Source organism: Narcine bancroftii, chromosome 13 (assembly GCF_036971445.1).
Source record: "Narcine bancroftii isolate sNarBan1 chromosome 13, sNarBan1.hap1, whole genome shotgun sequence".
Classification (NCBI taxonomy): Eukaryota; Metazoa; Chordata; class Chondrichthyes; order Torpediniformes; family Narcinidae; genus Narcine; species Narcine bancroftii.
The window spans coordinates 79,105,819-79,177,907 of NC_091481.1; the positions used below are offsets into that span (position 1 = coordinate 79,105,819).

A 72,089-nucleotide genomic window follows, 5' to 3' on the forward strand; every position below is an offset into this window, starting at 1 on the left:
GATAACTGTAGCGGCCAGTGGCCATCACTGCAGGCCTGCATAGAAGATGCTGTTTGAACATGGCAATCAAGTGGGCTGCACGAGGCGTCGGCTGCCCATTCCCACAGGCCTCTGCAAAAAGGGATCTGCCAGCCAATCACCGGTGACAGATTGCAAAAAGGGCCAATCAGCACCCAGGGCGGCACAAACCCGTCGATGACACTGCGGCAAAACGGGCCGATCCAGCCAATCGCTGATGGCAGGTCGTGAGGACATCCATCAGAGCCTGAGGGAACACGGGTCATGGCCATCGGTCGCATGGCAGCCAGGGGTAGCCTGACTATATAAAAGGGAACAGCCAGTTCATTAACTCTGTGTCGACTGTCCTCCTTGTTGTGTGTGTCTCATTTCCAAGCTAGAACCTCAAGACGTGCCACATAATAAATATTCACAGTATCCAAGTGCAAAAAATCAGTCACAGTCCTTTTGTAGTGTCATAGCAGTACCTGATTAGTGTAGCAAGGGGAGTTTCAAGAGCCTGATAGCTGTTGTAAAGAAACGTTTTTGAACCGAGAGGCGCTGGTCTTCAGGCCTGAAGGGAGCAGTGAGAAGAGGTTGAGACCAGGGTAATGGTCACATAGCGCCTCACATAGTTGTCTGCAATGGATGGGAGGTCAGAGCCTGTGGTGGACCTGGCCACGTTTGCTACCTTCTGCAGCTGCCCCGATGATTGACTGGAAGTCAGCTGCTGGGTAAATTTGCACTGGGTCAAACATTTATCAATTGGGTCAGGACATTGTATTCTAAACCCCAGGCTAAAATCAGCACAAAGGGGCAGGTGTCTCCAGTGTTCCCACCGAGTAGATCTAGTAGGCAGGGCTGCCCACTGTCCCCAGCCCTGTTCATACTAGCTATTGAACCACTGGTGGAAACCATTCGGCGGGATCCAGACATGAAGGGGTTCAAGGTGGGCCAGGTGGAACACAAAATCAACCTATCTGTGTTAGTGTATTTGACGGAACTTGCGGGGGGTGTCGTTGGCCAGACTGAGGACCATACTGGAGGATTACGGGAAGGGCTCCGGGTATAAGGTTAAAAACGAAATCATGCCTTTGTGAAAGGAGATTATAGACCCTATCAGTGGGAAAGCCAATTCATTTGGCTACAGGAAGGCATTAAATACCTAGGGATAAGAGTGGATAAAGACCTATATAAACTAAATTATCTCCCTTTGCTCCAGAAGATCGAGGAGGACCTGGCTAGATGGAAAACTCTGCCCATAACACTGATGGGCAGAGTTAACTGCGTAAAAATGCAGATGATGCCAAGACTACAATATCTTTCTCAAACGCGGCCCATTTCGTTGCCCCAGTTGCTTCTTTAAAATGCTCAGCGGATGTGTCAGAAACTTTTTTGTGGAACGGTAAGGTGTCTAGAGTCTCCATGGAAAAGTTGGCATGGGAATATAAATTGCAGGGCTTAAAACTATCAGATTTTAACGAGGCGTCCCAGCCGAGGTTTGTTGCCACATTCTTTGCCTTCTTAGGAACAAATTGGGTTACATGCAGTAGGGGAAAAGACAGCAGGAGAATTTATATATAAATGGGATGCCAAATTAGTTTAAAAACAGCCAGATAAACCCATAATAAAGCAAATGCGCCAGACATGGCAAAGAATAAATCGATGTATTGGATTGAAGGTGGGGTTATCTCTAAAATGCCCTTAACTCAGAACAATTTAATACCCATGACCCATTGACCCATGGCAATAAGATCCTGGACACCTGGTGCCAGAAGGGGATCAGGTGCATCGAGGAGTGTTAATAGCAAGGGCAGCTCATGTCATTCGAGCAGTTGAGGACTAAATAGGAGTTAGCGAACAGAAAATTCTTCTATTTTCTGCAATTAAGATCTTTCCTAAGGGCCAAACTGGAACCAACAATGACCCTGCCCGACTGTAGCGACACGGAGACTCTAATTTGAAAGGGGATTGTGTGTAAATTTATCTCCAGGATATATTCCATAATCCAAAGTGAAGGCCTGAAGCCTTCATCAGTCAAGGGAAAGATGGGAGTCGAACTTGGGCATAACAATTGATGAAAGATAGTGTGAAGATTTGTGTCTGAATAGGTTGATGGGAATTGTTAATGCCAGACACATGCTGGTGCAATATAATATCTTGCATCAGTTATACCTCACACCGAGAAAATGAACGTCAAAGGCAGAAATTTTGCAAAGGTGCGGTGAACCTTTGTCCACTCCACCTGGCTGTGTACAAGGGTGAGATCCTTCTGGGGGGGGGGGGGGGACATTCTGAAAAAAAATGACAAAGGTGGATCTTCCACAGGATGCAGAGTTGTACCTTCCAGGGGGACATTGCGGAAGTGCAGTTTAGACTGTCCAATCACCAAATTCAGTTTGCGAAGGTCACCAGGTCTAGTGGTGACGTGGAAGTCTGATTCCCAGCTAAAGATTGACACGATGGAATATGGAAATAGAGTGTTGCACTCCCCTGGAGAAAATCACCTACAATTTATGGAAGAGATATGGCACATTCGTTGAAGTGTGGCAACTGTACCTGAGGCACATCGGTGCACGGATATAATTCACCCCCCCATAAGAGAAAAGAAACAATTTGTCCCAGCAGGTAAAGGATTAATAGTAAGAAATGGGGAATGTGGCGCAGATAATCCGTGGTCTTTGTCGGCATTTAGGTGGTCTTTGTATTTTTAAATATTTTGGTGTTTGTATAAGGGAGGGGAGGATGTATGGAGCAGGAACAGAGACTCTGTAAATCATATTACGTGGAAAGGGAATGTAATGTTTGTTCATTGGATTTGCACGAATCTTTGGAAAATCAAAAATAAAATATTCCAAAAAAAGTCAGCTGGGGGGTGGTAACTGGGGAAGTCTGCTTTGCTCGTCTTTAAACCTATCTCTCTTCTTTTTCTCTGACTGCAAGGGGCACTTCAGGCAATTGCTGCCGACGACGAATCCGTCTGCCTTGCAGTAGGCAAAAGCAAATTACATGACCATTAAGGAGTCTTGAATCTTAATGTTTCTGGATTTTATGGGCAAGATGAACATAGACAATTTTCCCATAACCGTCAGGTAAATGTAAGGACTGTATTTGTGACTCTACTGGCTAGAGGTGCAGCTTGTTCTTAACTTCAGGATTCCTATATCAGAGTATGGTGTCTATGCCTGGACCCCAAAAAGTGGCCAGGTTGGCATAGTGGTCAGTGCAAAGCTGTTACAGCGCCAGCGATCAAGTCTGGGGTTTGAATCTGGCGCTGTCTGTAAGGAGTTTGTACGTTCTCCCCGTGTCTACATGGGTTTTCCCCGAGGGTGGGGGGGTGGCTCTGGTTTTCTCGCACTGTTTGAAACGCACTGGGGTTGTAAGTCAATGGGGTGTAATTGGGTGGCATGGGCTTATGGGCCAAAAGGAGCAGTAACCGTGCTCCATGTCTAAATATAAAATATAAAATTTAAACTCCTGCCGCAGCCGGGGTCTTGATTTCAGATGCAATCGCGTTATAGAGAAGTACTGAAATTTCTCTCTCAGTCTTTATTGAGTTGCCTGCCTGCGTATCGTCTACACGTTGAAGAAGGACTCAGGCCCAGGGGTGCAGTGTGTACACTCATTTATCTGCCCTGTCCTGTGACTCTACCCATGGATCCTTCCTCTTGACCCTGTACAAAGGCTCAAACACCATAACCCCTCCCCCAGAAAGCCTGGGCCACGGCACCGGATGACCTTCAGGTTTATTGTAAATAAAAGCCTATTGTTCTGCAACTCCGGTCTTTCAGGGCTAATTTTTTTTTAGGTGCCAGAGCTCACCCAAAAAACAGGTGCCGCAGCTGCCCCCTAAGGTGCCGGAATGGCGCTCCAATGACCTCCAGCAGCACGTACCCCCAAATCGCTGGCAATGTACCTCCTATGGATGGTATGAGACCTGCTGAGTTCTGTGCTTTTACAACAATCACAAGCTGCTTTCAGGTGCATTCTCCGCCAAGAATGCGCCTGCAGAAGCGGATTCAGACCTATGGAATGGTCATTCGGGTGGCAGCGCTGAAGCACAGCGCTGGCCACCTGAAAGGGACAGCTGCACGGGAGGCACCTCGGAGCACATTCCAGCTCCTGTCCCTTCGGTTTGTCTTAAAATCCCACGGACTACAGGGTCTGGACCCAAAATGGCGACGCCTGTGGTCGGCAGCGGCCCCCAATGTCTAGCATTCCGCGCCGGCTGCCCCTGCCCTGACGTCCCGCGCCGGGGTGAGGGGATAGGGGGCAGCAAGGAGGTGGGGGGCTGTCAGGCGCTAACTAGCCGATTGTCATCCCCTTAGCAGCGGCTTTCAGGCAGCTGCATTCAGGTGCCGGGGGTAGACCTCAGTGCCCTGGCGATTATCCCTCCCGGAGGAGGGTCACCGAGTGCACCTCGCAGGCACCTGCTGCGCTTTCAGGTGGCCTCCCGGCAGCCGCATAGAGGTCAAATATTTGGCTTTACATCGGGGTATTTTGACCACCTGAAAGTGTCTGCAAGATTTTTGTGTTCCACCCCCCCCCCCCCCCACCCCGAACAAACTAACAAACAAGAAACTAAGCACATGTACCATGAAAATCTGGCTTGCTACAGATCCCCACACCATTGAACCATATAAGATGCTGAGAGATAACAGATATAAGAAAGAGAAAAGAAAGCGAACTCTAAACATCCATAGGTTCCAGCGGTACAGAAATATGCCGCGCCCATCCTGCAGACAGATTCTCGGAGGTCCCGTGGAGGTAGGGGGTGGGTGGGGGGAATGTTCTTGAACCTGCCAGATTTTGGACTTCTATACCTCCCTAAGGATAAATTAGTCTACAGAGAGAGTGGAAAAAAGACCCGAGTTTTTAAAATGCTGCTCAACTACTGAGCAGCAGAGAGCTCCCTTGAGTTGAATCCTGGTCCCAGGGAGTTGCATTGTCCAGATCCAATTTTAAAGTTACCATTTGAGCTAATATGGAGTGGATGTTTTGATCTAGGATGCCAAACCATCTGATTGTGACCGTAACTAAGCTGTGGGAGGCTCTTGTAGTCATGAAGGTCATTAAAGATGTATGAACAGGGAAGCAAGGAGCGAGGGTGGGGGGTGGGGGGCGGCTCTCAGTTGTTTCAAACTGCTCCCCCATTGAATAAGATAATGGATGATCAGACTGTAGCTTCAATGCCACATTTTCTGCCTCTATGTGGTAACCTTTCACCTCTTGCTTATCCAAAATCTCCCTGCTGCTGTCTTGAAAATATTCAAAGGCTCTAATTCTTCAAGAAGAATTCCAACGTCCCTGAACTCCCCCATCACTCCCCCCCCCCACCGTGTGGGGCCCAGCCCGACTGACATTGGCTCCCGACAGGCCCGTTAAAGGAGCTGATGGGCGGTTTGTCTTAAAATCCCATGGACCGCAGGGTTCTGGACCCAAGGTGGCGACGCCTGTGGTCGGCAGCGGACCCCGATGTCTGGGGAAGGCGGAGAACTGGCGCGGGGCACCAGGTGACAGGGAGACCACCCCACCCTCTGCTCAAGAAGCAGAAGAGATGGGACAGTAATCACTGTGACCAGGGTTGGCACCAGGACAAGTCTTAGCGGAGAGGATTAAGGTAACTGCAGTGGGGGGGGGGGGTGGGTGGGGTGGCTATCATTACCTCCTTCATGTGGTGGCAGCTCCTTTATATTGCTTGGAGACTAGTGACAACTAGATCTTAGTGATGGTTGATGCACGTTGGTGACACTAGTGCTGTGGATGGGGGTGGGGGGGTGGTTACAATACCTCATTTGTGGGGCTGATGGCTGTGAGCAGAGTGGGGGGGGTCACAATACCTCATTGGGGGACAATGCATTGGGTGCCCCCTGTTGGCACCAACCCTGGTCCAGAGGATGAAGAACACACAGGGGGTTGGCAACTCGAGGCGAGGAACTCACTCAGGCTGCAGGCAACTGCGGCCAAAGGACACACATCAGGCAGGGCGGACCGCTGGAGACTGGTGGAAGGGGAACCAGGATCTGAGAGGGTGCTGGAGGCTTCCCGATCGTGCCTGAGGAGTGCATCTGGAGCTCGGGTAAGCGGGAGAGCTAGAGGTGAATCCACGGACACTCAATCCCTGAGGGGACTCTCTTTTGCTTCTCTTTGTCCGGCTGTAAAAGGGATGCTGGACAATTTTTGCTGACAGTGAATCTTTGTCTTATGGTAGACTAAAGGAAGTTTTGTCTAATATTACATTTACTGCCTTATTACATGACAATATAACATGTAATCTGGAGAGAAAAACTTTGCCTCAAATGAAGGAACCCTTGTTTTTAAACAGCAAGCCCAGTTTTGATTTTTTTACATAAGAAGAAACACCACTTTGTGATCCCTTGGAATCTTAAATCTAATCCCACTCTTCCAACCTCTGGAGAATACATTTTTCCGTACCTTGATGAAGGGCTCAGGCCCGAAACATTGGTAATGTATCTTTATCCTTTGCTACATAAAATAAGTACCTTGTTGGACCTGCTGAGTTTCTCCAGGGTTGTGATTTTACTGTGAATCAGAATCAGAATTTACTGTCATGAACAAGTCGTGAAATTCGAGGTTTTGCGGCAGCGTCACAGGGCAAACGTTCGTATTATAATCATCTTACAACATTATTCTAAAAAAATTAAAATAATAATGCAGGAAAAGTAAGGCGGTGTCTGTGGTTCATTGATCATTCGGGAATCTGATGGCGGAGGGGAAGAAGCCGTCCTTGTGCCGCTGAGAGTTCGTCTTTAGGCTCCCGGACCTTTTCCCCAATGGTAGCAGAGTGAAGAAGGCCTGGCCTGGCTGGTGGGGTCTTTGAGGATAGAGGCTGCTTTTTTAAGACACTGCCTTGATGGAGTGTGGTCTGGTGCCTGTGATGTCGCAGGCCGACATCAATTTATTCTTGTCCTGAGAGTTGGTGCCTCCATACCAGGCAGTGATGCAACCAGCCAGAATGCTCACCACGGTACGTCGGTAGTCTTTGTTGACATTCTTAATCTCCTCAAACCTCACAAAGTCTAGCCGCTGGCGGGCCTTCTTTGTGATTGCATCAACGTGGAGGCTCCAGGACAGATCCTTGGAGATGTTGACCCCCAGGAATTTGAAGTTCTTGACCGTCTCCACTACTGAGCCCTCGATGAGGAATGGACCATGCTCCCCTGACTTCCTCATGAAGTCCACCATCTTCTCCTTGGCTTTGCTGACATTGAGCGCAAGGCTGTTGTTGCTACACCATTCAACGAGCTGATCTATCTCCCTCCTGAAGGCTTCCTCATTGCCATTTGTGATTCTGCCGACAACTGTGGGGTCATCAGGAAACTTGGAATTGTCCCTGGCCGCACAGACATGGCTGTGTAACGAGTAGAGCAGTGGGCTAAGCTCGCATCCTTGGGGTGCGCCTGTGTTGATCATCAGTGAGGAAGAGACGTTGTTTAATTTGTACTGTCTGTGGTTTTCCAATGAGGAAGTCAAGGATCCAGTTGCAGAGGGATTCATTCAGGAAAAAAGACAAAATTTCAAACTAACTCTAACAGAAAACTTTTGGGAACACTTACTTTTAACCTTCTGTTTAACCTGTGTTTACACACAGTAGGATCGTCACACCCAAAAAATGAACTAATTGATTGAAAAGCATAAAAAAAAGAGATCCTAGAAATACGAAACAAAAATAGAATATGCTGGAAATACTTAGCATGTGGGCAGCACGGCTGGCTTGGCGATTAGCGCAACACCTTTACAGTGCCAGTGATCGGGTCTAGGGTTCAAATCCTGTGCTGTCCATAAGGAGTTTGTACGTTCTCCCTGAGTCTGCGTGTGTTTTCCCTGGGGGCTCCAGTTTTCTCCCACCATTCAAAACGTTCCAGGGATGTAGGTTAATGGGGTGTAAATTGGGAGGCATGTACTCGTGGGCCGAAATGGTCTGTTACCGTGCTGTAGGTCTAAATTTAAATTTATGCCAGACACATCCATGGGGGAGAACTGGAGTTGGCCTGGTTAGTGTAGCAGTTAGTGCAATGTTGTTGCAGCGCCAGTGACACAGGTTCGAATCCCACGCTGTCTGTGAGGAGTTTGTATGTTCTTCCCCATGTCTGGGGGTGGGGGTTTCTCCGGCTGAGTGCTCCGGTTTCTTCCCACCCTGCAAAAAAAAATGTACCAGGGGTGGTAGGTCAGTTGGGGGTAATGGGGTGGTGTGGGCTTTTGGGCTGGAAGGGCCTGGTACAGTGCTGTATATCTAAAAAAAATTTAAATTGACAACTACTGTTAGAAATTAAACACATTATTTTGAAGAGGAGGGGGAGAGAGAGGCGAGAACAGAAGCAAATCTATGTGGAAATGAACATCTTGAAGGAGGGGTCAGGGCCGAAACATCAGTATTTATCCTTTCCTTCTATGAACGCTATGAGACTGGCTGAGTTCTTCAGCATGTCTATGTTTTTACTGAGTCCAATAGAGATCAAATGGTGCACATTGAGGTGACAACCTCTTTAATTATACTTACCCTTCTGAAGGAGGTGTAAATAGAGATCAACATCAGGCAAAAGCCCGATGAATTTTGCAAGATATGAAATATTGCAGATGCTGGAAGTAGATCAAGCAGTCTGTGTATAAACACAGAAATGCTGGAGGAACTCAGCTGGGCTCACGGCGTCCATAAGAGGTAAAGACATATTACCGACATTTTGGGCCTGAGCCCTTCTTCAAAGTAAAAAGTAGGCAGGCGTCTGAATTAAAAAGCTGGGGAGGGAGGAATGGACAGGGGGTGGAGTACAGCCCAGCAGACAAAAGGTGTTATTGGATACGAATGAGGCACAGGGGAGAGGGAAGGTGAAAAGTGAATGGCAGAGGAGGGGTTGTTTGGGACACTGTGGAAGCAGGACGAGGGAAAGGAGAGAGAGAGACGGAGCAAGGGAAAAGGAGATGTAGGGAAAGATGGGCTCACGGCAACCGGAGAAGTCGATGTTAACGCCATCCCTTTGGAGGATGCCTAGATAGAATATGACGTCTTGTTCCCCTAATTTGCGGGTGGTCTCAGCCTGGTGGTGTAGGGGCCGTGACTGACATGCAGACGGGGAATTGAAATGGGCAGCTATTGCGGCGGACAGGGCCGGGCTGTTCCATGAAACGATCTCCCAGTCTGTGTCCTGCCCCTCCGATGTAGAGGAGACCACAGCGGGAGCAGTAGGTTCACGAGGGAAGTATTGCCCCTCTCTCCACAAGTTGTATCTGTGGAGGGAATCGTACGACTAATATTACAGTTTACACTTGAGTGGACAAATTGCCCGACTAGTTTTTATGCCACTGGTGGACTCAAAAGTAAATGATTGTTTCAAAGTTGCATTTTTAAAATAGAATGTAATTGGCTGAACAGCAGTTTTTGGTCTTCTGGTACAAAGACAATTGTTCTCTGGTGAATGGGGTTGACGTGACTGTATCCCTCTGTTTTGTTGATATTGTTTAACATTAACAAACAAGCTGTGTTTTGTTGACATTAATTTGAGAGATATCTGGTGATTTTGTTTTAATCTATTATTTATAGAAATGGCAAAGCTGCGATATTAAAAATCCTCCATGGTCTCAGCTTCCCTGCCTCGGAAACCCTACTCACATCTGAGAGTGTTGAGCTCTTCCAATCCTTCCTCTCTGAATATTCTTCTTTTTTAGTCAAACATGTTAACAGGCCCACAATTACACCCAATCAACCAACAAACACCCGGTGCGCTTTGAAGGGTGGCAGGCAACGGGAGAATCTGGAGGAAACCTACACGGACACAGGGAGGACGTACAAATTCTTCACAGTCAACGGTGGATTGGAACCCCGGTCGTCGGCACGGTAACAGCGTCGTGCTGAGACCCTCGCTAACTGTGCCGCGAGCTTTGTTGCTTCCTGAAACGACTTCATCTCCCTTGGATCTTTGAGACCATCCTTGAAACCCACCTCTTTGCCCTGTAATCTGCTTTTTGAGGTCAGAGTCATACAGAAGACCTCTGGCGTCCCCCCACCACCTCACCAAGTCCCCAGTGGTCCTCAGCCACTGACCTGCACAAATCCTATTTTATTCTCCCTACGATTCCATCAACTCACCCCAAATTCTGACCCTCACATACACACACACATCGGAAGACTACAGTCGGTATGAATTGGAAACAATGTCTCCTCCTCACTGGCTATCAACATGAACGCACCTCAAGGATGCATGCTTAGTCTACTGCCCTACTCACTCTGCTCCCACGGCTGTATGGCTGGATGCATTTCCAATGCCGTCCACAAATTTCCCGATGGCACCACAGCTGTTGGCAATGAGGAAGTGCACAGGAAGGAAATAGATCAACTGGTTGACTGGGTGTCACAAAAACAACCTTGCACTTTACAAGGAGACGATTGTGGACCAGGAGGAAATCTGGAGAACACGAACCAGCCCTCAACAAGCCCTCAGTAGTGGAGAGGGTCAAGAACTTCAAATTCCCGGGTGTCCACCTCTCCGAGGATCTGGCCTGGAGCCTCCATGTCGGTGCCATCAGGAACAAAACTCACCAGTGGCGATACTTTGTGAGGAGTTTGAGGAGATACGGTACATCGCTAAAGACTTTCGAAAACTTCCACAGGTGTAGTGTGGAGAGCATTCTGGCTGGTTGCATCGCCATCTGGTACAGAGGTGCCAACGCTCAGAAAAGGAAAATATTCCATAGGTGGTCAACTTGGCCTGCATCATCACAGGCCTCAGACTCCACTCCATCGAGGACATCTATAAGATGCGGTGCCTTAACAAAGCGTCCTCCATCCTCAGAATCAGAATCAGAATTTACTGTCATGAACAAGTCACAAAATTCGGTGCTTTGTGGCAATATTCACAGTGCAAACATTCAGACTATTACCATCTTACAACCATAATATATTTTAAAAAATATTAATGCATGAAAAGTCTTTGGTTCATTGATTATTCAGGAATCTGATGACAGAGGGCTCGACTTTAGGCTTCTGGACCTTTTTTCCCCGATGGTAGCAGAGTGTAGAATGCATGGGGTCTTTGAGGATAGAGGTTGGTTTTTTAAGACACCACTTCATGTCCATGACCTTGATGGAGTGTGGTCTGGTGCCTGTGATGTCGCAGGCCAAGTTAACAACCCTCTGGAGTTTATTCTTGTCCTGAGAGTTGGCACCTCCATATCAGGCAATGATGCAACCAGGCAGAATGCTCTCCACGGTACACCTGTAGAAGTTTTCGAGAGTCTTTGTTGACATTCTGAATCTCCTCGGATCTCACAAAGTATAGCCGCTGGCGAGCCTTCTTTGTGATTGCATCAACCTGGAGGCTCCAGGACAGATCCTCGGAGATGTTGACCCCCAGGAATTTTAAATTCTTGACCCACTCCACTACTGAGCCCTTGATAAGAACTGGGCCGTGTTCCCCTGACTTCCACCTGAAGTCCACAATCATCTCTTTTGTTTTGTTGAAGTTGAACGCAAGGTTGTTGACACCACTCAACAAGCTGATCTATCTCCCTCCTGTACGCTTCCTCATTGCCGTTGTTTATTCTGCCGACAACTGTGGTGTCATCGGGAAACTTGTAGGTAGCACTGGAATTGGCCACACAGTCCTGGGTGTATAATGCGTAGAGCAGTGGATTAAGGACACAGTGGGCCTGTGTCGATGATCAGTGAGGAGGTGACGTTGTTTCCAATTCATACTGGCTGTGGTCTTCCGATGAGAAAGTCAAGAATCCAGTTGTAGAGGGGGGTACAGAGGCCAGCACTGAGGGATTAATGGTATGTATGAATTGCTGTTTTCGAAGTTTTCCAGAGCTGAGTGGAGAGCCAGCGATATTGCATCTGCTGTGGAGCGATTGTGACGACAGGCGATTTGCAGCGGGTCCAGATCTTTACTTAGTTAAGTGTTAATTCTGTCCACGACCAGCCTCTCGAAGCAGTTCATCAAAGTAGATGTGATAGTCCTTGAGGCAGCTCACGCTACTCTTCTTGGATGATTGATGCCCCTTTGAAGCAGGTGGGAACCTCTGACTCCACCAACGAGAGGGTGAAAATATCCGTTGGTTGGCACCGATTTTCAGCACCCTGCCAGGTATACCGTCAGGGCCTTGTGAGGGTTCACCCTCCTGAACGACATTCTAACAGATATGTTAGAGGCAGATATCACAGGGTCCTCAACCTCTGCAGGGATTGATGGGTTCTTCTCAAAGCGGACATGGAATGTGTTCAGCTCCTCAAGGACCCCCACCACCCAGGCCACACCCTCTTCACTCTGCGAACATCGGGAAAAGGTTCAGGAGGCTGAAGACGAGCACTCGGCGGCGCGAGGGTGGCTTCTTCCCCTCCGCCATCAGCTTCCTGAGTGATCAATGAACCAAAGACGCTGCCTCACTTTGATTTTCTTGTTCAATATTTGTGCTTTAGAGATATTTTTTGATGCATTGTGAAGCTGCTGCCAATCGACAAATTTCGGGACCATAAATTCTGATTCTGACCGACACCTCTTTCCTGACGGCAGCAGCGAGAACAGAGCGTGCGCAAGGTGGGGCGGGTCCTGGATGATCGCTGCTGCTGCTCTCCGATGGCAGCGTCCCCCGTAGATGTTCTCGATGGTGGGGAGGGTTTTGCCTGTGAGGTCCTGGGCTTTACTCTCAGAGGTATTGGAGTCCCCCAAAACCAGGCCATGATGCAGCTTGTCAGCTCACTTCCACCACACCTCTGTAGAAATTTGCCAGTTTTACTAAAATGCTCTTGGCCTGAAAGCCTTTTAGATTGTTAGAGTTAACAATCTCTTCCCCTAACAATTGTTAGAGGCCCCAGGGCAGCCTGACGCCAGTCTTTCCTTCTGAGGGAGGACACAAGCAGGGTGATGAAAGTGTGCCTGTGCCTTTAAGTGTCACTTGCGTTGGGAGTGGAGTGCGCTAGGACCCGGGGCAGGCGGGGGTTCTCCCGATAGGGACAGTGGAGCGGAGCGCCGTGCAGAGCGGCGGAGCATGGCAGCGGAGCGGGTCGGCAGGAAGGTCCACAGCCCCCGGGAGCCCGGGGCGGCTTTGCAGCGGCGCCAGGCGCGGGTGACAGCGCGCTACGACCGGGGTGAGCTGCAGAGGCGGCTGGAGGTGGAGCGCTGGATGGAGGAGCGCGTCCAGGAGCTGTACCAGGAGCAGGTGAGGGACGGGAGTGGTCCCTACCCCAGCTCCCCTCCACTCTCCCCCCTCCCCCTCCCCTCCACTCTCCCCCCTCCCCCTCCCCTCCACTCTCTCCCCTCCCCCTCCCCTCCACTCTCCCCCCTCCCCCTCCCCTCCACTCTCCCCCCTCCCCCTCCCCTCCACTCTCCCCCCTCCCCCTCCCCTCCACTCTCCCCCCTCCCCCTCCCCTCCACTCTCCCCCCTCCCCCTCCCCTCCACTCTCCCCCCTCCCCCTCCCCTCCACTCTCCCCCCTCCCCCTCCCCCTCCACTCTCCCCCCTCCCCTCTCCCCCCTCCCCCTCCCCTCCACTCTCCCCCCTCCCCCTCCCCTCCACTCTCCCCCCTCCCCCTCCCCTCCACTCTCCCCCCTCCTCTTTCCCTTCACCCTCCCCTTCCCCTCCCCTCCCCTTCCCCTCCACCCTCCCCATCCCCATCCTCTTCCTCCCCCCATCCTCTTCCTCCCCCCATCCTCTTCCTCCCCCCATCCTCTTCCTCCCCCCATCCTCTTCCTCCCCCCATCCTCATCCTCCCCCATCCTCATCCTCCCCCCATCCTCATCCTCCCCCCATCCTCATCCTCCCTCCATCCTCATCCTCCCCCTCCATCCTCTCCCTCCCCCTCCATCCTCTCCCTCCCCCTCCATCCTCTCCCTCCCCCTCCATCCTCTCCCTCCCCCTCCATCCTCTCCCTCCCCCTCCATCCTCTCCCTCCCCCTCCATCCTCTCCCTCCCCCTCCATCCTCTCCCTCCCCCTCCATCCTCTCCCTCCCCCTCCATCCTCTCCCTCCCCCTCCATCCTCTCCCTCCCCCTCCATCCTCTCCCTCCCCCTCCATCCTCTCCCTCCCCCCTCCATCCTCTCCCTCCCCCTCCATCCTCTCCCTCCCCCTCCATCCTCTCCCTCCGCCTCCATCTGGCCCCCCTTTCTCCCCCTCCAGAACCCCCTCCCCTGCACCCTTAACCCTCTTCCCCTACACACAATCCATCCCTTGTCCCACCCCTCATACCTCTCCTCCCTGTCCCCAAGGACTCCTTTGTCCCTACTCCTGCACCAGCAGGCCGATCTTTCCCCCTCCATCCCCCTCAACCCCAGGGCGACCTCACTACCTCCCTTCCACACCCCCCCTCCCCCGACCAATCCTAGAGTGACCTTTCTTCTCCAGGGAGCGCAGGAGAACTGATCCTCAAGGACCAAGCTCCAAAATGAGCCACCTTTACTGGACCAAGCAAGGGTTGATGTTTTAGGAAAGTCTTGGGAGTGATCCGGTGACTCTGCTCCATCCAGATGCAGCTCCTGGACTGACCTATTGTCTCAGCCTTGGCTTCTCCAGGCTCTTGTGGGACTTGTACCCACAAAACCTCACCCTCCTGCCCCTTATGTGAATAGCTGAGGTGAGCTGTCCCCGATTCTGGGCAGAAGTGTTGGTGACGGCTGTTGGGCTATAACACCCAATTGCCTGCTTTTTGCTTATACCTTACAGACAGGCTCAGGGCCAAAACATTGGTTAATTATCTTCACCTCTTATGAACACAGCGAGACCGACTGAGTTCCTGGAAAAACTTTGGACGAGATAGTTTACAGACCAGGTGTGAGCTGGAATAGACCAATCCGGAGGTCACTTGGACACGGACAAGGTTTCAGAACCAGGTGGTAACATGTACAAAAGGTGAAAAGACAACTTATCCCTTCTCAAGAAAATTTCGGAGCATTATGTTCCAAAAAGCAGTCCGAGAGATTCATTTTCCCACCCTATCTAGGCGCACCTGCCCAACAGTTCTGACGTCTTTGTCTGTCTTTTTAAAAAAAAATATACATTAAAAAAAATTTAGACGTACGGCTCTGTAACAGGCCAATTCGGCCTGATGAATCAGTGCCACCCAATTTACATCCCATTGAGAAGGGCGTCAGGGGCATCAAAATTGGAAACCAGTCGGAATAGAAAGCTTTGAACTGTTGTTGTGAGGGATGCAGACAAGGCACTTGCTTAAATTCTAGATTAAACAACTTGGCATGGAAGCAATTTAACAGCAGGTGTAAATCTTAGTCAAACAGCACGGCAACGGGCCCTTCCGAATACCCCTACAACCTCCCAAAAATTTGGAACGTGGAGGAAACTAGAGGACCCAAAGGAAACCAACGTAGATATGGGGAGAATGTGCAAACTCCTTACAGACAGTGCCAGATTCGAACCTGGATCACTGGTGCAGTTACCTGCTATGCTAACTATTGCCACAGTTGGTGTTGCCATTAGCTTGGACGTGTTTACAATTATAGGTGGGAATTCTGGCTCTGCCTTGGTGTGTTTATGGGGCTGGCTGAATAGAATTCATCATTCTGGATGAATTGTTTTCATCTGAGCTCAATGGACTCTTCCGTACATGGTATTTGTTACTCAGATTGGGCGGCATGGCAAGCGCAACACTATTACGGGCCGGTTCAAATCTGGCGCTGTATGGAAGGAGTTTGTACGTTCTCTCCCATGTCTGCGTGGGTTTCCTCCGGGTGCTCCAATTTCCTCCCACCCTTCTGAACGTACGGGGTCTTAGGTTAATTGGGGCCGAGGTTGTGGGCTGGAAGGGCCTGTTACTGTATGTCTAAATTAAAATGGAATGCTCACAATGCGGCTCAGATGGCGTAGCGCTTAACGCAACACCTTCACAGCGCCAGCGATGGGGACCGGGCCAGGGATCCAATCCTGTGCTGTCTATAAGGAGTTTGTACGTTCATCTGTGTGGGTTTTCTCCAGTTTCCTCCCACTCTATAAAACGTACCGATGGTGGAGGTTAATGGGGTGTAATTTGGGTGGCACTGATTCATCGGACCAGCCCGTTGCAGATCCGTATGTCTAAATTTTTTAAAAATGTTTTTTTTTAAAAGACAAAAGCCTTGCAGACGTCAGAACTGTTGGGCAGGTGCACTTAGATAGGGTGGGAAAATGAATCTCTCTGACTGCTTTTTGGAACATAATGCTCCGAAATTATCTTGAGAAGGGATAAGTTGTCTTTTCACCTTTTGTACATGTTACCACCTGGTTCTGAAACCTTGTCCGTGTCCAAGTGACCTCCGGATTGATCTATTCCAGCTCACACCTGGTCTGTAAACTAACTCGTCCAAAACTTTTCCAGTGCAATGTGAAAGTCGGCATTCGCTGTGATTGTAGTAAAAAATGGTGGAGGAACTAGGCTGGTCTCGCTGTGTTCATAAGAGGTGAAGATAAATAACCAACGTTTTGGCCATAAGCCTGTCTGTAAGGTATAAGCAAGTAAGGTATAGGCAAGTGGCTGATTAAGAGAAAGGGCAGACCAGCAGACAAAAGGTGTTAATTGGATCTCTGCCCTCTCCTAAGTCCTGTCTCTGATAGGTCCTGCTTTCAGCTTCCTGGTATCTGAGCTTTGGAAATTGTTCATTCAAACATTTTCTTCCACTTACCTCTTTCTCCCCACCCCCCCACCACTCCTCCGGAGAAGAGGGTTAAAGAGGGGATTCTGGAGGTTGTGACCAATCTGGCAAACTGCCATAGAACCATAGTTACAGCATGGAGAGCAGGCCCTTCCAGTCTGTACTGATACTGCACTGACCTGCACCCAGACCATCTGCCTCCCATCCGTGTACCTGTCCAAATTTTTCCAAAACGTTAACCTCCAGGTTGAGTCGGTGGTGAAGAAGGCGAATATAATGTCAGCGTTGATTTCTAGATGGCTAAGAGCAGGGATGTAATGTTGAGACTCTATAAAGCACTGGTGAGACCTCACTTGGAGTTCTGTGTACAGTTTTGGCCGCCTTATTTGAGAAGACATGCTGGCGTTGGAGAGGGGCCAGAGAAAATTTACCGGAATGATACCAGGACTGAAAGGGTTAGTATATAAGCAATGATTGTTGGCTCTTGGGACTGAACTCGATGGAGTACAGAAGGATGAGGGGGGGAACCTCCTCGAGGCATTTCGAACACTGAAAGGCCTGGACAGAGTAGATGTGGCGAGGATGTTTCCCATGGTAGGGGAGTCTAGGACATAACCTCAGAATAGAAGGACATTAATTTAAAATAGAGACGCGGAAAATATTTCTTTAGTCAGAAGGTCGTGAGTCTGTGGAACTTGTTGCCACAGGCGTCTGTGGAAGCAAGATCGTTGGGTGTATATAAGGCAGAGATTTACAGGTGTCTTATTTGACAGGGTTTGGAGAGAAAGCTGGGGAGGGGGGGCTGAGTGGGAGGATGGATCAGCTCATGACAAGAATGGCGGACCATTCTCGATGGGCTGATTGGCCTACTGCTCCTTGTGATCTTGTCAAACCAGTAATTTCTTCCTGGGACAAGCGTTAAGAGTCCAATATCAGGCATGTGAACAATGTGAACTGCTCCACACAGCTGACTGAGTCACGGTCGTGTAGCACAGGAATAGGCCCTCGGCCCACTACGTTCATGCTGTCCACGAGCACCCAATGATATCAAATCTACATGTGTGCCATTTGGTTGTATTCTTCACAGTCCCGTTTGCTTTTGCTGGATTATGCCCCTTATTGACCCACTCGGGGACATTTTACTTTACCAACCTGTACGTGGTAGGGCACTGGAGTGTTTGGGGAAAGCCTACTCCCGGGACTGGGAGATTTGAACGAGAAGGAGAGTTCTGCAGTGAGATCGGAAAGAGAGATGGAAGCAGTGAAGTTGATATCTCGGCAGCAATTGGAAATAAAAAGATCCAGAGGAGGTGAGATTGGAATAAGGAGAGATTTGATGGACCGAGACCTTGGAGGGTTGAGGAACGACCTTTATAAAATAATGAAGGACGTGGGTAAGGTGAGTAGTCGTAGTCTTTCCCGGAGGGTATGGGAGTCTAAAACTAGAGGGCATAAATTTAATATTTAATAGGGACCTGAGGGGCAGATTTTTAAGAGAATGGTAGGAGTGGGCATTGTGCTGCCAGAGGAAGTGGGTGTAACTGCAATACAGTAAAATCCTTGTTATCCAGAATTCAAACGACTGGTAACCCCAAGTAACTGGCAAAAAAAAAAAGTGGAAAATAAAATGGGAAAAAATGTCGTGCTTTGCTGTTAGTTTTCCATGCACGCCACACGCAGTCTCTAGCAGCCGGAAAACTCACTCATCCGGCATCTGCTGGATGCCAGGGGTCTGACTCTATTTAAGAGGCATTTGAACAGAAAAGGTTTTGAAGAATATGGACCAAACGTGGGGAAAAGGGGACCAGCAGGGAGACGGCCTGTCAGCATGGAGAAGTTGAGCTGTAAATAACTGGCTCTCTCTATGCGTGACTGTGTGATCACAGGGAGAATGCGCAAGCAGTCTTCTCTTTGGCTTGGCTTCGTGGACGAAGATTTATGGAGCTGCAGGCTCATTTGTGGCTGACGAGTCCGATGCGGGACAGGCAGACACGGTTGCAGGGGAAAATTGGTTGGCTGGGGTTGGGTGTTGGGTTTTTCCTCCTTTGTCTTTTGTCAGTGAGGTGGGCTCTGCGGTCTTCTTCAAAGGAGGTTGCTGCCCGCCGAACTGTGAGGCGCCAAGATGCACAGTTTGAGGCGATATCAGCCCACTGCCGGTGGTCAATGTGGCAGGCATCAAGAGATTTCTTTAGGCAGTCCTTGTGCCTCTTCTTTGGTGCACCTCTGTCACGGTGGCCAGTGGAGAGCTCGCCATATAACACGATCTTGGGAAGGCGATGGTCCTCCATTCTGGAGACGTGACCTACCCAGCGCAGTTGGATCTTCAGCAGCGTGGATTTGATGCTGTCGGCCTCTGCCATCTCGAGTACTTCGATGTTGGTGATGAAGTCGCTCCAATGAATTGAGGATGAAGCGGAGACAATGCTGGTGGAAGCGTTCTAGGAGCCATAGGTGATGCCGGTAGAGAACCCATGATTCGGAGCCAAACAGGAGTGTGGGTATGACAACGGCTCTGTATATGCTAATCTTTGTGAGGTTTTTCAGTTGGTTGTTTTTCCAGACTCTTTTGTGTAGTCTTCCAAAGCCGTTATTTGCCTTGGCAAGTCTGTTGTCTATCCCGTTGTCAATCCTTGCATCCGATGAAATGGTGCAGCCGAGATAGGTAAACTGGTTGACCATTTTGAGTTTTGTGTGCCCGATGGAGATGTGGAGGGGCTGGTAGTCATGGCTGATGGAGGACCTCAGTTTTCTTCAGGCTGACTTCCAGGCCAAACATTTTGGCAGTTTCCGCAAAGCAGGACGTCAAGCGCTGAAGAGCTGGCTCTGAATGGGCAACTAAAGCGGCATCGTCTGCAAAGAGTAGTTCACGGACAAGTTTCTCTTGTGTCTTGGTGTGAGCTTGCAGGCGCCTCAGATTGAAGAGACTGCCATCCGTGCGGTACCGGATGTAAACAGCGTCTTCATTGTTGGGGTCTTTCATGGCTTGGTTCAGCATCATGCTGAAGAAGATTGAAAAGAGGGTTGGTGCGAGAACACAGCCTTGCTTCACGCCATTGTTAATGGAGAAGGGTTCAGAGAGCTCATTGCTGTATCTGACCCGACCTTGTTGGTTTTCGTGCAGTTGGATAATCATGTTGAGGAACTTTGGGGGGCATCCGATGCGCTCTAGTATTTGCCAAAGCCCTTTCCTGCTCACGGTGTCGAAGGCTTTGGTGAGGTCAACAAAGGTGATGTAGAGTCCTTTGTTTTGTTCTCTGCACTTTTCTTGGAGCTGTCTGAGGGCAAACAGTACCATGCACACTACCACAAAGTGCAGGAAGAATGGCACTCACCCAAGAAGTCCAAGACTGGTTTATTGCACTGACAGCTCTACTTGTATTCTTTCCCTCGCTTCTGATGTCACAGCAGCTCCGGCCTTGGATTGGTCAGCGTTCATGCTGGCTGTCACCTGGGACGAAGGTCGTTGGCACCCCGCTGGGCCACCATGTTTGTCAGCCATCTTGTGTACGGGGGTAGCGTCCCAGTTAGTGAGCCGCGACAAAACTCCAACTAGACAGCACCGTAGGTCAGGATTGAACCTGGGTCGCTGGCACAGCAGATCTACTTGTGCCATTCGAAAGAATTAGGATGGTTAGAAAACAACGTTTGAAATCGAGATGCAAAGAGGTACAGTAAAATCCATGGTATCCAGCACCGACGGGGATTGTGGGTGCCGGATATGCTAACTTTCTAGTTGCCCGAGATTCACTCTTACAATGCCTAACTAATATACTTGCATTAAGAATAAACAGTTTTAAAGATAAAAGACAGTGCAAAATGTGAAGTCATTTGGGGGAAAAAAAATCAGCGTTAATTATGTAAAATTCACTTTAATCAGGTAATTTCCGTAACTTACAAAATTTAAAATTGAATCCCGGTCACTAATGCTATAACAGCATTGCGCTAACTTCTACCTGCCTGTACCGCCATCATAATTAACCCACCGTCCCCCTCGAGTTTACAGATAAAGCCTTACTAATGTACTTAATAGCAGGCAGGGACAGGGAGACACGTTGAGAGAGTTCCCCCCATCCCAACTCCCAGTGGTGAGGGCCAGCTCTTCAACCTGGACACTGCCATTTTATTCAAACACAACTTTATTCAAACAGCTGCTGCGGGCGGGGGCATGACCAGGGCGCTCCACTGGCTGAATGTTTGCTCCCATCTTCACCAAGGGGTTGTGTGTTGTTTGGAGAACGTTCACATTTACAATTTTTATTTATTTATTTCCTCCAGTGTTTTTTCACTGCCAGTTGGTCGGTTGCTTGAATTCCGGATACTGGGGAGTTTGCTCTATTAGATCTGGTGTTGAAAATCCCATTCAACAAGACCGGTTTTAAGGATCACCTTAAAGGTGGAGGTGATTCTGGCAGCTGAGGCATGGGATGAACAGAGGGAGCAGAACGAGAAGATTACAGGGACCTTGTGGGTTGGGGGGCTGGAGGAGATAGGGAAGGCGAGGAGTGGTTTGTAAACAAGATTATGAATACGGTCAGAAATCAGGTATACGACGTGGGTGTAGCAATAATTCTACTCATGATTAACCTGCTCTCTGAATCTCTGCCTCAATGTGATAGATGTTCTTGTCACTGTGAGACCTTTGCAGAGATCCCTGATAATGCACAGCCTGCATGCAAAGGTAGGGCACCGCTAATTAGCAGTCTTCCACCTACTCCTCGGAGTTATCACAGCAGACGGGCTGTGTGTCAGTGGAAAGCAGTAGCTGAGCAAACATCGAGGAGCCGGAGGGCCATATATTGTCCTGATCTTCCACTTGGGCACCCTCCAACTGGATGGCATGAACATTGACCTTCAGCTTCCATTAAATCCCACTCTCCCCTCTTGCCTTTCCCCCATATTCATCTCTTTCCACCCCCCCCCCCCACTTCCTTTTTACACTGAAAAGCCTCGTTATACATGACCTGTCTCTGGAAGCCGGCTTGTTCACACAGAAGAAAGCTGGGTCGTGAGTCCTTTTACACAGAAAGCCGGCTTCCGAAGCAAAAGCCCCACCTCTGTCACTACTCCACCTTTGATGTTACTCCAACTTTGACACTATTTACCTTGGCAGAGTAAAGCCGGGTAAGTTCAGCCCCCCCCCCCCCATCCCCAATCGATGCGTTCAAAAGATGGATAAAACTTGGCTTTAATCATCTGTGTAAAACCTCCCCCCTCCCCCTCCCCCCCAAACCAATTCTCACCTTTCATATCCAATGAACACCTTTTGCCTGTGGGTCTGGATTCCTTGCCCTTTCTCTCCCCAGTCTTTAATTCAGATGCCTATCTGCTCTTTGCTTTGAGGAAGGGCTCAGGCCCGAAACGTCGGTCATATATCTTTACCTCCTATGGACGCTGCAGGACCTGCTGAGTTCCTCCAGCATTTCTGTGTGTTTTTACTACAATTATAATGTCGGCAGACATCCATGTTTCACTACATGTATTGAAATGGTTCGTCAAGGTTTCAGGCAGGGATCCTTTGTTAAGGTTCCATTTATTGTCACGTTCACAAAAATACTCAAGACCTTTTTCCTTTGTTTGCTTGTAAAGATCCACAAAGAGGCAACTGTGCAAACAGCAACACCACCTCTGATAACTCTACCGCCCTCCTGCGCTCCCCTAATCTCTGTGGCCTTCTGGTTCTAGCGTTAAACCTGAGCTCGAGGTTGCTCCTCGGCCCCTGGTTCTGACCCCCCGATGCGATCCGGCAAACTCTGCGTGCCTGGAGCCCTGCTCGCCATCGGCACCCTTGCGCATCCCAGCCCCAAGTCCTGCTTCCCAGAGGCTGGCAGCTTGCGGCCTGGTGTGAGGCCTTTGGTCACCAAGGCCTGAGCCGGAGGTTTGCCTACTCTGTCGGATCTCTGTCTCGAGACCAGGCCTTGTGCCTTTCCCCTTCTTCCTCTCTTGCCTATAAAGGGATGTGCTTTGCACCAATTGCCACTGCCTCAAACGCAATGGATTTCGAGCGATTTGGGCTGAATTGCCCGGCACTCGTCTTTAAATGCAAGGTCTCCAATAAGGCAGGCCATTGGTAGGTCACAGATTAGCCCGAACTATGCAGCGCAGTCGATGTCACAATTAGCTCAACCCTGTTACAGGGTTAGATCCAGTAAGGAGTCTCCCCGTGTTTGTATGGGTTTCCTCTGGGTGCTCCAGTTTCCTCCAAAATACGAGGGCCCGTTGGTTAATTAGGTGGCACGGGCTCATAGGCCGGAAGGCCTGTTACCGTGCTGCATGTATGTCTAAAGCAACGTCCATGGATTGCATGGTCTGTCTTGGAACAGATTTCAGATATATTGTTAGAGTACATACGTGTCGTCACGTACAACCCAGAGATTATTTTCCTGCGGGCACGGCAGAATTACCACTTATTAACGGTGGATAAAATAAATTGTACATGTCAGCAAATAAAGAAATGAAAACAACCCAACTGGGCAAAACAGAGAGGGGGAAAAAAAAAATCAATGAAGTGCACAAGTAAGAAGAGCCCTTGAATGAGTCCCTGATGGAGTTTGTCGTTGAGGCATCTGATGGTGGAGGGGGAGCAGCTGTTCCTGAACCGGCGGGTGCGAGTCTTGTGGCACCGATACCTCTTTCCTGATGGCAGTAGCGAGAATAGAGCGCATGCTGGGTGGCATGGGTCCTTGATGATCGCTGCTGCTCTCCAATAGCAGCGCTCCCTGTCGATGTTCTCGGTGGCGGGAAGGGTTTTGCCTGCGATGTCCTGGGCCGTGTCCGCTATGATTAGCTTCTCAGCCAACTGACAGTTTAGTGATTCTTGTTGACTCATGGGCTAGGAGATCATCAAACCTGTTAGACAGGTCCTTAACCGTTCCATCTGAGTGAATAGAATATTGGGTTGAAACCAGATTGAGATATAAAGTTATTTAACCCATCTTACTTTGTCTTTAATTGTATTTTAATTTTAAATTAGACGTACAGCACAGTAACAGGCCCATGCTGTTCCATTACCCCAGTAAACCTACAACCCCCAGTACATTTTGAGTGGTGGGTGGACACCGGAGCCCCTGGAGGAAACCCATATAGGCACGGGGAGAACGTACAAACTCTGTGCAGCCAGCGCGGGATTAGAACCTGGGGTGCCGGCGCTATTTAATATTGGTAGTTTTTGGTTTAGTTGTTTATCCAAATTTTAACTACCAAGCACAGTAAACGCCTGCTATTTTTCTGCCCTTTTGTTTGACAGTCATTTGAGGTTGCCGGAATTCCAGATAATAGGCATTTTTACTGTGTTTGTTTTTCCTCTGAGATGAATGGATGACTTGCATTTCTATAGCACCTTTTACAAGGCTGCCCCTCTGACCAGAGAAGGGGCTTCTTGAGTATTGCCACTGATGTAGCCACGTGCTTGTAAAGCAGTCGTTTTGGAATAAAGGCTGCTCATTTATGGCAGGAGGGGGGTTCTCCTTGGAGAGTTGTAACTCTGTATCTCCGAGAGCTATGGTGGAGGATGTGACAAGGTGGAGATGGGGAAGTTTTAAACTGGGTGTCAAGGGTTAAGGAGGAGGAAGGTGGAGCTGAGCCAGGGTCAGATGTGTGGTGGATACTTGAACAATACTGCAGACTCGAGGAGACATATGGCCAATTCTTCCCCCACTCCGCTCCTGATGTTTGCTCGCAGACATCCCAGAGGAAATGGCAGGAGAGCAGCTGGCGAAGCAGGGCTGGCCAGTTAAGAGATCAATAATTCTGGAGTTAAACCTCCACCTGCCCCATTATCTGTAATTAATGCTCGTTTGGTCTCCTCTTTCCGGTCGGTGGATGTGTGGGATTCTATGTGTTCAAATCAGAAAATAGTGGAGGGGAAGGTACAGTTGACAGGAATATTCCCTGTGGGAGACAGACCTCTGGCCTCCAGATCACTTGGAGCATTGACCCTATGTTGTTCGGAGGGGATTTTTGGAAATAAGAGCAGCCGGGTTGGGGAGTGAGGGGGAGCTACTGGCGTCACTAGGCAGGGTACAGAACGCACCAGGTGACATCATCAGAGGGAGTGTAGTTTCAGCAGAAATTTATTATTTTTTATATTAAAAAAAATCCCTGTAGTTAGTTATAACAGCAAAAACATTTTCTGCAAGCCCAGATGGCATGTATCAATATACCTACGAGGCTAAAACTCGATGCTCATTCACTTTTTGAACCTTCAACTGCGCTGTCGTTACTACCCAACGACGCCTCAAATCACGTGGTTCCGTCTGCACGCACCATCAGCGAGCGCTGTTGTTTTCATTGCTGCTGGTGTTTTTATAGTTTCTGCTTTTATCAAATTTTCTGGTGGTTTGGCCACAATATTGTGGCCATTAGTGTTTGTGAACCTAGATCAACAACTATATTTTTGAGAATGAAGCAGGTAATTAGAGGAAAAGGAGGAGAAAAATCAAAAAAAGATTCCTCTCAGTTACTAATAATGTAATTTAATATCCATGGGGTCGGGGGTGGGGGGGTGACACCAAGAGTTACCGCAATAGGTGACACCAACCCTAGTGATGTTGCTGGAGGGAGCGGCTGTCCCGAGGCAGATCCATGGGTTTCTGTGTGTGAGAGAGAGAGTTTGGAGGTGGTTCAGGTTTATTGTCAGAGTATATACACGGCATCAGATACAACCCTGAGGTTCCTTTATCATGTTGGTGGAGGAGGCGGGAGGTGCCTGACAGGGGTGTTCCTCCTGCTGGTCCTTTGCCTTGCACTCCTGATGCACGGGCTCTCAATCCTGTCCCGAGCGCTACTCCTATTAGTCCGAGATTAGCAGGGAAAATTGCATTTCTTCAAGGAGGCTTTTGAATCTTTTGCTCTGTCAGCCAGGTAACCTTGGAGGACCTACACGTCATATTCCTCCTTGACAACCTCGAACCCAACAAACGTGGCCGTTGATTTTCTCATTTCTGGTACCCCCACTTCTATCTGGGTTCCACTGTTTCTTCCTCTTTTTACATTTGAGATGTGCAGCACGAGCCCATGCCACCCAGTTGACCTGCAACCCCTGGTACGTTTTGAACGGTGGGAGGAAACCGAAGTGCCAGGGAAAACCCACGCAGACACAGGGAGAACTCCTTACCGATAGTGCGGGATTCAAATCCTGGTCCCGATCGCTGTAACAGTGTGGCGCTAACTGCTAGACTAACCACGCTACCCTTTTCTCTCTGACCCTCTCCCCGCACAATGGTTCCGCCCTTTTTTCTGCCTCCCCATCTCTGTCCAACAGCCCACCCCAGCTTATTCCACCTTTGATATAATGTCGCTGTTAGTGTAGTGGTTAGCGCCACGCTGTTACAGCACCAGTGAGTCCGAATCCAGCGCTGTCTGTGAGGAGTTGGTACATTCTCGCCATGTCTGCGTGGGCTTCCTTCGGGTGCTCCGTGGGTTTCCTCCCATCTTTCAAAAACTCTAAATTTAAATTTTAATCTCCCCTTCCCACTGGAGTCCCAATAAAAGGTCGCGACCCGAAAAAATTGACAGAAATCATCCATTATTTCCTCACCTACTTCCAACAGTTTTTCCTGGTCTGCACAAGAAACTTAGAAGATCCAAAAGTGTACTTTATATTACAAAGATAAAGAGTCCTTCATCAAGATATCATGCGTGGATGACGTGGCTTCAATAAACTAATCTGCAACGGAGCAGCCCTACACTGGGGTATGGATTTGATTCTGGGCTGTGAGTGGGGTGAGGGTGTGTCAACCAGAGTCCCGGGCATGGACCACAAGGCACTGTATTGCTGTGGCTTCAGCATGGTTTGACACAAGGAAAGTGGTCTGTGACCCAGCCTTCTGTGGATGGAGAAACCGACTGAACATCATCCACGCATGATACCTTGATGAAGGACTCTTTATCTTTGTAATATAAAGTACACTTTTGGATCTTCTAAGTTTCTTGTGCAGACCAGGAAAAACTGTTGGAAGTAGGTGAGGAAATGATGGTCTAAGGCAGTGGTTCTCAACCTTTTTCTTTCCACTCACATACCCCTTTATGTATTCCCTATGCTGTAGGTGCACTGTGGATTGCTTAAGGTGGTATGTGGGTGGAAAGAAAAAGTTTGAAAGCCACCGTTTTAATTGTACCTCATTGACTCGTCATGTGCACGGTTTCATATCTCCAAAGGAAATGGGCCAATGACAATTTTTCTCAAGCAAAATATTTCAGTTACAATTGGGTCTAGAGCAGTGATTCTCAGCCTTCCCTTCCCACCTTAAGCCATCCCTTTCTAATCACAGAGCGCCGATGGCCTTGGGATTACTTAAAGTGGTACGTGAGTGGAAAGAGAAAGGTTAAGAACTACTGGTCTAAGACCATTCACCTTGACTGGAGAAGGGAGTGAAACACGAATGTCTGCAGATGCAGGGATTGTAGTAGAAATTCAGAAATGCTGGAGGAGCTCAGCTGGTCTCACAGCATCCATAGGAGGTAAAGATATATGACAGACGTTTCGGGCCTAAGCCCCTCAAGGTATAAGTAAAAACTAGGCAGGCTCTAAATTAAAAGATTGAGGAGGCATCCAGACCAACAGGTAAAAGGTGTTAATTGGATCTGATAAGAGGAAAGGTGAGAATTGATTTTGGCTCTGTGACAGAGGGAAGAGAGACAGAACTCCGGGAAAGGAGATAGGAGATGGGGAAGAAGTGGGGGGGGGGGGGGTGGGGGGGGCCGGGTTGGGCACGGTTTAATGGAAACCAGTTAAGTCACCATTAATGCCATCTGGTTGGAGGGTGCCCAGATGGAAGATGAGGTGTTGTTCCATAAATTTGCCGTCGTTTCAGTCTGTCAGTACACGGGTCCACGGACAGACATGCCAGCAAAGGAAATGGACAAGGAATTGAAACGGGTGGCCATGGGGAGATCCCCGCTATTGCGGCAGACAGAGCCAAGGTGGTCCACAAAGCGATCTCCCAGCCTGCACCCAGTCTCTCTGAAGTCGAGGAGACAACAACAGAAGCAGTGGATGAAGAGGGGAAACAAGGTTGCTCCTTCCACAGATACTGCCTGACCTGCTGAGTGTTTCTGGCACTTCGGACTTCATTAATATTTAGTACACGGCCTTCAGCTTCTGGTCCAATGAAGTTTAGTGCTAGTGGAAATGGAGAAAAGGTCTTGCCATTTTTATAGCACCTTCCACATCTTTAGACCATAAAAGGAGCAGAAATAGGCTATTCAGCCCATCAAAGTCTGATGCACCATTTAATCATGAGCGGATCCATTTTCCCACAGCCCTTCTGCCCAGAACCTTTGATGCCCTGACCAATCAAGAACCTATCAATCTCTGTCCTAAATCCCCTCAGTATCTTGGCCTCCACAACCGCCCGTAGCAATAGATTCCACAGATTTAACACCCTCTGGCTGAAGAAATTGCTCCGCATCTCTGTTCCAAGCGGACACCCTTCAATCCTGAGGTTGTGCCCTCTTGTCCGAGACTCTTCCACCGAGGGGAAACGACCTTTCTACCTCGCCTTTCAACGTTAGAAACATTTCGACATGTTTCCCCCTCATTCTCCTAAATTTCAACGTGTACTAGGCCTTGGATAATAGTCCTTCCCAAAATCATCCTGTTGAACCTCCTCTGAACCTTCACATTCTCACCTGCGGCAACAAATTCCACAGATTCGCCGCCCTCTGACTAAAAAGAAATCCCTCCACGTCTCTTGTTAATTTTAAAATTTAGACGTGCAACACGGTAATACACCTTTTCAGCCCTCGAGCCTGTACCGCCCAATTGACCTACTACCTGGTACATTTTGAAGGGTGGGAGGAAACGGGAGCCACTAGAGGAAACCCATGCAGGCACAGGGAGAACCGACAGTGCTGGCTGGATTTGAGCCCCCTGTTGCCAGCATTGCACTAAACCACGACACTAACCGTGCTGCCTGTGTTCTAAGCGGACACCCTTCAATCCTGAAGCTGTGCCCTCTTGTCCTTGACCGGGGTGGGGGCGGGTATCCTTTTACCATGTGTGGGCTGGATGGTGTGTCAGTGGTTGAACGGTGGGCCGCACTGATGCTACGAGAAATGGAGTAGATACTGAAACACAGGCTTGAGTAATTTAAGTTTTCGATTGTACATTATGCACTTCAAGGAGGGACCATGTATGAACCGACGATAATTTATCAAAAAGCAATCCACAGAAAAAGTTCAAGCAACGCGATCAACAGTTATTCCTTCCAAAATATGACGATGCTGGAATTTCAGGTCAGAGAAGGCATCTTCAAATATGGAAATGCCTCAAAAAAACACCCCGAGTTTGTCATTATTAATGAGACAATTAAAAAAAACGTCAGTCAAAAAGGAGAAAAATGAGTCGCACAAAAAAAATAACGAACGAACTCGATCAGTGGGAAACTTGATTTTGTTTGTTTTGTTTGTTTTTTTTTAAACAAAAGTTGCTTTTAATTTCCTGTAAACATAAAAACAGGATCAAACTTTATTTTTTTTACTATTAACAACCCCCTTCTAATTCTAAGCGCACATGTATGTAATGTGTATTTTGTTTGTTGTTTGAGGGCAATTGGATATTGGGTGAGTGGTTGTTGATTCCAATGGCAAGACCTTAACTAAATGGGCATTAGCTGTATTTGTTCTCGAGTGGTTCTTGGTGTACCTCATTTTTGAGAACAGTTGCTGACGTGTGTACGTGCTGCCAAACGGGACGAGAATTTGACTTGACGCAAATTTGACTTTTTCTTGCGGGCCAGATAAATTTGGATCCAGCCGGCGTGGGCCGTAGGTTGCCCGCCCCTGTCCTTGACCCTCCCACCATGGGAAGCAACTTTTCTATATCTCAATGCCTGCTTCAATCCATGGAGATGTTTAGAGAGCTGCCAATTGCAGCTTGACAATAGCCAGACAATTACTCTTGCTGATGCATGGGAATAAGATATTTAAAAATTCTTTGAACGAATCAGAAATACAGCCAGCTAACTTTTCCAACAATGTAAAGCAAGCCTTGGCCCCTCTTTCAGTTAATTGAGGAACTGGTTAGAGAGGGAGGTTTAAAGTAATGTCATAAGGCAAGGAGAGAGGGCATGGATTTCAGTCATCTGAAGGGATGAGGTGAAACACAAAAATCTGCAGATGTCGCAATTGTAGAGAAACACACACAAATGCTGGAGGAACTCAGCCAGTTTCACAGGAGGTAAAGATATTGACGTTTCGGCCCTAAGCCCTTCTTCAACCTTGACCTGAAACGTCCATAAATATACCTTTACCTCCTACGGACGCTGTGAGACCGGCTGAGTTCCTCCAGCGTTTGTGTGCTTTTAACTGAAGGCAGTGGAGCTTTTATGTTGAGCATTGACTCTGAGACCAAAATCAGAGAGGTTCAGAGACTGGATGGGAGGAGGTATCATCTCACCCTGCTTTGAGCATTCACAGACTAGGAACCAAAGTTGACCAGGTTTGGTGGGCAAAGGCCTGTTAACCTGCTCGACTCTCAACCTTTCTATTGGCTATGACTCTGCTCAAGGCGCCCTTCCCTGTGAAGCAGTCGTTTAGTTGGTTTCTTCAGCACTTCTCTCCCACCGACTACATAAAAATACTAAAAATATTTTATGGTTTCAGTTCATGTGCTGTGGCCGCTGGGTTGGGGGGGGTGTTTTCCCCCTTTGAGAATGGCTGCTCGAGCCTGTCTCTGTGACCTCAGAGTAATAGGGAGGAGACAACAGACGCTATCCCTCTGTCTCCTTTCCCCAGCTCTCCGCCCCCTTCCCTCTCCATTCACAGAGCCATTCCCCCCTCCCCCCATTTGCGGGTGTGCCCTCCCTCCCTTCTCCACCTATTACCTCCTGCCTATGGGACCCCCTGCCCCCACCATTTATTCAGGGGCCTGCCAACATTTTGCTCATTCGGGCTAAAACCCGAAACGTTGATTATGTATCATTATCTTTACACTATAAGAGTGCCCTGTTTGTCCTGTTGAGTTTCTCCAACCTTTTACTTCAGGCACTGGGGCTCTGACTTCCCACACCCTGTGTTACAAAGTACATGCCTGGCTCCGAGGATGTAATGTAATCTTTGGAATGTTTTAAGATCTCGGCTTTTTTTTTTAAAAATCAGTCTTGTTGAGTTTCTGGTGTCAAGTTGCCAGGGTTAAAATGTCAGCAGACCCAAGGAAATGAGTTGGAATCCGGTGTCTGGGCCAGTGTGTGTGCGCGCTGGCCGGGTATGTACCTCGTGGTAACAGCACAAGGGAGGTCAGCTGTGTGTTGACGTTCGTCAAACCTTAGACCCTGGGGTTCGAATCCGGCGCTGTCCGTACGTTCTCCCCGGGGCTGCGGGTGCTCTGGCTTCCCCTTGCGGTTTAAAAAAAAAAGCACCAGGGAATTGGGTGTAATTAGGCTTGCGGGCTGAAAGGCCTGTTACCATGCTGTATGTTTCCCCGTATCCGAAACACTTGGGATGGAACGTTTTCTGGTTGGGTATTTTTGGAACAATGACTTTAAGCTGCTCAGTAGCATCAGTGGAATACTTGTATCAGCGGTTAAACAACAACAAACAACGGCGGCCTTTTCATAACGTTTAATACATTCCAAAAAGCTATCTGCAGACCTTTTTGCCATTTCCAACTATAACTTGGTACAATATATGAGAGGCATGGCTGTTACCAAACTGGCGCCAACAAGGCGTCAACGTGTGGCACCGCAAGAGTTTGGTTTTTGGATCACGGAGCTTCAGATATGGGGAAATGCACATCCAAGTTGTTTGTTTACATTTTTGAAAAAAATCCAATTTGAATGAATTCTCAAAGCAAGACGGTGCTCAGCGTCCTGATGCTTGGAACCCAGGCACGGATGCGCAGCAAACCTTCCCACCAGTACTGCTGCCATTGTAGACCGAAGGCAAGAGTCCGGTCATTGAAGTGTACAAAACGTAACGGGATGGGCGAGTTCAGGAAAGTGGCTCTGATGTTACTGAAAGATAGGTACAAAGGGTCAAATGACCTTTTCCTGCTGTTTTTCTTAATCAAGGCACTTGAATTTGGTATACTTTTAAAAATGAATTCATTTTCCCATCCTGGCTGCCTCAGTTAATTTGAAACTGGGTGTGGCGCAGGGCTATTTCAGAGAGCTGTTTCACTTGGGTCTGGATAAGAAGGGAGCGAAGCACGGAAGTCTGCAGAGGCTGTGATTGTAGTGAAAACGCAGAGAGACGCTGGAGGAACCCGGCCGGTCTCGCAGGGTCCTTAGGAGGTAAAGATATATTACTGCCGTTTTCGGGCCTGAGCCCTTCCTCAAGGTGAAGGGCTCAGACCCGTAACGTCAGTGATGTATCTTCACCTGCTACGGACGCTGTGAGATCGGCTGGGTTCCTCCAGTGTCCCTCCGCGTGGATGAGAATGGGTGGATGGCGCAGATGAGCAGGTTGGGGTGGGGGGGGGTCTGTTTTGCACCATCTGGTGTGCTTTGTGGCTTCTATTTAATCCAGCCACTGCTGTGACACAGAAAGCAGCGGTGTAGCTAAAAGGAGGGGGGGGGGGCAGGGGGTCTTCAAAAGTGGCGCCTTCCTTTTTTGAACTGCTCAGTTTCCTGTAATGCGCTGGGTGGGTCACCAACACATCATGGAGTTTGGGGTGAGATGGGAAAGAGCTGAGCATACACCCCCATCCGCGCTCTTGCAATGTGCACCCTCGCTCAGCAAGTTTTTTTTAAATGTTGCAGTAAACTGAGGACAAACTTTTATTTTCCCCCATATGAACTCTTTGCTTTCTTCAATGACTCCCCCTTCCTTCCCCCCACCCCTCATATGGCCTTGTTTATCGATGTGCACAGACCATCTGAAAGCCCCCAAAGGGGCTTCCAGCTTGGACGGGACCCTCGGTGCCAGTCAACGGCAAGTGCAGCACGGCAGGTCCTGTGGGTTGTGCATGGGCTCCCCTCAACGGGGCGACGCCGCGACCGACTCGGACCAACAGTGGCCCCGATCGGTTCTGTCCACCCGTTTCCAGCCTCACTTTTGAATAAATGTCTAACCAGGATAAGCAGCTCCTCTCATCCATTGCAGAACCGCGGGATTTTACCAATTTACGTAATCAGTTACAGAATTCGGCTGCTCTCGGTTTTGAAGGCATTCCTCTTTTCTTCCCGATCCTTTGCTCCATGTTTCATTTGAGTTAAGATCATCATTCATTTCACGAACAGTAAGACTATGAAGATACCTGTGGTTTCCCATCATTCATTTATGTGTAAGTTTATCTCTCATGGAAGTTTGTTGTCTTGCGTTCCGACAGACTCAGGACCGTCTGGTCCGACGCCACTGAAAATAAAATCACCCTTCTGTGGTGATCTGTATAGACACCACCTGGTCACCAGGGGTCATCCCGGTGACCTTGTACATAAAGCAGTCCTGAGCTACAGTCTAGCCTTCCAGGTTGGTCTTGCAGAGACAAGACCTCTTAGTGTACATATTAGTTTATTAAAGCTGTCTTATACTCACACTGCTGGTGTGGTTATTGTCAGTACAAATTAATAAACTAATATGTACACTTCCAGGTTCGTCTCATGACCCCTGGTGATCTAGTAATGTAATTATATACCACCACCACACCTTCAACCGTGTGTCGTGGTGCCTTTTTTTAATAGGTTCCCTCCCCCTAACACTGGTTGCGCCCCTGACAGAAAGCGCAGCGTTGGGTTCGGCGCACAGCAAGATCCCACAGTGACCAGATTCCAATCCAGAAATCCCCAGCCTTCCCAGCGCTGTAGTGAGGGAGTGTCGCACTACCGGGGTGGGTGGGGGGGAACCGCAGGCTTGCTGAAATGACTTGTCTAGATGTGATCACGTCATTTTGCCACGTGCACCAGTTTGTCGTGCATGAATCGCAAAAGGTAGGTTTGCTGGTGCAGCCAGCCATTAAAAAGCCAAATGGAATGTCAGCCTTCATTGCTAAGGTGGAACCACTGTATAGCTATTAGCATGCTCTGTATGAACGTACTGTATAGGCTGCCCCCCTGCACCTGCGCTTGACTACGACTGCCCAGAAGATCCCTGACATAAATGACGTTCGTTGGGGTCCGATACTGTCTATCTGCGGCCGAGTAAGTATTGCAGTCCCTGATCATTTGAAAAATCCAGTGGCCGACCTGAGCGAAGAAAAGGTCCCGTTTATCCTCCTCGATCTGCGCGTTGTGGCGTCTCAAGAAGGCAGTGGAACCATTGATCAAATTTGGTGGCAGCCTCCAGGTCAGTGTCCAGTTTATCTGCCCGTATTGCCTTGTCCACGGCACAAAAAACAAATCAAAACAATTAACCACATCCAACTGAGAGTTGTGATTAACAGGCTTTAATCGCTGCAAACCATCAGCACGTCCCACATGTTGCCGGCCCGGTTCCAAGGCAGGTACTGAGGGAGGGGGTTTGGGCGTAATGGCCTTTATGGAGATTCTGAGGGGAGGAGTCACAGTTGCAGGGGGCAGGCCAACCTGTATAGTACATTCATACAGACAAGGCCAATTACTATACAGCAGTTCCACCACAATTGCTGGAGGGATTGAGTTTAGAAATAGGGAGGTTGAGCTGCCACTGGACAAGGTCCTGGTGAGGCCGCATCTGGAGAACTGCATGCAGTTCTGGTCTTACTTGAGGAAGGATATACTGGCTTTGGAGGGGGTTCACCAGGTTGATTCCAGCAATTAAGGGGTTTAGCCTTTGGGAGAGATTAAGTCGTCTGGGACTGTACTTGCTGGAATTTAGAAGAGTGAGAGGGAATCTTATAGAAATATATAAAATTATGAAAGGCATAGATAAGAGAGAGGTAGGTAAGTTGTTCCCATTGGTGGGAGAGACCACAACTTGGGGACATAGCCTCAAGATTCAGGGGAATAGATTTAGGACGGAGATGAGGAGGAACTGCTTTCCCCAGAGGGTGGTGAATCTATGGAATTTGTTGCCCGTTGAAGTAGTAGAGACGACCTCAGTAAATATATTTAAGACAAGATCGGATAGATTTTTGCATAATAGGGAAATTAAGGGATATGGGGAAAAGGCAGGTGGGTGGAGCTCAGCCGATCGTCAGATTGGCCACGGTCTCGATGAACGGCGGAGCAGGGCTCGACAGGCCGGATGGCCGACTCCCGCTCCTGTCGTATGACTCTTTGAGTGGGAAAAATAAAGCGTGTGAAGGGACAGTGAGAAGTTGCAAGTTGCCCCTTGGAGCTCTGCTCATTGTTTGTAACGGTTTCCACAACAATCTTCTGAGGAAACCCAGATGAAGAGTCGTGTTTTGCTGAGATTGTTATATATGCTCAGCTGGAAACAACCAGCTCCTTAATTCCAGCTCCTTTGCTCACCATAGAAGGAAAATCCAAATCATCAGTTTTTTGCCTTAGATGGTTTTCCCTGTGACATTGCCACGGGTGTCCATTATATCCAAACATAGTGGGTGCAGGGAAGTGACAGGGCTCTGTAACTTTCAGCTCATGAAAACTCAGCTGCCTGTGTCTTAGCTGGCATCACGTCCAAATTCCCCTTCGTCCCCTGTGCTGTCTGACTCATGCAGACTCCCAGTCAGAGATACGGGTTCCAGAACCATGGCAGAGGTGCCAATACAATTAGTGATGCTGGGTTAAACCAGAGGGAATTAAAAACAATGCTGGAGTAAACTCAGCTGGTCAACCAGTGAACTGTATGTAGCCAAAGTAAAGATACATAACCAGGGTTTCAGGCTTGAGCCCTTCATCAAGGTGTGGGCAAAAGGCCCCCGGGCAAAATGGTGAGGGGGAGAAGCACGGTCGAAAAGGCAGGAGGTGGATAAAGGAGGGAGGGCCCCACCAGCAAATTGGGGGGGTGGTGTGGAGGGCTCTGTGAATGGAGAGGGAAGGGGATGGCAAGCTGGTGGAAAGGAGGCCCACAGATGGGGGTGAGAGGGAGGACGGGGAGTGGATTAGCAGAAACCGGAGGTCGATGTTGATGCCATCTGGTTGGAGACGGAATATTAGGTGTTGCTCCTCCAATTGATGGGTGGCCTTGTTTAAAATGGAGGGTGCTGCTCTGTGTGTGTGTGTGGGGGGGGGGGGGGGTGGGACTGCAGACTGTCAGCGAGCACACCAACTTCAATCTTAAAATTCTGTCTCTTTTCGACCCCCACCACCCCCGCCCCCTCACCTTCCTCCACAATCTCTGGAACATCTGACCATGATACCCCTCCCTCTGTCTGCAACCTCCTGCTCAGGCTCTCTATGCCCTCTCATCTCTTTGACCCCCTGCCTTCCCACCCCCACACACCTCCCGCTCTCTCCCTCTATGTGGACCCCCCCCAATCCCAAGGTGAAAAGCATGGAAAGACACGCAGGCCAAGATGGCACTGGAGTGCGACGACCTTTTGTGAGCTGCACCCGCTATACCCTTTCCTTCATTGTAATCATTCTACTCTTCGATATTAAATGATTACAGTAAAAATTGTATTTAAATTTAAAAGGGGGCATAAAACACAGGAACAGATCCTTGCGGCCCACTAGCCTGTCTGCCCAATTAACCTACAACCCCTGTATATTTTGAAGGGTGGGAGGAGAACGGAGAGAATGTACGGACTTCTTACAGACAGCGCCGGGTTCAAACCGCAGTCACTGGGTTTGTAACGGCGTTGTGCTAAGTGTGTCACAATAACACTAGGAGAGTTATTAATTTTTTCCAAAAAATTGAGAGGTAGAGCATGGTAACAGGCCATTTCGGTCCACGGGCCCGTGCCGCCCAATTTGCACCCCATTAATCTACACCCCCCGGTACATTTCGAAGGGTGGGAGGAGACCGGAGCCCCCGGGGAAAATCCTACACAGACATGGGGAGAGCGTGCAAACTCCTTCCAAACAGCGCGAGACTCGAACCAATGCACAGAAGTATGACACAGAAGTGAAGTGGTTGGCTACTGGGAGGTCTCTACCACTGGTGCGGACAGAGTGAAATGATCTCCCCATCTGCGCCCAGCCTCTCCGATGTGGAGAGGGCCACCTTTTACCTTTGCTGTTTGACCTGCTGGGTTTCTCCAGCATCGTGCTTTTACTTCAACCACAGTATCTGCAGATGTTCATGTTTTACTCCCGCCTTCAACAGTACTTCACAATCATCACTCAGACTCTGCGTCGGATGGGGAGCCAACTTTACACCAGCAATTTCCCCAGCTAACACCCCCCAACAATATGCGCCTGCTGGGAGATCCTCAACATCATCAGAGGGAGACGGTGACAGGTCTTTATGGCAGATGCCTGCCAGAGATGTTGAGTTGTAGCCTTGAAGAATCTCCATCCTGCTCGTGCACAAAAAGCATGCCGTGTGCGAGCATGGTTCTTCGCAAGTCAGGAACCTGCAGACCTTGTGAGTGTTGGTTAAGGGTATGAAGATATGGAGCTGGAAGTGGGCAAACATCCTCCCCCCTTCCCCCTTCTGCAAACAGTGGCATCTGAGAGAGCAGAGGGTCTTGGTTAAATAATTCTTTCTAACATTGGCCCCGTCACCGTCACCTACCTAAATTCAAGGTAAGATCTTGAAACAGAACCTGAACCAACGCAGCCGGTGCGTCTCGGGATTTGGTTTTCTGCATAAACTCTCGGGGCGACACGGTTAGCGCAACACTGTTACGGCGCCCAGGACCAGGGTTCGAATCCGGCACTGCCTGCGAGGAGTTTGTACGTTCTGTGTGGGCTTCCTCCGGGTGCTCCGGTTTCCTCCCGCCGTTCGAAACGTGCGGGAGGTTAATTGGATGGCATGGGCTTGTGCGCTGAAAGAGCCCATTACCGTGCTGTTGGTCCAAATTTATTTTTAAAAGTTGACTTTATACTCGAGTTACCCTGTCCCCCCATCGCTCCCTTAGCCTTCCTACCTCTCCCCCACTCCAAATGCTCTTAACCCCAAGTGATTGGCTGAAGGATCCAGGGAGAAGGAAGGAAAACTTTGTCTCCATACTGGTTGTGGGTGGGGTGGGGGGGGTGTGGATCTTGCTATCTGAAAGGATTGCGGAGGCGGGTGTTTGCCATAACTAAAGGGTGAATGGATGTGGGCTGGAAGAGCTGTGAGCTACAAGACCAGTGCATGAGGGTGAGAGGAGGCTGTCACAAATGCAACGGGCTCAACGGCCTGCTATTTTTGTGCAATTCTCTCTAATTGACCCCTAAATGTGTGATCGTCATCAAAGCCGACTCCTCGTTTTCCCTCTTTCCTACTCCTTGGTCTTTTTTCCTCCAACTCTCCACCCCCTTCCCTCTCCAATCACAGAGCCTCCCCCCACTGTTTACTGCTGTGCCCTCCCCCCCTTACCCACCGATTACCTGTGGGACTGGGCTACTGCCTCCTCCCAACCACCCCCCCCTCCGCCCACCACCAGTTTGTTCAGGCACCTGCTGACATTTTGCTCATACTTTGAAGGGTTCAAGCCCAAAACGTTGGTTATGTATCTTTATCCTTGCAACATAAAGTATCCTTAATGCCCCAACTCTGTAGACATCTATTCACTGAGGTCGCCTCCCCTGCTTCAATGGGCGGAAAATTCCACAGATTCACTGCCCTCGGTGGGGGGGGGGGGGGGGGGGGGGTGAAGCAGTTCTTCCTCATCTCTGCCCTAAATCTTGAGGCTACATCCCCTAGTTTTTGTCTCCCGCACCTATGGCAACAACTTGCCTACCTCTTTGGCCTGCTGAGTTCCCCCAGCTTTGTGTTTTCACTACACTCGCGGTGCCTGCAGGCCTTGGTGTTTTACTTTCATCAGACCTTTGACCCTCAGCTCATATGAAGCCCTAGGCCATGTTCCACAGTGTCAGGGTATGCCATAAACACGTTTCCCACGTGATACCTTCACTCAAGGGAACAGAATGTTTCTTGTACTTTTCGGCTTTTCAGTTTCTTGGTTTCAACATCTGGAGTTGGTTATTGTGTACAAAATCTATAAGCATTTTTGCATTATAATACCAGCAATTGCATCTGTTCTCTATTAACCAAAGTTATATTGGTGGGGCTGTGACATAGTCTGCCTTGGTGGGGTGGGTGGGGGGGAGGGTTGGGGGGGTGGAATTGTCCAGTTCTTATCATCAATAGTCTCTTCATCCACCTACGTTGAATTTAGTTAACAAAAGGACTATCTTAACAGAGTTCTTGTAACAAAATGATGCAAGTCTGCAGATGCTGTGATGTAGTAAAAAGACCCGAAACACTGGAGGAACTCAGCCGGTCTTTTCAGCGCCTCGGGACAAAGATACAGATATATTGCTGTCGGCTCCTATTGTTGTCTCGAGCAGCTTAAAAGGACCAACCGAGTTCCTCCAGTGTTTCGGCACGTTTGGGACGACCCTGAATTTCCACCTAACGTGTAGGTTTGGACTTGTACTCCCTGTACGAGGCTACCCCACTTACCGCTGACCGATAGAGCGATGCTGCCCGGTGCATTTAACATGCTAATTCACAATATCGTAAAAGCCAATTACCCAGTAAATTTTATCAGCGTATTTTAAAATAAACTACCGTTGGGCCCTCAAAAAAAATCTCTAACTCTGATAGGGGGGGTGGGGGAGAAAAGATTTTTTTTTAAAAACCCCGAAAAAACAAAAACAATCGGAGAATAATTTAAAAGTAAGTAGAAAAGAGATTCTTCCTGATTAAACACAATGTGCTTGGAGAAGAAAAACAACAGACTGGAAGTGGTTCAATTTTGTTTATTAGTTTTGAGTTCATACAAAAGTATTGAACAAATGATTGCCAGGTTTTTTTTCCGCAAGTTAAGTGTCCGACTTCTTTTTTTTTCTAAGCAGGACATAACGGAGGAAAGGCAGTGAAGTAGGCAGGTTGCAGCCTTTCCCGAGCACCTTTAATTTTATCATTAGATGAAGGACGTAAGCTGTTTTAAATACTAGCGACCAATCCTTTTCGGGGAGGATTTAAATGAAGAAGAGAATTGATCAAACTAGTTGAAAAGGCAAATGGAAAATTTAGCAGAAAAGTGCGTAGAAAACTCCTAAAAAGATGAGTCTTAATTTTGCTCATACTTTAATCAAATGACATTAAATAATTTCCTTCAAACATATCAAGAAAGGTTGTTATTCCTTTATCTTTCCATAGGGCAAAAGATTGATCAGGAGATGTCCTTTTTTTAAAAAAAAAATAATTGGAATAAATTTTACTGGACAGAACAAAATTACTTAAATCAAAAAAACTGACGAAATTGATACCACTTTGTGCAACGCCAGCGATCGGGACCGGGGATTCGAATCCCACCCTGCCCTTAAGGAGTTTGTATGTTTTGCCCGTGTCTGCGTGGGCTTTCCCCGGGGGCTCTGGTTTTCTCCCACCCTTCAAAACGTACCGGGGGGGGGGGGGGGCGTGGGTGTAATTAGGCGGCACGGACTTGTGGGCCGAAATGGCCTGTTACTGTGCTGTATGCCTAAATTTAGATACACTTAAGTACCAAATCTTTAATGTATGTCTGAGAATTGGATTAAAATCTTGCTTATGTACTTTAGATAATGCAAAGGGGAGAGAAATACCAATCAGAGAAGCTGAAGAGTATCCTCTAATTGAATTCTTCTCCAATTCCACCCATAAAGGGCAATCATACATCTGTGAATAGTAAGTCCAAAACATATCGTATATTAATTGCCCAATAATAAAACCTGAAATTTAGGAATGCCAAAACACCATCTTCCTTAGTTTTCTGTAGTAATGGTTTAACCAACCTAGGACTTGGTATTATTCGATTATATAAGATGATATTTTAGAATCTAATTTATCAAAGAATACTTTAGGTGTGAAAGTTGGGATAGCTTGACTCAGAAGACTCCGTTCGAACACGGCAATTGAGCGGGCTGCACGAGGCGTCAGCCGCCCGCTCCTGCAGGCTGCGGCAAAACCGGCTGTGCCAGCCAATCGCCGGCGACGGATCACGAAAGGGGCCAATTGGCGCCCAGGGCGGCACAAACCCCACCCGTCGACGACGCTGCAGCAGAGCAGGCCGAGCCCACCAAATCAGAGTCTGAAGGGACGCGGGATGTGCCCATCGGTCACAAGGCAGCCAGGGTCTGGCCTGGCCACGTAAAAGGGAGTAGCCGGTTCATTAAAATCGGTGTCAGCTGTCCTCCTTGTTGTGTGCATCTTATTTCTGAGCTAGAACCTCGAGACACACCACAAACTTCAGTCAGGTGATCATTTCAATAGCATTTGTTTAGTATAATCAATCAAAGGGAGATAATTATATTTGTATAAAAACCTTAAGTAACAACTTTAAAAGGTAATTAATCATATAAATGTAAATGATTACTAATAGGAAAAAGTTCACTTTTATTTGAATTTATATCCTGAAAAAATACCAACCGTCGGCTCCTGTACCAGGCCGTTTAATGCCAGTACGGAGCCGATCGGAGTTGGACTGAGCAGATGAACCCCCGTCCGGGGGGGGAGACACACACAGCGGAAACTTTGCTATGAAAGTTCGGATTTTATACTTGGCTTATCAGACGACGCCTAATTTTTGGGGCGACATTTTCAACGTTCGAGGGCGGCTTTGTACACTGGCATGTGCGGTAAGTTGATCTGGCTGCCTCGCAGTTCCAGAGGCCCATGTCTGATCCAGGACGGTGTTTGCCTGTTCTCCATGTGACCACGTGGGTCTTCACTGGGTACTCCTATTTATCCCACCTCCCAAAGGCCGGAAGGTTAATTGGCTGCTAGAAATTGCTCCTACTGTGTCGGCAAGTGCTTAATCTGTGGGGGAGTTCTTGGAAATGTGGGGAGAATATAGTGGGATTCGTGCAAATGATGGATGGGATGGGCCAAACGTTGAACAGGAGCATGAACTGCACAGAACCAGAGCCAAATGTTATTAGGAGAGGCCTTGATCTGAGCTGCAAGGGCTAACATGCTAAAGGAAGAAGCCAGCGAGAGAGGTTTCTGCAGGGATTTCCGGATCTGTGGCCCTGACAGGTAATGGCTAGTGGTGGACCAAGGATGAGATCAAGTTCAAGTTTATCGTCACCTGATTGTGCAAATACAAACTGACAAAACAGCATTCTCTGGTCCTTGTGTGAGCATTTTCTTTGGTCGTTCAACACTCTCACTGCCTGGGGGGATGAAGCTGTTCCTCAACCTGGTGGGGCTGGCTCCGATATTCCGATGGGAGTAGCTGAAAGATGCTGTGTGTAGGGAGGAAGAGATCCTCCGTGATCTTTTGCACCCTCATCAGACAACGATCCTGGTAGATCTCATCAATGGGCTGGGAAGGGAGACCCCCAGTGATCTTCTCTGCCGCTGTTATGGTCCTGTGGATCGACCTCCAATCCGTTACAGCGACTGTACCACGCCGCAGTGCAGCCGGCCAGGGCAAGCTCGATAAAGCTGCTGTAGAAAGTTGACCGGCCGGCAGCTTCAGTCTTCTGGGGGAAGTGCAGTGGCTGTTGCACCTTCCTGACCAGCGAGGAGATGCCGTGTGTCCAGGATAGGTCGCTAATTAAGTGGACTCCGAGGAACTTGATGCCCTCCGCTATGGAGTTGTTAATGTGTGGAGGAGAGGTTGTGTGGGCTCCAGAGGTGAGACTTTGAAGTGAGTGGTGGGGCAGTGAACAAGAGTGAGTTGAATTAATTTTATTCATCAGCTATATTTAACGCCGGAGAAATTAAAAAAATTTGGTTTTGGTAAGTTGGATTCTTGTTTTTGATGTGATCAGACGGTCAATACTTTTTTGCATACTGTTTGGCTTTGTGATCGATTGCAACAGTTTTGGAAAGGTATTCAATCTGTTTTTAACAGTTTATATAATATCCATCTTGTATTATATCCCGATATATTTTTATTAGGGAACATGCAATCATTAATCGATTTAGGTTTAGAGGATTATCAGATTTCATTTATCTATTTAGCTTTAGTCGTGGCTAAGAAATGTATAGCACTTACTTGGAAAGATAGAAATATACTAACTTTAGATAAGTGGTATTTGGAAATGAAATTTTATTTGACTATGGAAAGAATATCTTTTTCAATTCAGGATAAGATGTCTTTTTATAAGTTAAAGTGGACTTCGTTTGCTAATTATATGCATTTAAGTTTGATTTAAATATATGTTTAAGTGTGATATTTTAGTATTGACAATTTTTTTTGTTGTTAGAATTGTTTTAGGTTAAGTTCTATCTCTTTTTTTTGTAAGTGGGTATTTTTTTTCATATATAATGTCAATTTTATTAACTCTTCACTCTTTATTTTGGGGGGGAGGGTTGGACTAATTTTAAGTTAGACTATTAATATTGTGTTACAATTAACGGGGGGGTTATTTTGTGTAGTTTTCTGATGTAATATTGTAATCATACCTTTTTAAATTCTTTTTTTCTATTTTTATTTAAATGTAATTCTTTATTGTATTCATGTTATAAAATTTTAAATAAAGTCTTTAAAAAAAAAAAGAGTGAATTGAATTTATTTTCCTCTCCGTGCAGGCGGATGAGATGCCAGAAGAGGTGAGCATTGATGACTTGTTGGAACTCCAGAGCGATGAGGAGCGAGGGAATAAGTTGCAGGTTAGAGATGGAATCGTTCACTCGCTGGGCACTGTCTTTCTGAGTATTGACTCGTCCATTAATTTCTTTATTTTATTTTGCAGATTATGTTTACGTCTTGCAGCCAAAACACGGATGTAAGTGCTTCTTGTTTATCCCTGAAAATGCTCATAAATAAAAATGTTGATGCTGCTACGAGGCCTGACCCATCCTGTTTTCATGAACATTCACTGGCATCACTTCAAATGTCCTTCTGCTCAGTAGTCACCACCTTGGAATGGAGCTTGGAGTAATAAAATGACACAGTTTTGTCATCAGTTTATAAGGCTTGGACGAAACCACAGCAGCTTTATTTTCCTCTGGATTTTGGGATCCAGATCAGTGAAGGTCCACTCAGTAATTCCTAGGGTTGGCGCACGAGGAGGAACAGTTGAGCAGGTTAGGCTGATGACCGTGGCAACGTACCAGATACACTCGTGTAATCGTCGAATTTGTTTAGGGGGTCGTCGATTACCCGCCTATTACTTAAGTAACTGAGTCGCTCGGGCAGGTGGCTGAGGCCAGGCGATTAAGTGCGTGTCTGGGGCATTGGGAGTTCGGGCAGGTGGGCAGCTGGCTGAGGTCCAAGCCAGAGTCCTCATAGAGCTCAGATGGGCAGGTAGCTGGGCCTAGCCCAGAATCCACAGTTGGGAGCTTGGGCGGCGGCCAAAAATAGAGAGGGTTAACTTTTAAGTGGTACTGCTTAAGCGTATAAACAGTAAGAGAAATGAGAGGTGATCGTATTGAGGCATCTGGAATTAGGGAGGCCTATATTCAGAATAGTGGGTCGCCCACATTTACATTTCTTCTGAGGGTGGAGTTTGTTTTGAATTCTCTCTCCCAGGGTGCAGAGCATTGGATCTATTCAAGGCAGAGATTGCCAGACATTTAGATGGTTTGGGAAGAGGCCAGGAAATTGATGCTGAGGCCAAATTGGGTGGAGCCGGCTTAAAGGAGCTGAATGGCCTGATCTTGCTCGTTTTTAATGGAATCTTCTGAGACCTTTACCCTCCACTAGCCCTTGCTCTGATCTGAGACCTTTACCCTCCACTAGCCCTTGCTCTGATCTTTTTTGAATTGTTCCATCTCTGGTGTCTGCACCCAAGCCTCCTCGAACCTCCTGGCTTCTTTCCCTCCACCTGTAAGATCCCTTTGAAATCAACGAGCATGTTTTGATTCCTTCTATGGCCTGGAACTGAATTTTATCTGATGATACTCCTGAGATATCAATGATGGTGTGGAATGTAAGAAATGGGAGGAACTGGTTATCTAGCCTGTCGATTTGGCTGTGGACCCAGTTCCACTTACCAGCCTGTTCACTATAACCCTTAATTCTCTCATTTTTCAAAAATCAATCTCTCTGCATCTTAATGAGGCAGCCTCTACTGGTTTCTCCGGTTTATGCTAGCCTTCTGTCCTTCCCTTCCCCATCCCCCTGTCTCCTTTCCTTCAGTTCTCTGCCCCCTTCCCTCTCCATTCACAGAGCAAACCCCCTCCCCCCCCGTTTGCTGGTGGGCCATCCCTCCCTTATCTACCTATTGCCTCTTGGCTGTGGGACTGTACCTCCACCCCTCCCCCGCCATTTTGTTCAGGCATCTGCCGACATTTTCCATACCCCGATGAAGGGGCTCAAGCCCAAAATGTCAGTTATGTATCTTTATCTTTGCTGTGTAAAGTACGGTGTTCGACCAGCTGAATTTCTCCAGCGTTGTGTGTTCATTCTCCAACATTCTCATGAATTATTTCCTTTTAGACCCTTGTCTGTTTCCATTTTGAACGCTGCCCCCACTACCCTCGCCAGCACTGCGCTCCCTACCCCAACCACTTGCTGAAACTTTGGATCCATTTGCCTTCCTGCCCATTGCCCTACAAGTTTTTTCTTTTAAAGAATAAAGTGAGAACCTTGGCGACTGTCAGGTCAGAGCAGACGTTTGACAGCAAGTTGTTGAAGGAAATGAAAGAGGAACGAGTGAATGGACATTTGGGGAAACTTTCACCCAACCTGTAATGCTTCTGGTCCTGAGTGAGTGATGTCTGTTGTGCACTCAGAAGCTCATTGAGTTAAAATTGCGACCTCTGTGAAGTGCAAGGAAGCCAGAACCTCTCGGAATAGATCACATGCTTGCAAATTGAACTGATTCCTGATGGAGAGACTGTACAATAAATGAGGAGGATGTGCTTCTGACAACACACCACTGAGGCCCACTGCCCAGAAACCCTCCTCACTCCACCCACAGTAGGGTGGTGGTTACGGCTTTACCTACCTGTTCCCTATACCCCTTAATTAATTTTTCTAAAATCTATCTATCTGCGCCTTTAAATTCAGCCTCCACTGGTTTCTCTATGGGCGGAACGGTTGGTGTAGCGGTTAGTGCAACACTGTTACAGCACCAGCGATCTGGACTGGGGCTTGAATCCTGTGGCAACTGTAAGGAGTTTGCACATTCTCCCCATGTCTGCGTGGGTTTTCCCTGAGGGGGCTCCGGATTCCTCCCACCGTTTGAAACGCACCGGGGTGTAAATTGGGCGGCGCGGACTCATGGGCTGAAATAGCCTGTTCCCGTGCTGTAGGTCTAAATTTTTTTAAAATGTAAAAATGACCTCCACTCTTCCGTCCCCAGTGTTGGATTTAACTGTTGTTGGACCGGTCCTCACAGATTGATATAATGCAGTTGTCTCTAAGAGATCTTCCAGTACCCTTAATATTTGCCCCTTAATCAATTTCAGCTCCTAAGTGTCTGGCACAATCAGCCAACAGCAGCTTGTAAAAACACACCAAAAAAATGCTGGCATAACTGTTTCGAGCCCAGAGGACCCCAAAACCCAGCAGCAATAGATATTCACCAAGGCAAATAGTTACTTAAACAAAATTTGCTTTTAATTATCTTTAAACATGAAAAGAGAATCACACTTTAACTTAACTCTATTGACTTACTTAACCTCACTTAACCCCCTTCTAATTCTAAGTGCACCTGTGTGTAATGTGTATGTAAGTTCAGAAAAGTTCTTTGGTTCACAGTCCAATCTCACTTCTCATTCCTCCAAGTTCACTGGTTGCAGGAAATTCTTATACTGTGCACAGAATTTAACATTTATAAAGTTCACCAGACTTTGGGGCTTGAAAGATAAATGATTACCACTCAGGAAGGTTCTTGTCAGTTTTCGGAGAGAGATTTGTTGTTCCAGGACATCCACAACTGATGTACTTCCATCAGTCACTCCAGTGTCTTGCTGACGAAACTTGCCCCTTCAGGGTTCTCCAGATGATCACCTTTTTCTTTCAGGTCACCACAGAGTTCCTTCTGGTTTTTCTTATTCCAAGTGAAACATTAGACAGCCAGTCCGCTCCTCTTGCATGAACCACAAGGGCTTCGACCAGGCCATCTTTCAAAATGGGGCTTTCCACAAGCTTGCCAGCTTGTCCTGTTCCAATCCCAGCTACTTTCTGCTGTACAAGATCTCTGTCTCTGTCTCTCATACACAAAGAGAAAACCTGTTTGACTCTCTCTGCTTGCAAAATCACATGACCCTCTTACAACAGCAAGTTCTCTTCCAGACAGCAGTGGTTCCGACATGCTCTTTCATCCGTTGCTTTTTGTAAACAACAATCCATTAGTGAGCAGTCTTCAAAGCTCTGAGGCCCCGACATGTCTAGCATGGGGCAAAGCTCCAGTATTTCAAATAAGATCTGTTTTAAAGTGTTTGTATGTGACCTACTCTAACAAACCTTTCCCAATTTATCTATATACTCGGTCACAAAACTCAGCAAGTCAAACTGTGTACTTTATATAGCCCTTCATCATGGTCTGACAAAATGTGGCCAGGTGCCCAAACAAAATGACAGGGAGAGGGAAAGAGACAAGGGGAGGAACACTGTCTAACACAGGAGGCAGTAGATGGATAAGGGAGAGAGGGCACACCAGTGAATGTGGGGAGGGGAGGAGAATGGAGAGGGAAGGGGGTGGGGAGCTGCTGCTGCTCTCAAGCTCTCCGACCATGTATTCAGCCCCAGCCACATGGCCATCCTCTATTTTATCCAAGCCTCCGTCCCTTTACTTTGGCTGGAAGCCTGTTTAGGATATCTGGAAAGGTACCAAGGAATGCATATTTTTCTCCTTCCGCGAGGTGTTTGATGCCAGTACACCGCATGAGCGGTCATTTTCTGCGGGGCCATCATGGAGAGGTGCACTGGGCCCTGTCTGACAGCAGTGCTGTTTCCTTTCAGGAATTCATCAGGGAGCTGGTAACGAAACTACAGGGTCTTCACAAAGTGCAAGTGCATAGAGGCGGATTGGAGGAACCCAAGCGACACTAAGAGTCTGAGGAGGGTCAGATGGAGAAGGCAGGGGGCCCACCCACCCAACTCTGATCATTTCCAACCCTCTTTCCAAGTTGAAGTAAACCAAAACTGTCCTTGGAGCGAACACATCACTGATTCCAAAATAGCTTTTAAAGGAATTATGTTGCCAAATTTGTTTTGTTTGATGCTGCTTTATTGTTTATATTAAAGTTTACAATTACTCTGTATTGTCTGTTTTTTTTTTCCCTTTTTCCCCACCCCTGGAATATGTCACCACCAATGGGTCAGCCCTGTGTTTACACCAGGGTGTACCAACGTAGTCAGACTGATTGAGAGACTAATCTTTGATTTGCGTTGATCACACTGGACAACAATAATTTTTTTCAAAAAGATTTGCTTCCTTTTGGAATTACAATGGACAAAGATAATTTCAGATTTGCAATATCACATAGGAAGTTGGAGAAACCTTTAATTTTAGCGTTTAATTGCAGAATGATTGCGATGGGTCAGTTGAACTAAAAATGTTTTGGTGCTGATTTTTGTTTGTACTCAGCATCTGATGCCTCTCATGTCAGAATCCAATATTATGAGCTCCTGTTTTAGTAAAATGGGCTTATCACTGCAAGGGATAGTATAGACATGAGGGTCTGAATGGTCACCGTTAACATTTGCATATAAGCACAAGTCACAGCCCAGCAATAATTCAATACATTGGAAGAGCCCAGGGAAGGTTTGTCACAGGCTGTTTCCAGAATTCGATTCATTTGCAAAGACACTGTGATTCTGTAAAGGGAGAACCATTCTGACGCTGGAGAGGAAGCAGCTTTTGTGGCCCAGCCGTTCTGTGGAATTCAGAGCAAAGCCAGCTCTGTGAATGACTGGGCCTTTTCGGTGGATTGACCTGTGGAGGAGGGTCTTTTGGGAAGGTAAGTGCTTCATTTGAAGTGTGACTAACAGTGAAGTTACTTGGACAGACCGGTCGGGAAGCTTTGTGGAGGTCACCCAGTTCGAGTCACACCTACTAAAGGACCAGAATTGTTATGACCAAAGCCCGTGTGGATGGGCATTTCTTCAAAGGCAACGCAAGGAGAATTCGTGAGTTTGTGGCTGCCACAACTCCAGTGTTCCCATCAGTTCAACATTAATTCAAATTTCAACGCCCTACTTTTCAACACTGAATTTAAAAGAGTGAACTTTGAAGCAACTTTCTAGATTTTGGCCTGGACTGTAATGGTTTGGGTATCTCGCGCGCGCACGCACGCACGCGCACGCGCATAGCTGGGGATAGATTTTCTGTTAAGGATAGTTTAAAAGTTAAGACGACAAGAGTTAGAATTAAAATTAGTGTTTTAAAATTAAACACTGTCTGGTTCATTGTCGATTGTTGCTTGTTATGTGCAGTTTGTAACACCAATAATAGTCGGCCACCATTGATGGATTCCAATTGCCCCGTCACCGACGGCACCAAGGTCAGCAGAGAGGAAGTCCAAGTGCGAATTCAGAAATTGAATTTTCAATGACCTGTTGGTCATGGTGGAAGTAGACTTAAAATAGGACAGGAGATCACAAAAATAGGTTATATCTTTTAAAAAAATAAGGGTACACGATAGGAAAGTTTTAAGGTGATTTTCGTGATCGCCAGCCCAAAATCCTTGCAACATGCCCAAAAGTATTCAAGGAAGCAAAATCTTCACTGTCCAGCGTCATTTAAGATCACCAGCGGTCCCAGAGATGGGGAGGCGGGAGGGTTGCAAAGATAAAAATCAGTTGCGTTCCTGTTCTCTGAAGTTCATCTGTTGCCAGCGGAGCTGATGACTCCCAGCAACGTGTTGCAGACAGTTGCTGAGGGGAAAATGGCGGAGGAGCAGCAGTTAAATTACTTGACAAGCAGCCAGGCTTCTGGGCCTCTGAATGACAAGTTCAAATCCCACCACAACGGCTGTGGAATCTATGTCCAAGTAATTAAATAAATCTGGAATTTAAACGTTCTAATAACAGTAACCATTAAACTGCCTAGTTCACTGACAACCAGAGCTGGAGGAAAGAAGGCAAAGGGACGGGGAGTGGGCTTAGCAGAACCTGGTGTTACTGCCACCCAGTTGGAGAGCGCCCAGATGGAAAATCAAGCTTTGCTCCTCCAGTTTACAGGCATGAGGCCATGGACAGACACGTCAGCGCGGGAGAGGGGCATGGTATTGAAATGGGTGGCCACTGGGAAATTCCCTGGACAATCAATGTTATCAAGTGACATTCACAGCTTGAGAGCAAATGAAAAGAAAGAAGGATTTGAAAGGAATAGAAACATTTGCATTTTCTGTGGCATCCCTCAACCTGGGAAATTTAAATTCAGTTGGTTTCGAAAAGGAGGAAACAGTGATGAATTTTACACACAACAACGTATTTCCAACAACAACATGCTATTGGCCAGGAAATGGGTTTTACTGATCAGAATTTATTATCATGAACTTGTCACAAAATTTCCTATTTTGCAGTAGCGTCACAGGTGCATAAATTGCATTTTTAAAAAATGAATTAGAAGGAAGAGAAAGTGAGACGGAGTCTGTGGTTCATTGTCCGTTCAGAAATCTGATGGCGGAGGGGATGAAACTGTTTTTGTAACACTGGGCGCTCTTCCCGATGGCAGCAGAGAAGAGAGGGCATGGCCTGAGTGGTGGTCGGGGAGGGCCTTGAGGATGGAGGCGGCTTTCTTCGGACACCGCCTCGTGTGCAGAGTTGGCACCAGAGCATCTAATCGAGGGCATTAGGGGAACTGCAGAGTAGGGATGGAGGGGCACAAAGTGACATCTGGAAACTCACTCAGCTTGGGGGAGGGGTAAGCCATACCTGCCATGAGCTTCCCCCATGTGCCGCTGTCACACTTTCCCCTCCCTCCGACGTTAACAGACAAATGATGCACGTGCTCATGTAGTGTGGTAGGGGGCACAATAAACTCATTTTTGAATGCCCATGAATGTCCCACCTTGGCGCCAGCCATGTTCTTGAAGATGTCCTTAATGGAGGGAAGACTAATGCCCATGATATTGCTGTAGTTTTTTTTGCTGTCTTGTGCAGACAGCAATGCAACCAGTCAGAATGCTCTCCACCGTACACCTGAGAAATCTGCAAGAGTCTCTGGTGTCGTACCAAATCTTCTCCAAACGAAGGAGAGCCACTGGCTAGCCTTCTTCGTGATTACATCCACGTGGAGGCCCTCCCCCCAGGATAGATCTTTTGAGATGTTGACACCCAGGAATTGGACGCTTTTAACCCGTTCCACCTCAAAATTTGTGATCTACTGAGATCCCTCTCCTGAAGTCCACAATCAGCTCCATAGTCTTGCTAACGTTGAGTGCAAGGCTTTGTACACAGCAACGTATTTCCAATAGAAAGATAATACAGGTACATAATCCTTTATCCGGAACCCTTGGGAGACAGTGTGTTCCGAATTTAGGATATTTCAGAAAGCCAGATTTAACCCCACCCGAATTGTGCTGCCGTATCCACCCCCACCTCCTTCCAGTCGTGCTGCCGGTCTCCCTCCCCCTCCTCGCCCACCCAACTCACGCTGCCAGCCTCCCCCCCCCTCACCTGCCCAACTCGCGCTGCCGGTCTCCACCCCTTGCCCGCCCAACTCGCACTGCCATCTCTCTCCCCACTTGCCGGATTTTGGAGCTTTCCAGATTTTAGATGTCCGGATAAAGGATAGCGTACCTGTATTGGCCAGGAAATGTGTTTTAGCATGGTAAGTATTTCCCCCCCATAAAATTCAAGATTATTTTATTGCATAGTAGAACAAAATGTGATATTATACAAAATTCTTTCTACAGCAAGGCAGAAAAAGATTTGCCATCAGCAGAAATTGCCCCGCGGCCCTTATAGCCAGAGAAAGAGAAGGAAAAGAGGGTCCCTTCAGAGTCACTGAATGTCCATGGATTCTCCTTCCGCAGCCTCCACAGCCGCACAGCCTTCACTGCCAACCATCAGCAATCCCGAGTTCCAGATGCACACCTCTGACATGGTCAGGGAGCCTCCAGCAGCCTCTCGCATCTCGGTTCTGATACCTCTTCGGCCAGCCCCAAGCCACTCTTCAGCAGTCCGCAGCCTGGCCCCATGGACGCAATCGCCATCAGCCTATGGACTATGTGGGTCCCTGGTCTCGAGTCAGTCACCAACAGCCTGTGTGCTCCTCAGCATCAAGGCTCCTCACTGGGGTCTGGGAGAACTCCTCGATCGGCGACAAAATGACCTTTGACAAGGTTCCATCTGGGACGTTGGTCAGGAAGGGTCAGATGCTCAGTATTCATTGGTGAGGTAGTGAGCTGGATTGGAATTAACTATATGGGAGAAGCCAGAGAGTAGTGGTGGATGGTTGCTTCTCAGACTGGAGGCCTGGGACTAGTGGTGTGCCTCAGGGATCGGTGCTGGGACCATTATTGTTTTTTACCAATATCTGGGTGGTAAATTGGATCAGGAAGTTTGCAGATGACGCAAAGATTAGAGGTGTTGTGGACAGCGAGGAAGGCTTTCAAAGCTTGCAGAGGGATCCGGACCAGTTGGAAAAATGGGCTGTAAAATGACAGATGGAATTTAATGCAGACAAGTGAGGGGTCTTGCATTTTGGAAGGACAAATCAAGGTAGACAGTAAATGGTAGGGCTCTGAGGAGTGTGATAGAATAAAGGAATCTGGGAATACAGGGATACGTAGTTCCCTGAAAGTGGCATCACAGGTAAAGAGAGCTTTTGGCACATCGACCTTCATAAATCAAAGAACTGAGTACAGGAGTTGGGATGTTACAGTAAAGTTGTGTAAGATGTTGGTGAGGCCAAATTTGAAATACTGCACTGTATGCCCTTTTGGCTACTTAACTACAGGAAAGTTATCAATAAGATTGAAAGAGGGCAGAGAAGATTTACTGGGATGTTGCTGGGATTTCAGGAACTGAGTTAAGAAGGTTAGGACTCCTTGGAGCTTAGAAGAATGGGGGGGGTAGGGAGATTTGATAAAGGTTTACAATATTATGAGGGGTATAGACGGTGTAAATGCAAGTAGGTTTTTTCTGCTGAGGGTAGGTGAGATGCAAACCAAAAAGCATGGGTTAAGGGGAAAAGTTTAGGGGGAACATTAGGGGGATCTTCTTCGTATTGAGAGTAGTGGGGATGAGCTGCCAGCTGAAGAGGTGAATGTGGGCTCAATTTTAACATTCAAGAAGAATTTGGACAGGTTCATGGATGGGAGGGTTATGGTGGGCTAGGAACTGGGTGCAGGACAGTAGGACTGGGCAGAATAATAGTTTGGCACAGACTAGAAGGGCCAAAAGGCCTGTTTTCTGTGTTGTACTGTTCTATGGTTAATAGACCAGGGCTGTTACCATAGCTTTAATTCAGATGGGACAGTCACTACCGGCCTCCTCACCCCCTCTGCAGTCATATTCCTGTGCTTGTGATCACCATTCCCAAGAGCTGATGGATGGTGTTCAACGGGAGCTGCATGCTCTGTTGGAGGTGACCTTCCCCAGAGCAATCCCACTTCCCATCGTTCGGAGAATCTAACATTTTATTTAGAGGGTTGCTAGGATATATATTCAAGGATCCAACTCTAACTTCAAGCTATCACGTCTCTTCAACCACAGTTTCCTCCTTTGGCTTTATTTCTGTAACAGGTTTCCACCCCCTCCCCCAAAGAAAACCATGATTTACCGTCAATTAATGGGTTTTCTCTTTTTTTGTAACCTGCAGTTACTCACCTGGGCCCCTGCTACAAGCCTTCGCCCCACACCCAGAAGACCAAGGGCAGCAGGTGCAGGGTGACATCCTCTCAGCTTTCCCCTGGCTTGGAAACATCCTCTCAGGTTTTCCATGGTCACCGGATCTAAATCCCGGAACTCCACCAGGGTGCTGTGGGAGCATTATTATTATGCATTTTTTTTCTAAATTTAAAATTTAAATGTAGACGTATAGGCCCTTCCAGCCCATAAACCCGTGCTGCTCAATTACACCCAATTGACCTAAACCCCCTCCCCCCCCCACCCCCGATACGTTGTCTTTTTCAATATTTTTATGGGATTTTAGACAGAAATAGTAACGAGGTAAAAATCATTAATCACAGGTAATATATAAAAAGGAAGATACAATTATATAAGGAAAATAAAAGTATTATAAATAACTTATTATATGTATAAAAGGATGCGTGCTTAGCCCACTGCTATACTCATTAGACACCCATGACTGTGTGGCCAGGCACAATTCCAATGCCATCTACAAGTTTGTCGATGACACCACAGTTGTCGGCAGAATCACAAACGGCAATGAGGAAGCCTTCAGGAGGGAGATAGATCAGCTCGTTGAATGGTGTATCGACAGCAACCTTGCGGTCAACGCCAGTAAAACCGAAGAGATGATTGTGGCCTTCAGGAGGAAGTCAGGGGAACACAACCCAGTCCTCATCGAGGGCTCAGCAGTGGAGACGGTCAAGAACTTCAAATTCCTGGGTGGGGGGTCAACATCTCCAAGCGTCTGTCCTGGAGCCTCCACGTTGATGCAATCCCAAAGACGGCCCACCAGCAGCTATACGTTGTGAGGTGTCTGAGGAGATTCGGTACGTCACTGAAAACTCTTGAAAACCTCTACAGGTGTGCCATGGAGAGCATTCTGGCTGGTTGCATCACTGCCTGGTGCCGAGGCGCCAACTCTCAGGGCAAGAATAAATTCCAGAGAGTAGTTAACTCGGCCTGTGACATTACAGGCCCCAGACTTCACTCCCTCGAGGACGTCTACATGAGGTGGTGTCTTAAAAAATCAGCCTCTATCCTCAAAGACCCCCATCACCCAGGCCAGGCCCTCTTCACTCTGCTGCCATCAGGGAAAAGGTCCGGGAGCCTAAAGACGAACACTCAGCGGCACAAGGACAGCTTCTTCCCCTCCACCATCAGATTCATCAATAATTAATGAACCAAAGACACAGCCTTACTTTTCGTAGGCTATTTTAAAAAAAATTATATTATTGTTGTAAGATGGATATAACATGAATCTTTGCACGATAATTCTGCCGCAAAACATTGAATTTCATGACTTGTTAATATCAATAAATTCTGAAATTCGGTATCGTATCAGTCAAACAGAAAAAAAGGTGGCAAACGTTTAAAGAATGACAGGATACAGCTAATTTGAAGATTTTTAAAAATAACTATCATTCTATACTACAAATTTTACCCCCTTCCCTTCTGAAGTTATCTACTAAGTACATATGTTTTCATTACTATTAAAGGAAACCACAAGCACCCAAAACAAGATCCGGGTGATCATATAAATTGAGAAAATAACTGATAAAAGGACCCCCTTAAACATAGTCTGATACGATTTGAAGGGCAGGAGGAAACCCACGCCCTCACAGGGAGAACGTCCCATCTCCTTACAGACAGCGCTAGATCCAAACCCAGGTCGCTGGCGTCGAACTAACCGCGCCACCCGACATGATCTGCGGCAGGCTCAAGAATGCAGCTCCCACCAGCAACTGCCCACATCCTGAACTCCTTGGAACAATAATTGTTCCAAGATATTTATTTTTGAACCTAATTACAGTTTTGCACTGAATGCTTGCTCTGGACAGACTTTTGAAGCGTGGTCTCCATTGTAGGAAACACAGCAGCCGATTGGATCACAGCAAACAGCAGTGGGGCAATGTTCAGTTGGTTGGCAGATATCAACACCCCAGCTCTTCATGAAATGGTTCAGCACAGGTGGACATTCGGCAAGTGTAGCTGACTCATTCCACTTCCTCCTCCCCCAGCATTATATTTTCTTTGTAGAATTTTGAATGCTGCAATTGAATTTGCCTCTCGCTTCCAGACCCTGATCACTCATAATAATAATCTGATCCTTTCGCTTTCGATCGATTCTCTTAACTATCACTTTCATTTGGCTCGCAGCTGAAGGACCCCCACAAGCTATGGGAAGCCCGAGGGCCCACACGGGCTGTGTGCTCCCCCGACCGCAAGCCGCCCACCGCCCATGCAGGCCCCTCGGACGCTGAGCCCCTCGCTGGTATGCTGCCGTGATCACTGTCTCTTCTGCTTCTCCTCCTCAACCGGGGTGGGGGAGAGGGGGGGGGGGGTGGAAATTGTGCACTCTAGCTTATTATTCTACCTCGGACCATTTTGTTCACATTTCTCGGTATTATTTGCCTCCTCTCCATTGATTCAACCAGCCTGTCTGCATCTCTGCCTCCAGGTTTTAAATCACCCACAAATTTGGAAACACCTGTCTGATGTCATGTGAGAAGAGCAGTGGTTGTGGTACCCTTTCCCGGAGGACTTCACTTTCTCCCTCCGTCCAGAAACGGAAACACTTTCTGTTTCCAATCACTGATCCAGTTTTCTCTCCAGGGTTTGATTCTGCACTCTGGCATTGCTTGCGCAGTTTACACACTCCCCTTATATCTGTTAGATTCCCTTCAGCTCCCTCCAAAGGCCTATGAGTTGGTGGATTAATTGCTGCTCTGAATAGTCTCTATTGCAGTGGTACTCAACCTTTTTCTTCCCACGCACATCCCATTTTGTAATCCCTGTGCCATCAGTGCTCTGTGATTAGTAAGGGATTGCTTAAAGTGGGATGTGAGTGGGAAGGGGAGGTTGAGAATCACTGCTCTGGACCCAACTGTTACTGAAATACTTTGCTTGAGAAAAATTGTCGTTGGCCCATTTCCTTTGGAGCTCTGAACCCATGCACATAACGAGTCAATGAGGGATGATTAAAACAGTGGGTTTCAAACTTTCTCTTCTCACCCACATACCACGTTAAGCGATCCCTCACTAATCACAGATCACCGATGGCCTAGGGAATACTTAAAGTGGGATGTGAGTGGGAAGGGAAAGGTTGAGAACCACTGGGCTATTGTGTAAAATGTGAGGTGAGGGGGGAATGTTGCTAAAATATAATGGGGTTAATGTAGAATTAGTATAAATGTGTGGTTGATGACCAGTGCTCCCTTGGTGGGCTGAGGGGCCTTTTTCCATGGTGACATAACTCGATGGCCACCATCCCCAGATGGAAGATGAGCTACAACTCCTCGGGTTTATCTTGGGCATCATAGGATCAGCAGAGAGGTTGGGGTGGGAAGAAGAATGGGGCGGCACGGCTAGTGTAGCAGTTAGCTCAACACTGGTTACAGTGCAAGCAACCGGGGTTTGAACATGGCGCTGTTTGATAGGAGTTTGCCCATTCTCCCTGTGCCTGCGTAGGGTTCCCCTGGGTACTCCAGTTTCCTCCCACCCTTCAGGGTTGGAGGTCAATTGGGGTATTTGAGCAGCATGGGCTTGTGGGCTGGAAGACCCTGTTACTGTGCTGTATGTCTGAATTTAATTAATGTTAAATTATTTGAGAAATAAAAGCTTAAAACAGCTTTCCATCTCAAATGACAGAGGGAAATCTGGATCCATGCCATGCAATTACACCCAATTAGCCTATAATCCAGGTATATTTTGAAGGGATTCCCGGAGGAAACCCACGCAGACATGGGGAGAACATGCAAACTCCTTACAGACAGCGCCGGATTCAAAACCCCGGTCGCCAGTGGTGTAATAGCATTGCACTAACCGTTCTCATCCCAAAGATGGCACCTTAGACAGTGTGACACCCCCTCAGTACTGCGTTGGGAACGTCAGTGTGGTTTGCTTTATCCAAATCTCCAGAGCAGGACTTTAGACCAGGACTCATTGTTTCCAAGATTAGGACAGGTGTTTGAGGCTCTGCACTCAATGTTCAGGTGTTTGAGGCACTGAACTCAACGTTCAGGTGTTTGAGGCACTGAACTCAACGTTCAGGTGTTTGAGGTACTGAACTCGACGTTCAGGTCTTTGAGGCACTGAACTCAACGTTCAGGTGTTTGAGGTACTGAACTCAATGTTCAGGTCTTTGAGGTACTGAACTCGACGTTCAGGTGTTTGAGGTACTGAACTCAATGTTCAGGTCTTTGAGGTACTGAACTCAATGTTCAGGTGTTTGAGGCACTGAACTCAACGTTCAGGTCTTTGAGGTACTGAACTCGACGTTCAGGTGTTTGAGATTCTGAACTCGACATTCAGGTCTTTGAGGTACTGAACTCGACGTTCAGGTGTTTGAGGCACTGAACTCAACGTTCAGGTCTTTGAGGTACTGAACTCGATGTTCAGGTGTTTGAGGCACTGAACTCAATGTTCAGGTCTTTGAGGTACTGAACTCAACGTTCAGGTGTTTGAGGTACTGAACTCAACGTTCTGGTCTTTGAGGCACTGAACTCAACGTTCAGGTGTTTGAGGCACTGAACTCAGCGTTCAGGTGTTTGAGGCACTGAACAGTTCATTTTATCTTAGAACCTGAGTCCACTGTAGCAAGGCTGCAAAGAGGGTAGGAGAAGTGAATCCAGGACATTGTTCCCAGTGGTTTCAGTGTCAAATCCAAGGCCGGAGGTTAGAATGAGGAAGTGGGCGGCGGAATGGGAGAACAAATTAAAAGTATCAGTTCAAGGATTCTGTAGATCTTTCTTTTCAAAATATTTTTATTGAGTTTATAACATCTCAATAAAGCAAGGCAAAATAACATTTGCATAACATGAAATGAAAGTAAACGCACAATACGACAAATTTCATATTCCATCCTTTATTATTAAATGCGATATTTAAAATGGTTATATGTATAAATCAGTTAAATACTATTACAACATTATACCTGAGTAAAATATGAAATAAAGGGATATTATCCAAAATAATGATAATTAAACCCTATAAATCCATTTATCTAAAAAAAACCCTCATACTAATACTGATCTAACCCCTCCCTCTAATCAAGGTTACAAGAGAAATTCAAGTCGCGATCTCCAGTAGGCGGATGGACCGGCACTAGAGCTCCCAAATCACCCAAAACTGCCAGATATGATAATATTCTATAAATGGCCCCCATACCTTTTCAAACGGAAACTTTTTCTCTTTAATATTATACCTAATTCTCTCTATCACATCCTGCAACCACTGTGCGTGAGTCGGTGAGAGGTCATCTTTCCATTTCATTAAATTGAGGCTCTTTCTAAGCTTCTTGGAAAATAGATCATGATTAAAATTAAGCAGCTTATTACACAAGTGCTCAAAATAGACATGATCTATATTGTGCCTTGCTCTCACTCAGGCCAACAGTTCTGCCCCGGTTTGTCACATCAATATAACCATGGCGTCTGAGCTTTCACCTTGTGGCGGGCACTCCATTTCATTTCTCCTCTTTGCCTGCTATTTTTGTTTTCTCACTTTTTCAGCTTTGATAAAGGGTCCTTGACCGGAAACGTTGACTAAAAACATTCATCAAATGCTGGAGGAACTCGGCCGGTCTCACAGCGTCCATAGGAGGTGAAGATATATTACCAACGTTTCGGGCCTGAGCCCTTCTTCAAGGTATAAGCCAGTGGTTCTCAACCTTTTTATTTCCGCTCACATTCCACTTTAAGTGTTCCCTATGGCGTAGGTGCTCTGTAAGGGATCGCTTAAAGTGGGTGGAAAGAAAAAGTTTGAAACCTACTGTTTTAATCGTCCCTCATTGACTCGTTATGTGCTCAGTTTCAGAAGTCCAAAGGAAATGGACCAATGACAGTTTTTCTCAAGCAAAATATTTCAATCACAATTGGGTCTAGAGCAGTGATTCTCAACCTTCCCTTCCCACCCACATCCCACCTGAAGCAACTCCTTACTAATCACAGAGCCCCGTTGCCACAGGGATTACTTCAAGTGGGATGCGAGTGGAAAGAGAAAGGTTGAGAACCACTGATATAAGCAAAATATGACAGGTCTTTGAATTAAAGATTAGGGAGAAAGACTGGCTGGGGGAGGAGTCCAGACCAACAAAAGGTGTCAATTAGATCTGATAAGAGGGAAGGTGAGAATTGATTTTGGCTCCGTGATAGGAGACAGAGACAGAGATAAAACAGGAGAGAGAGAGAGAGAGAGAGAGAGAGAGAGAGAGAGAGAGAGAGAGAGGGAGAGAGAGAGAGACCCAACCTTTATGCCATCCGGTGGGAGGAACCCAGATGAAAGAAGAGGTGTTGTTCTTCCAACTTGTGGGTGGTCTCAGTCTAGCGGTGCACGAGTTGATGGTTTCTGACTGTGTTTCTGGAATCTCCTGGTTTTTATTACACGACGCCTTTGTTTCGCAGCAGGTTTGTAGAATTGTTGAAACCTAACAGGAGTGTACAGCAAAGAAGGATACAGCATTGTGGTTCTGTTCAGAAGGTTGACATCACTAACGAATGTGCTTCTCGGAGTTAATAATACTCCAGTTCCGAAATTAGGCACAACAGATGCTCCTTGAAATACTGTCCTCACACCGTCCCAGTTGACCATCACCTTACCAGCACTGCCTCCATTTTAACATTCTTGCCCTTGCTTTTCAAACCCCTCCACAGCCTCACCCTTCCTTATCCTAAAAGTCCTAGTCCTAAAATCTTCCCAGAATTTGCTCCGCCCCCGATGTCCATACCTTCATCAGCTTGGACTCTGAGCTCTGGGGTTCATGCCCTAAACTCCCTCCACCACATTAAAGCATTCAAAACCTCCCCCTTTCTCCCCATATCCGATCAAAAGAATGTGATAAAAACGGGAGAAGGTCACCGTTCGAAACATACCACCGTTTAAAATGTACTGGGGGTATAAGCTGGTTGGGTGTAAATTGGGTGGCATGAGCTCGTGGGCCAAAATGGCCTGTTGCCGTGCTGTACATCTAAATTAAATGAAAATCTGTTCCCTTATGGCTGCTGTTTCTTTACCATGTAACAAGCCCAGTGGACCCCAAAACCCAGCAGCAATAGCTATTCACCAAGACAAACGGTTACTTAAACAAAAGTTGCTTTTAATTATCTTTAAACATGAAAACAGAATCACACTTTAATTATCACTATTGACTTAACTAACCTAACTTAACCCCCTTCTAGTTCTAAGAGCATGTGTATGTAATGTGTGTGTAAGTTCAAAAAAGTTCTTGGATTCACAGTTCAATCTCACTTCCAATTCCTCCAAGTTCACTGAATGCAGGCGATTCTTATACTGTGCACAGAATTTAACATTTATAAAGTTCATCAGGCTTTGGTGCTTGAAAGGTAAATGGTTATCATTCAGGAAGGTTCTTGTTGGTTTTCAGAGAGAGATTTGCTGTACGCTGGACACCCACAACTGATTCCTTTTAAACCAGCCACTTCAGTGTCTTACTGAAGAAACTTGCCCTCTCAGGGTTCTCCAGTTGATAACCTCTTTCTTTCAGGTCACCATAGAGTTCCTTTTAGTTTCCCTTATCTCAAGTGAAACATTAGATAGCCAGTCCTCTCCTCTTGCATGAACCACAAGGGCTTTGACCAGACTGAACTAAGCACTCAACCCAAATAGGGTTTTCCACAAGCTTTCCAGATTGTCCTGTTCCAGTTCCAGCTTTTGCTGCTAACTGTAAAACTGCAGAACTCTCTCTCTCTCTCCCACACACACACACACACACACACACACACACACACACACACACACACTCACACACACACACACACACACACACACACACACACACACACACACACACAGAAAGCCTGTTTTACTCTCTCTGCTTGAAAAAAACCACATGACCCTCCTAGAACAGCAAGTTCCACTGCAGACAGAGTGCAGCTCCAACAAGTTCTTTCATCTGTTGCCTTTTTGTAAACAACAATCCATTAGTGAAATCTCTTGGGCACTCTCCAAAGCTTTTGCAAAGGCTCTGAGGCACCGACATGTCTAGCACGAGCAGAGCTCCAGTATTTTGAATAAGATCTATTTTAAAGTGTTTATATGTGACCTACACTAACAAACCTGCCCCAGTTTATCTTCCAAAAACGTATCTACACTTTGTCACAACCTTGACACCACTTTCATGAACTGACCTCTTATCCCTTGATTTTGTTACTATTGAAAAAAGAATCTATCACATGCCTTAATATCTCCTTGTGTGGTTTAACCAATTTTTGAATTTGGGCCCATTAAGGGTGCCTGTTTGTCCATTATCAGGTTAAATCTCAGCAGCTTGAAGGACCTAGGCTCACATTAGTGGAGAGGAAATGTTAATCATACTATGTACAGGGCATTTCCTCAGTGCTATTGACCTGGATTATGCACTCAAGTCTCTGAACAGACACAAATTCCTCTGCAGGGAGTATTCATTACCCATCGAGCCTGATCTAATATCCAGTGAAGTGGTGGCCAGGGAGATGCAGGAGAGAATAGACCCCCACGTAGAGATGTGTGGCACTGGAAAGACTGCAACTGGGATGCTGTGTACAGATCTAGTATGCGCATCTAAGCAAGGAGAGAAAGACTCATATCTCCCTAAGGATTATAACAGTAGCTTGCTCTTATCTAAAATGCCTCATGGGATTCAGGAGATGAGCAGATTTTATAGAAACAAGTTAAGGCAACCCTGGATAGGCGAATGAGGAAAAGTAGGATTGGTAATGGATAGGCATGAAGGTGGATATAGATGCAATAGGCCAAAAGGCTTGTTGTATAACTCCTTGGCTCTACATCTTTTTATAAATGTTTTTTTTTAAAATTTAGACATACAGCACGGTAATAGGCCTTTTCAGCCCACGAGCCTGTGCCGCCCAATTGACCTACACCCCCCCCCAGTTCATCTTGAACGGTTGGAGGAAACCGGCGAGCCTAGAGGAAGCCCACGCAGAAACAAGGAGGACGTACAAACACCTTACAGACAGTGCAGGGTTTGAACCCCGGACCCGATCATTGACGCTGTAATGGCGTTACGCTAACCCCGTGATGCCCCTACCCTACCATCTTTTTTTTTAATTTTATTTTTCACACTATGAACGATATTAATCAAAATACACACAAACATTTCCCTCTTGAATATAGACAGTGTCATTTTCTCCCCTTTTTCCTCCCTCCCTTCCCTCCCTCCTTCCCACCCCCCTCCAAACCCATTAAACGTTCAACATATACAATACAATAAACCCATTAAACAATGCCATCACACAATGAAAATAAACAAGAAAATTGTGTCATCTACTTTTACATACTGGGTCAGTTCATTTCGTCTTCTTATCATTTTAGGGGGTGGAGGTCCGAAGCAAGCCCTCTCTGTTATGTTCCATGTACGGCTCCCAAATAAATAATGTGACTTTATTTTTTTAATTATATGGTTTTTTTTTCCAATGGAATACATTTATTCATTTCCATGTACCATTGCTGTACTCTTCCGATTTCCAAGTTGACATTATACATTTTTTTGCTACAGCTAAGGCTATCACAATAAATCTTTTTTGCGCTTCATCCAGTTTGAGGCCTAATTCTTTACTTCTTATATTACTTAGAAGAAAGATCTCTGGATTTTTTGATATGCTGTTTTATGTGATTTTATTTAATACCTGATTTAGAACTTCCCAAAACTTTTCCACTTTCTCACATGTCCAAATTGCATGTACTGTTGTTCCCGTTTCCTCCTTACAGCGAAAACATCTGTCAGACACTGTTGGGTCCCATTTATTTAACTTTTGGGGTGTGATTTATAGCCTGTGTAACCAATTATATTGTATCATGCGTAACCTCATGTTTATTATATTTCTCATAGTTCCGGAGCATAACTTTTCCCATGTTTCATTTTTTATCTTTATGTTTAGATCTTTTTTCCACTTTTGTTTGGGTTTATAGCTTATTTCATCATTTTCTTTCTCTTGCAGCTTGAGCCCCTACCATCTTGAGGTAGGTAATAGACAAGCCTGCATTTCTATAGCATCTTTGAGACTTTCAAATGTGTTTCACGGACAAGGAAGTGCAATTCAAGTAAAACAGTGCTGGAGAAACTCAGCAGGTCAAACAGGGTACTTTAGGCAGTAGAGATAAAGATACATAACCAACATTTCAGGCTTGAGCCCTTCATCAAGGTATGAACAAAATGTAGACAGGAGCCTGAACAAAATGGTGGGAGGGGTGAGGGGCATGCGGAGGAGCACAGCCCCACAGGCTGGAGGTAATGGGTGGATAAGGGAGGGAGGGCCCACCAGCAAACAAAGGGAGGGGGGACGGCTCTTGTGAGTGGAGTGGGAAGGGGGTGGAGAGCTGGATGAAAGGAGATGGAGGAACAGGGAAGAGAGGGAGAACGGGGAGTGGGCTAGAAGTAACCGGAGAAGTTGATGTCGATGCCATCTGGTTGGAGAGTGGCCACACGGGAAATTAGGTGCGGCTCCTCCAATTTATGGGCTGGCTAGATTTGACAGTGCATGAGGCCATGGGCAGACATGTCGGTGCAGAAGTGGGGCATAACATTGAAATGATTGGCCACTGGGAGATCCCTGTCGCTGATGCGGATGGAGCGAAGGTGCTTAGTGAAGTGATCTCCCAGTATCCATTCAGCTCTCTGATGTAGAGGAGGCCCCAACGGGATCTCCCACAGATACACAAGTGAAGTTTTGCTTCACATGGAAGGACTGTTTGGGGCCCCGAATGGTGGGTGAGGGAGGAGACGTGGACGCAACTGTGGCCCTTCCTGCAGTCCTCTGGGTTGTGGATTGAACGAAGCGTAGCGGTTAGCAGTGCCAACCGGGGTTCGAATGCGGCACTGCCTGTACGCTCTCCTCGTGTCTGTGTGGGTATCCACCGGGTGCTCCAGCTTCCTCCCACCATTCAAAATGTTCTGGGGTGGTTGGTCAATTGGGTGTAATTGGGCGGCACAGGCTCGTAGGCCGGAAAGGGCCAGTTACCGTGCTGTACGTCTAAGGAAAATTAAATTTTATTTTCACATTGTACAGATTCTATCACCAATGTGTATATGTACAGATGTACAGATGTAGTGTAGGATGACTGTGATTGACTGAGAGTGTAACCACACCTACTGGAGCTAATTCCCAGTGATTGATGTAACTGACACAGAGAAGGAATTTCTCATCCTATATTTTTGGTTGCATTCGGATGAATGTTGTTGCATCAGAGAAATTTAAATATTACATGGGTCTCTGAACAATCTGTGGGAAATGGAACGGCTAACTGAGATTTCAGAGAATGATTAAAGAAGAAAAACATTCCTCTAACAAGAATAGTTTCCTGTTGTTTCCACTGCCCAGATCTGCTCCACGCTAACAAGAGAACACGGCCCAGCTGACAGGCAAGTGAAGAGGGTTTCCCAGTACAAAGTAATTGCATGAATGATGATTCATTCAGCAGTCCTGCCCGTGGCCTGGAGAGATAGATGGATGATCAGAGTCGGCGTCAGATCTAATCGGGGTGGGGGGAGGGCATTAGGGTAACCATGGTGGGGGGGGAGCCCACAACCGGGCACGAATGCCCCCCACATCCTCCATGGTCCTGACCCTAAAATGACAGGAGAATTTGCAAATCCAGTCGCCCCATGGAAGTGGTTTAAAGGCTTCAAATTTCCATTTTAAGCAAAGAGAAGTTCCTACTGGGCTAGAATAACAGTCAGAAGAGCACGTGGTAAGTCACGAGAGATAACGCTCTCCCCATGTCTGCGTGGGTTTCCTCCAGATGCTCCGATTTCCTCCCACCGTTCAAATCGTATTAGGCGTTGAAGATCAATTGGGTGTAATTGGGCCACACAGGCTCATGGGCCCAAAATTTTTTTTTAAAAACATTAAATGTAAAAATAATTGAGAGCAGACTTTTGGTCAACAAAGACTAAAGGACAAATCTTTTACCAACTCAAGAGCGCTGCTGGGGATACGTCTGTAAATGAAGCCAGGCAACAGGATGCCTGAATCTGGAACCACGTTAATTTTATGAAGGCTCAAATCTGCACTGTGTCTATTTCAGGCCAAGGCCAGATCAGCAGTATTCTAATGAACGGTAGAGCAGGCAGGCCAAGCCCAAGGCCCTGTTTTTCTGTTGCATGACTCAAGGAGATTGATAAGCTTTCATCTCGTGAGAGGCTTCATGTTTTTAGAACCAGGGTTGAACGTCTGTGATCGACTTGAATGGGGGAATAGGTTTAAGGGGCCGAACATTTTATTTTATGTGCTTCTTGGATTAGACCAAGGAGCAGAAATAAGCCATTCAGCCCATTGAGTTTTCCCCGCCATTCAATCATGAGCGGATCCGTTTCCCCACTCAGCCCCACTGCCCGGCCTTCTCCCCAAAATCTTTGAAGCCCTGGCTAATCAATCTCTGCCTTAAATGACCTGGCCTCCACAACCACCTGTGGCAACAAAATCCACAGATTTACCATCCTCTGGCGGAAGAAATTTCGGTTCTAAAGGGACGCCCTTTTTATGCCAATTTAATTTTTTTCTTCCAAAGTGCAAGACCATACACTCTCCGACATTGTATTGCATTTGCCACTTCTCTGCCCTTAAGTCCTTCTGCAGCCATTTCCTCAACACTACCTGCTCCTCCATCTCCCATTGTATCGTCTGCCAACTTGGCCGTGAAGGCATTCATTCCATCATCTAAATCATTGGTATGCCACATAAAGAGAAGCATCCCCAATGCTGATCCCTATGGAACACTAGCAACTGGCAGCTAATCAGAAAATGATCCCTGTATTCTGACTCTCTGCTTCCTGCCAATCGCCCAATGCTCTACCCACGCTAGTATGTGTCCTGTTCTACCATGGGCTCTTATTTATTAAGTAGCCACTTCCAAATGCACAGCCTCCACTGCATCTCCCTTGCCCAGCCAGCTTGTCCCTTCCTCAAAGAATTCCAGTAGGATTGCCAAGCAATATTTTCCCTTAGCGAAAGCATGCTGGCTTTGGATTAGCTTGTCATGTGCCTCCAAGTGCTCCATGACTTCAGCCTTGATGATCGACTCCAGCATCTCCCCAACCACTGACGGCAGTGGTTTTCAAATTGCCCCCTTTAAACTCATATTCCACCTTAAGCAATTGGTGCATAGTAAGGGGTATGTGGGTGAAAAGAAAAAGGTTTGAAAACCACTGTTTTAATCGTACCTTACTGACTTGTCATGTGCACAGTTCCAAAACTCCAAAGGAAAGGGGCCAATCACCATTTTTTTTTCAAGCAAAATATTTCAATAACAATTGGGCAGTGATTCTCAACCTTCCCATCTCATCCCATCTTAAGCAATCCCTTACTAATCACAGAGCACCGATGGCCTGGGGATTACTTAAGGTGAGATGTGAGTTTAGGAGGCCAGTTTGAAAATCATTGCTAACCAGTCCATAATTCCCTTTCTGCGGCCTCATTCCATTCTTGAATGGAATTATCCTGTATCCTGTTTATTCCCACATCTGGGAACCTCTTTGATTAAGAGAGAATATTATTGTAGTTTATAGTTCAGCCATTCTGAAATTTTTGGGCTATGGTCCCCTTAGGATTCTGCTCAACATTTATGGGCCCCCTCCCATGTGAAGCCGTCAAGTTTAGTGGGTTTCTTCCGTATTTCTCTCATATCAACATGTTTTGACCTAAAAAAAACCAGCCTGTTATCACTTAAATGAGCTGAGAAGAACTTCTTGAGGTGATCTCCCCGATCTCACAATCAGACACTGGAACACTGAAGTCCCACATGGTTTCCCATTTCCAGTAAATCCTCACAGAGCATCTCTTTCAGTGTATGATGCTCAGTACTGGCCCCAAATGAAAGAGAAACTTAGTTTCAGAGCCAAAAGTGGTGAAGATATTGAAATAATGAAGATTCCTCCCAAATTCCAGCAACCATAGACCCACTCAATGTGTTCAACACCCTGTCATCTCCAATGAAATATTCTGGGTTACCATGAATCTTGACAATAGGAGCACCCCTCGAGGCAACTCCATATGGAAAGTCCCACGAAACCAATATTTATGGCTCCCGGCCACCATTCTGTCAAGAGTGCCCTGGCTCATCGCAATGTGGTTTAGTTGCTGCAGAGAAATAGATCAGAGGTCAATCCACAGAACAATAAGATCACTGGAGTCTCCCTGATCGATCAGGATCGTTGTCTGAAAAGCATTGAGGAGCCCTCCTACTCCCGTTGGGGAAGAGATACAGGAGGATCAGAGCCAGTACCACCAGGCTGAGGAACAGCTTCTTTTCACGGTCAGTGAGAACGCTGAATGATCAAAGGAACGGCTCGCCCTAACCATCCGAGACTCTCATATTTGCAAAACAATATTTATTTATTTTTATATATGTACTGCATGTGTCGTTTGTCTGTATGTGTGTTATGTCTGGTTGTGTGTCTGCGTGTTTTTGCACCAAGGACCAGAGAACGCTGTTTCACCCATTGACATAACCTCACAGGATCTGCACCTATTCCCACGTTAGAGATGAGTGAAGTATCTTGGAGTCGTGTCAAGTTGGGGGCCTGGAAGGTGAAAAAAGAGTGGTCAATAATCCTCAGTGTGGGATAAAGGGAATGTTCGTCTTTATTGCTGGGAATGGGACAAGGCGAAGAAGCTGAGCCAACTGCAAGTTCAAAGGCGTGCTGCCTTTCCAGAGGAAAGCATCCGGCCCAGGTACTCAATAGTGGGGAGGGTTCTGCCTGTGACGTCCATTCATTTTTGCAGGGCTTTACGCTCAGGGGTATTGGTGTCCCCCGTATCAGACCATGAGGCAGCCGGTCGGCGCACTTTCCACCACAGAGATTTGCCAGGGCTTCTGATTCGTACCAAATCTCCGCAATAAGTTGTAATTCTGCTGTGCCTGCAGGAAAAAGGATCTCAGGGTTGTATGTGTGGCGTCGTGTGTGTACTCTGGCAATAAATCTGAAATCTGACTGGATTTCATTCAGACAAAAGAGCATTTCTCTGGACCACGATACACAGTACGTGATAATCACACAAAAATATAATTTAAGATAAATATTTTTGAAAGATTTACTCGGTCTCATGATATTGTTCCTCGATCTCACAACCTGCGGGAAGAAGCTACTCCTTGGCTCCGGAGAGAGCGCATCTGGTGTCTTGCACTGACAATAACAGACTTGCACCACAAAAATGAAAGGAGATTGCACTGAGATTCTGAGCATGAAGGAGGAGGGTGGGTGTGGAGAGATATTGCCTCAGGACGGAGAGATTGAAACCAAGGAAAGGACGAGGTGGGGTCAGCTGCATCTCTGACACTCCTGAGCTCTGCTCAAACAATCAGCATATTTGAAGCTGGGGCTTTTAGATTAGTAAAGATTCAGAGGAGATAACTTTCGTGGGCATAGCCCAGGTTTGGCAGTAATCGAACGGTGGGATGAAGGAAGATCCTTCTACAACCCCCCCCACCCCCCCCAACTTCATCTTTGTATAATACACAATCTGTCACAGGACTAGGCCGGGGACCTTTTAGTGGCAAGATCATGATTACTGCCTTCACTTAATTAATAATTCATCTCCGCCAGCTGATGCCTTTGTTTGTAAAGGTCTCTTGTCTCTGATCACATGCGCCCCTGTCTGCATCCAGGCAACTCAGCTATCAGGTTCAGAATTTATTGTCGTGAACAAGTCACAAATTTGGTTTTGCATAGCATTGCCGTGCAAACATTCATATAAACCGCCTTCCAACGAATAAATAAAAATAGGGCACAAAAGGTTTGCCTCTGCCCGACGGCTCCCGCCCACCGCCCCTGCCTCGAGGGGGTCATGGAGGGAGAGGGGTCATCGGCCCGCCTCTAACCAGCCGTTCGCAGCGGCTGTAGATTCATGTGGGGCAGCAGAGCCCAGCGCTTATCCTTCCCTGGGCGGGATTGCAGTCGGCCCCTTGGAGCCGGCTACCGTGCATTCAGGAAGGTAAGTCCCCCGACATAAGGGCGGAACACCTCCCCCTTTACAGCCGGGCTTTTTCTTTGCAGTGTCTTTGGTTCATTGATCATCGAGGAAGTTGATGGCAGAAGGGAAGAAGCTTGTCCTTGTGCAGCTAAGTGCTCGTCTTACCTTTCCCCCCCCCCTACCCCTGAGTGGTGGCCTAGGTGGTGGGGGAGTCCTTTAGGATAGGGGCTGCTTTCTTAAGACACTGCCTCTTGTAGATGTCCTCGATGGAGTGAAGTCTGGTGCCTGTGATGTCACAGGCTGTGTTAATAACCCTTTGGGATTTTTTCTTGTCCTGAGCTTTGGCGGCTCTGAAGCACATATGTCCTGGTCTTGAAGGTAGAAACAGAACCCAGGGAGATTCACAATGGTTTATGTAATGACCAGCATCTCACTCTCCTGTTCATCATTAAATATACCCTGCCCAGAATCCTAAAGGTCTGTATTGGTAACCAGCTCATCTACTCTTCAACGAGCCCTCGATGCAGCCCAACTCTCACTTCTTACATTGACATCAAATCTTAAGGACAACATATTTAATTCTCCAAATCCCCCCCATTCTCACTAAGGAACACCATCCAGCTGTTTTCTCGCTCCATGTTTGTCCAAGAACTGCATACATAACTTTCCTACTGGAGCCAACACCCTCAGATGGAAGAGGGATCAAAAGGAGAGATTTAAAATTATCGACCAAAGGCCAAAGATTTCACAAGGGGAGTTTTGTCAGGCCCTGGGTCAGCCGAACGATTGCATCAGTAATGCTTAGCAGGAGTTAGACTGGAGAGGGGGGGGGGATGGGGAATTTGCGACTTCCTGGACAACAAGCAAATGTGGGAGTTAAGCACAACTTTCAACAAGGCCGACATAAATTCCCAACAGATTGTAACATTCCATAGTTTTATATTCTGGATACATTTGCTTGTCTCCTTAACCCACACAACCCACTTCCACAGAGACTTACAAAGTGAGCATTTCTGGTCAGAAATGCTCGCTCAGAACTATTAACTGGACTTTATAAGAATGAGAGGGGATCCGATGGAAATGTATAAAATTATGAGAGGGATAGATAAGATAGAAGTAGGTTAGTTGTTTCCATTGGTGGGGGAGACCACAACTAGGGGATTCGGGGTAGGAGATTTAAGATGGAGATGCTTCTCCCAGAGGGTGGTGAATCTGTGGAATTCGCAGCCCGTTGAAGCAGTGGAGGCGACCTCAGTAAATATATTTGAGACAAGGTTGGATAGATTTTTACACAGTGGGAGAATTAAGGGATATGGGAAAAGTCAGGTACATGGAGATGAGCCCATCATCAGATCGGCCATGATCTCATTGAACGGCGGAGCACACTCGACGGGCCAGGTGGCCGACTCCTGCTTCTATTTCTTATGTTCTTAGCTCCTTCAGCCCTTCCTCATCCATTCTTGCCCTTTCAGTGGTTTTCCCTTCCACGTTTGTGGAGGTAATTCCATCTGGCCCGGGTAGCTCACCAGCTTCATACTCCTGCCAGTTTGCACTGGATTCTGTAAGATAACTATGGTCTGTTGTGACGGCTGTCGAGCACTGCATCCTCTGGACACTGCACAGCCAAGTCAAGTCAAGTCACCTTTATTTATCGCTCAGGCCACGCTCGCCCGGTAAAGACGAGAGAGTGTTTCTCCAGGACCACGGAGCATATTTACATAAATGTAAGTTAGACTAGAAGTCAAACACGTTGAAATATTAAGATGTATATGGCAACAGACCAAGGTACCCTGTCCTCAAATATTCTGGGAGTTCTGGAGTCTGATGGCTTGGGGAAAAAAAGCTGTTGCCCAATCTGGACAAAGGGCGAAGGTACAAAATCTACCTGCTCCTGCCATAGTAAGAGCCCAGATTTCTTCAATGCTCTCTCCTAATCTCATCCAATTAAATTAAGAGAGTTTTTAAAAATCATCTATTAATTCAGACCAACAACATTACAAATATTTGCTGCTTGTTTTAATGCGCACATTGGTCCAAGTTTATTTGTAAATTTGTCATTGCTATTTGAATATATTTCCCTGAGCTCATTAGTTTTTTTTTAACTGTTGAGTACATTTCTTTATGGGCCACACGGCCGGCGTAGCGGTCAGCGCCACGCCTTGACACCGCCTGTGATCGTGACCGGGATTCGTAAGGAATTTGCACGTTCTTCCTGTATGGGTTTTTACCCGGGTGCTCCGGTTTCCTCCCACCATTTGAAACATATGGGGGGGTGTAGGTTAATGGGGTGTAAATTGGGCGGCACGGACACATGGGCTGAAATAGCCTGTAACCGTGCTGTGCTGTATGTCTAAATTTTTTAAATTAAAAATAATTATTTAAAAAATATTAAGAAATCCTTGTACGTAAGAATTTTTATTCATGTATGTAGTTTTTAAACTACTAATTTGTATTACTTTCAATAATTAAAAAGTACATATACTGTATATATGTGTGCAATAGTCGGATTTTATGGACCAATTTTTAGGGTAAAATTTAGGGGCTTGATCAGTACAAGTGTACGAGTTTTGACCACGGTAAGAACCTGTTTCTTGCAAGGTGTCGGGAACTCAGATGGGTAGGTGAGTGGTAAGTCCACATTCGGGGCATCGGGAGCTTGGATGGGTGAATGGCTGGGGCGTCAGGAGCTCAAATGCGCAGGCACCCAGGACTGGGTGGTAAGTCTGCGTTTGAGGCGTCTGGAGCTCCAGTGGGTGGGCGGCTGTGGCCTGAGCAACAGTCTGGGGTCAGGGCATCGGGAGCTCCGGCCAGGGTGTAGGAGAGAGTCTGTGGTCGGGAACTCGAATGGGAAGGCGGCCTCAGAGCCTAAAATACCGTGAGTGGGGTGGGGGCGGGGTCGACTTTTACGTTGTCTCCACTGTTACACGCGTATATACGGTATACCAAATATTTTAAATCGCCAGCCACATGTGTGC

General features: G+C 47.2%; 1 protein-coding gene across 1 annotated transcript; it reads left to right on the top strand.

The window, feature by feature from the left end:
• Nucleotides 1-12,902: 12,902 nt before the first annotated feature.
• ppp1r14ab (protein phosphatase 1, regulatory (inhibitor) subunit 14Ab) lies at nucleotides 12,903-47,647 on the top strand. The gene is made up of 4 exons (XM_069910051.1): nucleotides 12,903-13,170; nucleotides 43,024-43,104; nucleotides 43,188-43,220; nucleotides 47,348-47,647. Exons 1-4 carry the CDS (start codon nucleotides 13,000-13,002, stop codon nucleotides 47,435-47,437), a joined length of 375 nt encoding a protein of 124 aa, XP_069766152.1. The 5' UTR covers nucleotides 12,903-12,999; the 3' UTR covers nucleotides 47,438-47,647.
• The last annotated feature ends 24,442 nt before the right edge of the window (nucleotides 47,648-72,089 follow it).

Excerpts from the sequence above, each read along its gene's own strand:
- ppp1r14ab (XM_069910051.1), top strand. The coding sequence starts at position 13,000 with ATGGCAGCGGAGCGGGTCGGCAGGAAGGTCCACAGCCCCCGGGAGCCC. Across the intron at positions 13,171-43,023 it reads AGGAGCTGTACCAGGAGCAG|GCGGATGAGATGCCAGAAGA; the intron begins GTGAGGGACGGG and ends CTCTCCGTGCAG. Across the intron at positions 43,105-43,187 it reads AGCGAGGGAATAAGTTGCAG|ATTATGTTTACGTCTTGCAG; the intron begins GTTAGAGATGGA and ends TTTATTTTGCAG.